Here is a 72,089-nt window from a genome sequence, read left to right on the forward strand (position 1 = left end):
GAGCCCAATGCAAAATCTGTAACAACTTCCCCACTGCACCCATGAGAATCAGGTAGCCTTCTCCTCTGCCAGTGGAGCTTCCTAAGGCACCTAGACTGCGTGTGACTGCTGCCTCTGCACCCCTTTAAGATGCGTTTATCATATATGATGACTATTTGTTTAATATGCCTCCACCTCTATGACAGTAATTACCTGTAGATGGCACTAGAGAGACCGTTTTCTTCCTTCTGGAGGAGAGCTAATTAGTACAGGCTGTGCTCCATGGCAAAAAAAAGTATGCAGATTGTCTGATGCCTTAGGCTATGTTCACACGTTATGTTTTTGCTGTGTTTTTTTCTGCTGGCAAAATTTGCTCTCTTGGCTAATAAAGAAGCTGCTTACAAAAAACAGGTTTTGCTGCATTTTTTTTTTTTTTTGCTGCATTTTTCAGGATCCCAAAGTTCAGCTTTGCTTCCACCACAGAAGCATGAACACAGGTCACCAATGCAAAGACATATGTGAAACCATAAAACCATTTTTGGAAAAAAAAGGGCAATTTGATCAAATTATTTAATGGATAAAGATTTTTATAGCTGAAAAGATAGTGACTATTCTAAACAAAAAAGTTAATGAGTTCCGGAAAAAATACGTTATTACAAATGTAACAGTGAATTGATCAGGAATAGTTTACCTAAGACATTGGCAGGGCATTGAATTTGCAAGACACTGTTTTCCCTTGAATTGCTCAGGGATTGTTTAATTTCACACGTTGGTCGGCCAATGGATATGTGTTTACTTTACACATATCACTAATTGAATTAAACTGTATTACTCCTAACTGCCATCTCAGGTGAGTAGACCAGGACATTATGGTTTAAACTTGAAAAAAATCACAAAAATATTGGTTTCACATACTGCTTGTACCTGCTTTTTTTCACTAAAAACGCAGCAAAACCTGATACCTGCGTTTTTTCCTGTGTTTTTGCACTTACCCCTTGCTTTTTATGGGTGAAAAAACAATGAAAAAATGCTTAAAGAAGTGGCATGCTTCAATTTGCAAAAAACGCAGTCAGGAAAAAGAAACAATGTGTGTGCATGAGATTTCTGAAATCTCATAGCTTTTGCTGGTACTGTAAAAAGCAGCTTAAAATTTGCATTAAAAAAATGCAGCAAAAAATGCAGCAAAAATGCAAATTGTGAACATAGCCTTAGGCTACACTTTGACCCCTTATTGACATCCGCCCGTGAATGTTAACCTGTTAAATGCTGCTGTCAATCTCTGACAGTGACATTAACAACGTGCCAGCAGGTGGCACAACATTCTATGCACCCATTGGCATGCCATGATGTGATCGCAGGTCACCAATAGGTTGCTATGACATCAGGGGGTCTCTTGAAGACCTCCATGCCTTTCATTACAGAGCTCCCTTGAAACCCTGCCTGTGGTCGGGCTTCAAAGGAGTCTGTGATTTCTGCCATATACAGCAATACTGTGGTATCACTGCATATAGATGACTGTAGGTTATAGTCCCCTAAGGGGACTAAATGGCTATAGGTTATAAATACAGTGAAAAGCTAAAAAAAATGTTTTTAAAATTATGAAAAAAGAAAACACATACGTTCAAATCACCCCCTTTTCCCCCATTAAAATTGAAAAAGAAAAAAAAAACACACAGATGTGTTATCGTCACATTCAGAAAAGTATGATTTATCGAAATATAAAAATACTTAACCCGATCGGTAAACCGAAAAAATTCAACGCCAAAATTAAAAACATTTTGGTTTCCGAATTAACACAAAAAATGCTGTAGCAGGCAATCAAAATGTCCCATCTATCCCAACATGGTATCAATAAAAACATTATTTCGCCCTGCAAAAAACAAGCCATCACACAACTTTATTGACCAAAAACTAAAAAACGTTACGGGTCTCGAAAAATGACAACACAACCCCTATATTTTTTTTTTTTTTGTAAAATGTCTGATTTATTTTCTTCACCAAAAAGATAATAATAAAACTGGACATGATTGGTATCGCCGTAATCGTACTGATCAGCAGAATCATATTGACAGGTCACCTTTACCACACAATGTACACGGTAAAAACAAATCCCAAAAATGTCAGAATTGTGGGGGTTTTTTTTACAATTTCACAGCACTTGGATTTTTTTTTTCAATGTGGACACAAAAATAAAAAAAAGTTATAGCTCTGAGAGGAAGGGAAGGGAAAAATGAAAATGCAAAAATGGAAATTGGCTGCTTGGGAAGGGGTGAGATTTGATCTCTCTGACATGTTAATTTTAGTGAATACTTTTCTAAGTAATGCCTCTTGTTTTTCCCTCTATTATTCCTCCTGGAAATGTATAACTAAAGTGACATCGGGAAGTTGCAGATAGTAATAGCAATGATTGGACAGTGCAGGGAAACGCCCGTTTATATATATGTTAACACTAGTGTTGAGCGAGCACTAAAATGCTCGGGTGTTCGAAGCTCGGGCCGAGCTCACTGTGATACTCGGGTGCTCGACCCGAGCAACGAGCCCAATGTTAATCTATGGGAGACCCGAACATTTTTGCGGCTGCTCACCCCTGCAGTCTGTAGAAAGCCTAAAAAGTGCCCAAAACGATAGTGACAGTGCTCAAATGACATGGGGACAGCATGGGCATCGCCCCAGGAAGCATTTCTGACCCCCAGGTCACTGCTGTCAACAACGTGGTCAATGGTATTAAGTAGTGTTGAGCATTCCGATGCTGAAATATCGGGTATCGGCCGATATTCGCGGTATCGGAATTCCGATACTTAATTCCAATACTTTAGCAATATCGTATACCGGAATCGGAAGTTCCCATAATGCAATGAGCCAGTTTCATTTTATTCAGCCAATGAGGATCCTAAGAAGTGTGGGCACATCCTGTTAGGCATGTAGGCATCTTAACTAATGGCATGGCTGTGATTGGCTGCTGAAATGATGTCATGATGCACTATAAAAGCCGCCGCCGCCATTTTGAGCTCACTCTGCTGTGAATTCAGTTAGGGATAGGACGCTGTTGTTCTGAGGGATAGTTTTAGCTACCTATTTGGTCTATTCTGCTTTACCCAAGCTACTTTATAAATCGCTGTGCCTTGCAGCGCTAGTGCACAGTTCTCTGTGCTGTTCACCGCTGTCTGCAAGGTCTGTGTGTGTGAGTGCAGCTCACCCTGTAGTGTGTGCTTCAGCCACGTCTGGTTGTAGTGCACTCAGTGTGTGTCACTGCCTCATACATTGTCCTTTTTTGCCAATTCATAATTTTTCCTGATTTCTTCTATTAGTGTGGTGGTTCCATCTGTATTCAGCTAAATTGGTTCCAAACACACTATATAGGAGTAGATAGAGGAGCCTTTCTGCAGCATTGGGCCCTGCAGCCCCAGCCAGATTCGTTTTAGCCTATTTTTTGTAGCCTCATCTATTGCATTGTAGGTTACCTTCCTACATTGTAATAGCTACAAAAAGTTTGTGATACTATCGGTATTACATCTTTGGGCACATCCATTGTCTTTTTGTGACAAAAAAAACTAAATAAAGTTCACCAAACACTCCACTTTACAGTTGTGTAGGCCACATTAGCTCATATTAAAGTCTAGTCCACACTTTATAAAATTAGTGTTTCTTATACCTGTTAGCAGCTGTTCAGGAATAAGCACACTAAGCCCTTAGTACTTTTCTGCCTATCTTTATCAGTTTACCAAGATGAAGAAGGCAGGGAGTAAGGCATGTGGTCGTGGTCGTGGGCATGGAGTTTCTGCAGGGAGAGGACGTGAGGATTCTGTGCCTGCAGGGAGAGGACGTGGGGATTCTGTGCCTGCTGCGGGCACCAGTGACTCAGCATCCCCCAGTTTTACCAGGGAACAGTCCTTTATGCGCAGCTTTGTAGGAGCTAGCCGTACCCCACTGCTGCGGGAGGACCAAATTGAAGCCGTTGTCGGATGGATGGCAGCTAACGCATCGACTTCAATTAGTTCCAGATCCTCTCAGGTCCTGAGCACTGAAGAGCACCCATCTGTCTCTTCACCACCTGCCAAATTGCCCAGGCAGTCAGAGAGCCCTGGACAGGAGCCATCTCTACTTCTGTTCTCTGAATCTCTTGGCTTGGAAAGAGGGGGCCAGCCAAGCAGAATTCGAGAATTTGAAGAAGAGGTAGTATGCAGTGATGCGCAACTGCTTTGTCTCTCTGAATCTGAAGAGGCGGGTGGGCCAGTGCCTATGGTCAGCAGCACACCTCAGTACGCATCTGATGATGAGACTCAGGTGCCACTTTCTGGTGCATGCTGTGCTGTCGAGACTACCCAGGAGAAGCAGTTGTTTGAAGAGGGTGGTGTAGATGATGAGGTCCTTGACCCATCATGGCGTGAGGGACAGGAAGGTGGTGGGAGCAGCTCTGAGGAAGAGATTCCCCGAACAGCCCAAAAAGGAGGGAGAGGGAGAGGGCAGACTTGGTTGCCTGTAGCCTCCACTTCGGCACCCATTAGGAGCATGGCTCTTCCAAAATCCAAAGCGGACGCTCCCAAGACTTGCAGTGCCTGGTCCTTTTTTGACACAGTTGCAGATGACATTTGCTTTGTCAAATGCAAGCTGTGTAATCAGAAGGTGAAAAGAGGGAAAAGTGTCAGCAACCTCAATACCACAAATATGTGGAAACATGTGCGGACCAAGCACGTGGTGGAGTTACAAAAACACACTGAAGACCTAGGCCAACCTACAGCGCCACCTACCACATCTTCAGCTCGTGTTGTAGCCTCTTCCTCCAGCTCACACACAGCTGGTTCGGCTTCCTCACAGGATCGCCATGGAAGAATCTCTGGCACTGTTGTACAGAGACACAGTGTAATTCCACCCACAGCACCACTTTCCCAGTCATCCTCACACTCCCAGGCCAGTCTACAGCCATCGTTAGCACAGGCATGGGAGAAAAGGCGCCCATACTCGGCAAACCATCCCCGAGCACAGGCTCTGAATGGTGGCATTGCTAAACTACTGGCCCTTGAAATGCTATCATTCAGGCTGGTGGAGACTGACACCTTCCGTAACTTTATGGTATTGACAGTCCCACAATACAACGTGCCCAGCCGCTTTTATTTCAGCAGGCAAGCAGTCCCTGCCCTGCAACATCATGTGGAGGGAAAAATTAAACATGCGCTACAAAACGCCGTCAGTAGCAAGGTCCATCTGACCACCGATGCGTTGACCAGTAAGCATGGACAGGGACTATACCTTTCCCTCACTGCCCATTGGGTAAATGTTGTGGAGCCGGGTACAGATCTTGAGAGTGGCGCTGTACGTGTTCTGCCAACTCCAAGGATTGCAGGAATCCAGTCTGTACACATTGACTCCTCCTCATACTCCAGTTCCTCTGAATCAGCACTGCAGGAGCCGTCACGGTCTACCTCCACATCGACCCGTGAACGGTTACCTGTTATGATGACCGATATGAGCACAGCTGTGGCCAAACGGCAACAGGCCGTATTAAAATTAATTTCTTTGGGGCATCGAAGCCACACAGTGCAGGAGCTATGGAATGCCATCAAGCAGCAGAGCGACGTGTGGTTTGTGCCAGCGAATCTCCAGCCAGGCATAGTAGTGTGTGACAATGGCCGAAATCTGGTGGCAGCTCTGGGCCTAGACAACCTCACTCACATCTCATGTCTGGCACATGTGCTCAACTTGGTCGTGCAGAGTTTTATGAGGGACTATCCGGATGTTGATGCACTGCTTCACAAGGTCCGCATAGAGTGCGCTCACTTGCGGCGTTCCAGCAACGCAAGATCACACATTGCAGCTCTGCAGCGCCAATTACGTCTTCCGGAACATCGCATCATATCTGACCTACCCACCAGGTGGAATTCAACGTTACATATGTTGGAGAAGTTGTGTGAGCAGCAGGCAGCAGTAATGGAGTACCAGCTGCAGCAGGCGCAAACAAGTCGCAGTGCGCACCGTTCACACTTCACCACCACTGAGTGGGCCTCTATGAAGGACATTTGCTACGTTTTGCGTGCCTTCGATTATTCCACGTGGATGGCGAGTGCAGATGATGCACTAGTCAGCATGACTATCCCCCTTATCTGCCTGCTTGAAAAAACACTGCAAGCACTAAGGGACGAGGTATTGGAAGAGGTGGAGGATGAGGAGTCACAAATGCCATCTGCTTCTCTACAGTCTGCGCAACGTGGTTCCTCACAAAGGCCTAGGCAGGAGACACTTTGTGAGGAGGAAGACATCTGTCCAGAGGAGGGAGGTACACAATGCTCTAGTAGTCAGTATCTAGAGCGAGGGTGGGGTGGATGCGGAGCAGGCAGAGATCACGGCTCAAGCAGGGGACAGCGTTTCTTGGCCAGTTGGCAGTCTGCAGCACATGGTTGATTTCATGCTGCAGTGCCTGAGAAATGACCTCCGCATTGCCCACATTCTCAACACGGCTGATTATTGGGTGTCCACCCTCCTAGATCCTCACTACCGGGACAACTTACAAAGCCTCATAACACCATTGAACCGGGAGCGTAAAATGCGGGGGTACCAAGACCCACTGGTGCGGACGGTAATTTCTCCTGCTCTGTCCTCATTCTCACTACTACAGATTTTAAAGTTGCTCCAATTACACCTCTGGCTCCTCTGTTTTCAGTATTATCCCTGAGCTCCAACACCGCCTGTTGATGCTCGGAAGTGCCGTCTGCACAGTCAACACTTGCTGCCGTGTTATTGGGGTTCAGTAACGTCAGCTGTTCCCCTGCTGTGCAGACGGCAATTTCTCCTGCTCTATCCACATTCTCACTACTACAGATTTTAAAATTGCTCCAATTACACCTCTGGCTCCTCTGTTTTCAGTATTATCCCTGAGGTCCAACACCGCCAGTTGGCGCTAGGAAGTGCCGTCTGCACAGTCAACGCTTGCTGCCATGTTATTGGGGTTCAGTAACGTCACCTGATCCCCAGCTGTGTGTCCGGCAAATTCTCCTGCTTTGTCCACATTCTCACTACTACAGATTTTAAAGTTGCTCCAATTACACCTCTGGCTCCTCTGTTTCAGTATTATCCCTGAGCTCCAACACCGCCAGTTGGCGCTCGGAAGTGCCGTCCGCACAGTCAACACTTTCTGCCGTGTTATTGGGGTTCAGTAACGTCAGCTGTTCCCCTGCTGTGCGGACGGCAATTTCTCCTGCTCTGTCCTCATTCTCACTACTACAGATTTTAAAGTTGCTCCAATTACACCTCTGGCACCTCTGTTTTCAGTATTATCCCTGAGCTCCAACACCGCCAGTTGGCACTCGGAAGTGCCGTCTGCACTGTCAACACTTGCTGCCTTGTTATTGGGGTTCAGTAACGTCAGCTGTTCCCCTGCTGTGCGGAAGGCAATTTCTCCTGCTCTGTCCTCATTCTCACTACTACAGATTTTAAAGTTGCTCCAATTACACCTCTGGCTCCTCTGTTTTCAGTATTATCCCTGAGCTCCAACACCGCCAGTTGGCGCTCAGAAGTGCCGTCTGCACAGTCAACACTTGCTGCCATGTTATTGAGGTTCAGTAACGTCAGCTGTTCCCCTGCTGTGCGGACGGCAATTTCTCCTGCTCTGTCCTCATTCTCACTACTACAGATTTTAAAGTTGCTCCAATTACACCTCTGGCTCCTCTGTTTTCAGTATTATCCCTGAGCTCCAACACCGCCAGTTGGCGCTCGGAAGTGCCGTCTGCACAGTCAACACTTGCTGCCGTGTTATTGGGGTTCAGTAACGTCAGCTGTTCCCCTGCTGTGCGGGCGGCAATTTCTCCTGCTCTGTCCACATTCTCACTACTACAGATTTTAAAGTTGCTCCAATTACACCTCTGGCTCCTCTGTTTTCAGTATTATCCCTGAGCTCCAACACCGCCAGTTGACGCTCAGAAGTGCCGTCTGCACAGTCAACGCTTGCTCCAGTGTTATTGGGGTTCAGTAACGTCAGCTGATCCCCAGCTGTTTGTCCGGCAAATTCTCCTGCTTTGTCCACATCCACTGTACTACTGATTTAAAACTTGCTCCAATTACACCTCTGGCTCCTCTGTTTTTAGTATTTACCCTGGGCTCCAATACCGCTAGCTGCTGCTCAGAAGTGCTGTCTGCACAGTCAACGCTTGCTCCAGTGTTATTGAGGTTCAGTAACGTCAGCTGATCCCCTGCTGTGTGTCCGGCAAATTCTCCTGCTTTGTCCACATCCACTCTACTACTGAGTTAAAACTTGCTCCAATTACACCTCTGGCTCCTCTGTTTTTAGTATTTACCCTGGGCTCCAATACCGCTAGTTGCTGCTCAGAAGTGCCATCTGCACAGTCAACGCTTGCCCCAGTGTTATTGGGGTTCAGTAACGTCAGCTGATCCCCAGTTGTGTGTTCGGCAAATTCTCCTGCTTTGTCCACATCCGCTGTACTACTGATTTAAAACTTGCTCCAATTACACCTCTGGCTCCTCTGTTTTTAGTATTTACCCTGGGCTCCAATACCGCTAGTTGCTGCTCAGAAGTGCCGTCTGCACAGTCAACGCTTGCTCCAGTGTTATTGGGGTTCAGTAACGTCAGCTGATCCCCAGCTGTGTGTCCGGCAAATTCTCCTGCTTTGTCCACATCCACTCTACTACTGATTTAAAACTTGCTCCAATTACACCTCTGGCTCCTCTGTTTTTAGTATTTACCCTGGGCTCCAATACCGCTAGTTGCTGCTCAGAAGTGCCATCTGCACAGTCAACGCTTGCTCCAGTGTTATTGGGGTTCAGTAACATCAGCTGATCCCCAGTTGTGTGTTCGGCAAATTCTCCTGCTTTGTCCACAACCGCTGTACTACTGATTTAAAACTTGCTCCAATTACACCGCTGGCTCCTCTGTTTTTAGTATTTACCCTGGGCTCCAATACCGCTAGCTGCTGCTCAGAAGTGCCGTCTGCACAGTCAACGCTTGCTCCAGTGTTATTGGGGTTCAGTAACGTCAGCTGATCCCCGGCTGTGTGTCCGGCAATTTCTCCTGCTTTGTCCACATCCGCTGTACTACTGATTTAAAACTTGCTCAAATTACACCTCTGGCTCCTCTGTTTTTAGTATTTACCCTGGGCTCCAATACCGCTAGTTGCTGCTCAGAAGTGCCATCTGCACAGTCAACGCTTGCTCCAGTGTTATTGGGGTTCAGTAACGTCAGCTGATCTCCAGTTGTGTGTTCGGCAAATTCTCCTGCTTTGTCCACAACCGCTGTACTACTGATTTAAAACTTGCTCCAATTACACCTCTGGCTCCTCTGTTTTTAGTATTTACCCTGGGCTCCAATACCGCTAGTTGCTGCTCAGAAGTGCCGTCTGCACAGTCAACGCTTGCTCCAGTGTTATTGGGGTTCAGTAACATTAGCTGATCCCCAGCTGTGTGTCCGGCAATTTCTCCTGCTTTGTCCACATCCGCTGTACTACTGATTTAAAACTTGCTCCAATTACACCTCTGGCTCCTCTGTTTTTAGTATTTACCCTGGGCTCCAATACCGCTAGTTGCTGCTCAGAAGTGCCGTCTGAACAGTCAACGCTTGCTCCAGTGTTATTGGGGTTCAGTAACGTCAGCTGATCCCCAGCTGTGTGTCCGGCAAATTCTCCTGCTTTGTCCACATCCACTGTACTACTGATTTAAAACTTGCTCCAATTACACCTCTGGCTCCTCTGTTTTTAGTATTTACCCTGGGCTCCAATACCGCTAGTTGCTGCTCAGAAGTGCCGTCTGCACAGTCAACGCTTGCTCCAGTGTTATTGGGGTTCAGTAACGTCAGCTGATCCCCAGCTGTGTGTCCGGCAATTTCTCCTGCTCTGTCCACATTCACACTACTACAGATTTTAAAGTTGCTCCAATTACACCTCTGGCTCCACTTTGTTTTTAGTATTTACCCTGGGTTCCAGCACCGCCAGCTGTTTCCCAGCAGTGTCTTTGGCACGGGTACTCCCTCCTGCTCAGCCTGGTTCCAGCACGCCAGCTGTTTTCGGGTAGTGTCAACGTCACTTTGCCTCCAATGCATTGTCCTGTCGTGTTGCGGTCGGGTTAGCCGACTCTATGGTGCCTGCAGTTTAGGTGACTCCTATGTGGGCTGCGGGATCTGGCCATGAAGGCTGGTTCCATAGTGCCAATAGAACAAGCACCCCCTGTAGGACTGTGGATTTTGGTAACTGCGGCCGGCTCGCGGCCTTGAAACTTTTTTTTACTTGGGTACCTTCTGCTACCCATCCGGGTTCCAGTACCGTCAGCTGGTTCTCGGCAGTGCCTTTGGCTTAGGTGCCTCCTTCTCGGTATCCAAGTTCCACCAACGTCTGCTGGTCCTTGTTAGTGCTTTCTGGCACAGGTACCTCTTGCTTAGTAACCGAGTTCCAGTACCGTCAGCTGGTCTTCGGTAGTTCCATTGGCTCTTGTACCTTCTGCTAGCCATCCGGGTTCCAGTACCGTCAGCTGGTCCTCTGTAGTTCCATTTGCTCTTGTACCTTCTACTACCCGTCCGGGTTCCAGTACCGTCAGCTGGTTCTCGGCAATGCCTTTGGCTTAGGTGCCTCCTTCTCGGTATCCAAGTTCCACCAACGTCTGCTGGTCCTTGGTAGTGCTTTCTGGCACAGGTACCTCCTGCTTAGTAACCGAGTTCCAGTACCGTCAGCTGGTCCTCGGTAGTTCCATTGGCTCTTGTACCTTCTGCTACCCATCCGGGTTCTAGTACCGTCAGCTGGTTCTCGGCAGTGTCTTTGGCACGGGTACTCCCTCCTGCCCAGCCTGGTTGCAGCACGTCAGCTGTTTCCTGGTAGTGTCAACGTCACTTTGCCCCCAATGCGTTGTCCTGTCATGTTGCGGTCGGGTTAGCCGACTCTATGGTGCCTGCAGTTTAGGTGACTCCTATGTGGGCTGCGGTATCTGGCAATGAAGCCTGGTTCTATAGTGCCAATAGGACAAGCACCCCCTGTAGGACTGTGGGTTTTGGTAACTGCGGCCGGCTCGCGGCCTTGAAACTTTTTTTTACTTGGGTACCTTCTGCTACCCATCCGGGTTCCAGTACCGTCAGCTGATTCTCGGCAGTGCCTTTGGCTTAGGTGCCTCCTTCTCGGTATCCAAGTTCCACCAACGTCTGCTGGTCCTTGGTAGTGCTTTCTGGCACAGGTACCTCCTGCTTAGTAACCGAGTTCCAGTACCGTCAGCTGGTCTTCGGTAGTTCCATTGGCTCTTGTACCTTCTGCTACCCATCCGGGTTACAGTACCGTCAGCTGGTCCTCGGTAGTTCCATTTGCTCTTGTACCTTCTACTACCCATTCGGGTTCCAGTACCGTCAGCTGGTTCTCGGCAGTGCCTTTGGCTTAGGTGCCTCCTTCTCGGTATCCAAGTTCCACCAACGTCTGCTGGTCCTTGGTAGTGCTTTCTGGCACAGGTACCTCCTGCTTAGTAATCGAGTTCCAGTACCGTCAGCTGGTGCTCGGTAGTTCCATTGGCTCTTGTACTTTCTGCTACCCATCCGGGTTCTAGTACCGTCAGCTGGTCCTCGGTAGTTCCTCAGCCTTCTTGTACCTTCTGCTACATTTCCAAGTTCAAGCTTTTTGAAATGTTTCTTGGTAATCACTCTGGATCTCCCTGACGAGGACCCTGAAGACGAGGACCCTAAAGACCAACTCAAAGAAGACGAGGACCCTGAAGACGAGGACCCTGAAGACGAGGACCCTGAAGACCAACCCGAAGAAGACGAGGACCCCGAAGACGAGGACCCTGAAGACGAGGACCCTTAAGACCAACCCGAAGAAGACGAGGACCAAGAAGACGAGGACCCTGGAGACGAGGACCCTGAAGACCAACCCGAAGAAGACGAGGACCCTGAAGACGACAACCCTGAAGACGAGGACCCTGAAGACGACCCCGAAGAAGACAAGGACCCCGAAGATGATGACCCTGAACACGAGGACCCTGAAGACCACCCCGAAGAAGACGAGGACCCCGAAGACGACGACCCTGAACACGAGGACCCCGAAGACGATGGCCCTGATGACGACGACCCTGAAGACCACCCCGAAGAAGACCAAGAAGATGACCCTGAACAAGTTGACCAAGAGGACAAAGAAGAAGAAGACAACCACCAAGATACAGAAGAACAAGAGACAGAAAACCAAGAAGCAGAAGTACAAGAAGCTGCAGAACAAAAAGCGGAAGAACATTAAGCATAAGACTAAAAATCAGAGCAAAAGATAATATCTAAATTATAAGCAGAAGATGACTAAGCAGTGTATGGGGGTGAGTCCGTTCCTCCTCGTGGTGCCCCTGGAAAAGACCTGCTGCTGCAAGCCAAACTGAACGCGGATAAATCCTGTTGTAAATCTTTTGTGACAAGCAGAACGAAAGTTGTAATGTTCAAACTTTTATAGATAACAACTACAGGAATGCCTGTCACAAATAAGAATATGATGAAGAAGAAGAATATGAAGAAGATGAAGAAGTAGAATATGAAGAAGAATAATAGTTGAATAAGAAGAATATGAAGAATGTAAAAAAAAAGAATAATACGAAGAAGGTGAAGAAGAAGAAGATGAAGAAGGTGAAGAAGAAGTTGATGAAAAAGATGCTGATGCTGAGGATGATGAAGGAGAAAGTGTGGGAGAAGTAAAAAAGAAGGTGAAGAGCATGGAAGTAGTGAAACATAAATATCTGACAAAATATAAAAATACTTAACATAGTCAATATTTCCGTAACTCAGAACGTCTTAAAAAAAATATTAATTCCTGCTATTCCATTTGATTGGGCTAAACCTCTATGCCTTTATTGTCACCCCCACCTCCCCCAATACATTCTACATTATTTTTAGTTGTTTTCCTTCATGTAGAATTAACCTACACGGAAAGAAAGGATTTATTTTCATTCCGATATTTCTGTCCCATTGACTTGCATTGGTTTCCGGTATCGGAATCGGCGATATCTGATACTTTTTGGGAATCGGTCCGATCCAATCCGATCCGATATTTCCCGATATCGGAAGGTATCGCTCAACACTAGTATTAAGCCACTTTTAAGGGCTCACAATAAAACGGTCACAAACGAAACTGAAACTGCTTTCCTGTGAAATATGTTAAGGAAGTTCCTTTCCTGGGAAAAGACTTGTGTATAAGGTAAAATAAATAACCCCCCAAAAAAATACTCCTCCACATCTTGGGCTATGTTCACAAGTAGCATTTTTTTATGCGTTTTTGCACTTATGTATTGCTTTCAACCATGACAAAATGCATTCACCGGGAAATGTCATTTTAACATTTTACAACCTTATCAGGCCATGTGCTGTGTGACACATGCATACAGTGCTGAAAAGACATGGGAACAGCATGGGGAAGACCCCTGGAAGCATCTCTGACACCCAGGTCACTGCCTAAAAGTGTGCCCATCTGAAGTCATCCTTGCCGCATCAGAAGATGCAGACTTGCAACTATCCCCGTGCAAGTCCTTCTCCCAGGGCAGTGTTCAATTGTACCTCCCCCATTCCTTGCAATGCAAGCGCAAGTATGCAGCCTGCCACCCACCCACCCCCAGGCTGCAATACCATACTGCTTGATTGCACTTGAAATTGGGCCTTTTAGGCATGTTGAGGCGGAATCTGGCCACCACGTCATGGCTGCGTTGGTGGCCTGGTATCCATACTCAGTCCCCAGCCCCCCGGCGGCCGGGTGTCCACACACGGTCCCCAGCCGCCTAGGGGCAGCCGGGTGTCCATAAACGGTCCCCAGAGGAACATCCCCCCACACACTTTTCTTAGCCCGGCCTGCTTTAGGGCAGCATTGGACGAGCCCACCAGAGAACCAGACTCCTCCAGTGGACCCTGGCTTCTCCATCAGGGGAGTTGAGAGTGCCAAGGTGAGGAGCATGATGATGATGATAGAAGTTAGCATCTGCTTTGTTTTCTTGGAATGCAAGCGTAAGTGTGCAGCCTGCCACCCACCCACCCCCAGGCTGCAATACCATACTGCTTGCTTGCACTTGAAATTGGGCCTTTTAGGCATGTGGAGGCGGAATCTGCCTCCACGTCATGGCTGCGTTGGTGGCCTGGTATCCATACTCAGTCCCCAGCCGCCCGGCGGCCGGGTGTCCACACTCGGTCCCCAGCCGCCAGGGGGCGGCGGGGTGTCCATACTCAGTCCCCAGCCGCCCCGCGGCCGGGTGTCCACACACGGTCCCCAGCCGCCTGGGGGCAGCCGGGTGTCCATAAACGGTCCCCAGCCGCCCCTATTTCTCCTGTCAACTTCCCCCCACACACTTTTCTTAGCCCGGCCTGCTTTAGGGCAGCATTGGATGAGCCCACCAGAGAACCAGACTCCTCCGGTGGGCCCTGGCTTCTCCATCAGGGGAGTTGAGAGTGCCAAGGTGAGGAGCATGATGATGATGATAGAAGTTAGCATCTGCTTTGTTTTCTTGGAATGCAAGCACATGTATGTAGTAGCGGCTAGGCCTGAGGTAGTCAGCGTTTTGGCGCATATCCTACCTCATCCGAGGATTGCTGCATGCTTTCCTGCTACTATCCCAGTTCTATGACTCCTGTTAAAACAAAGCTTCAGGTGATAAATGATGGATGAGGTGGTGGCAAAGGAGAAAGAGCAGGAGGAACAGGGACCATTCACATCAATATCAGGCCAGTCAACCACATATGTCTTGTAGGATATGTTTCTGTAACAAAAGGAGCGGTTTGGCTACACAGTTATAGGGCATACAGTGAGTGCAATGCCTACCAAAAATTTTGAGGCACTCCAATGCCCCTTGGAAATGACATGGAGGTCAGAGGGCCTTAACTAAACCGTTTTTTCCATTTATAGCAACTGGGTCTCCTGTACACTGTTGGCCTAAGCAGTGAATGGAAGGCTTTCCAAAAATTATGAGGAACTGCAATGCCCCTTGAAACAGACGTGGATCACAGCGTACTAAAACCCTTCTACCCATTATTGGGGAGTGGGTCTCCCTTAGTTTTCACCTTTGCATTGAAAAGCAAAAGCTGACTAAAATTAGGAGGAAATGCAATGCCTGTTGAAAGAGTCGTGGAGGTTAGAGGTAATTAAAAACAACATTTCAATGCCCCTTAGATGAGCTGTGGAGTTCAGAGTGACTTAATAAGATGCTTTTAATGCCCCTTTGAAGAGACGTGGAGGTCACAGTAGCTTAACAAGACTGTTTTAATGCCCCTCGGAAAAGAAGTGGAGGTCCCAGTAGCTTAACAAGAAGGTTTGAATGTCCCTTGGAAGAGACGTGGAGGCCACAGTAGCTTAACAAGACGGTTTCAATGCCCCTCGGAAAAGTGGTGGAGGTTGCTGTAGCTTAACAAGACGGTTTTAATGTCCCTTACAAGAGCCATACAGTACAGCATCTTAAAAACATTATTCCCATTATTGGGGAGTGTGTCTCCCATAGTCTTTGCTTATGCCTTCCAAGCAAAAGCTGCCAAAAATTAGGACAGAGGAACTTGCAATGCCCCTTACAAGAGCCATGCAGTACAGCATATTACAAACATTATTCCCATTATTGGGGAGTGTGTCTCCCATAGTCTTTGCTTATGCCTTCCAAGCAAAAGCTGCCAAAAATTAGGACGGAGGAACTTGCAGTGCCCCTTACAAGAGCCATGCAGTACAGCATATTACAAACATTATTCCCATTATTGGGGAGTGTGTCTCCCATAGTCTTTGCTTATACCTTCCAAGTAAAAGCTGCCAAAAATTAGGAGGAAATGCAATGCCCGTTCGAAGAGTCGTGTAGGTTAGAGTTAATTAAAAACAACATTTCAATGCCCCTTGTAAGAGCTATGGAGTTCAGAGTGGTTTAACAAGACGCTTTTAGTGCCCCTCAGAAGAGACGTGGAGGTCCCAGTAGCTTAACAAGACGGTTTTAATTGCCCCTTGGAAAAGTGGTGGAGGTCGCAGTAGCTTAACAAGACGGTTTGAATGCCCCTTTGAAGAGATGTGGAGGTTGCAGTAGCTTAACAAGACAGTTTGAATGCCCCTCGAAAGAGACTTGGAGGTCCCAGTAGCTTAACAAGACGGTTTTAATGCCCCTTGGATAAGTGGTGGAGGTCGCAGTAGCTTAACAAGACGCTTTTAATGCCCCTCAGAAAAGTGGTGGAGGTCGCAGTAGCTTAACAAGACGCTTTTAATGCCCCTTACAAGAGCCATACAGTACAGCATCTTAAAAATATTATTCCCATTATTGGGGAGTGGGTCTCCCACAGTCTTGGCATATGCCTTCCAAGCAAAAGCTGACAAAAATAAGGACGGAGGAATTTTCAATAATGGCAACACGGACCACGGTCACCCTGGTGGTATAGTGGTGGTGGAGGCTGAGGATAAGGAGAAGAACATAAAACAGCCGAAATGAGGAAGCATATACCCATGTGTGGGTGTGAAGCGGTGCATGTGAATACACCTCCTGAAATAACACAATGGATTTGCCTTTATGTTACTCTGCTGTCATTTGGTGGTGATGAGAAGTCTGGCCCAATCCAGCCCTTGTTCATTTTGATAAGGGTCAGCTTGTCAGCATTGTCAGTTGACAGGCGAGTGCGCTTATCAGTTATAATTCCCCCAGCGGCACTAAAAACATGCTCCGATAACACGCTAGCGGCAGGGCAGGCCAGGACCTCCAAGGCATGCAGAGCGAGTTCATTCCAAGTGTCCAGCTTGGATACTCAATAATTAAAAGGCACAGAGGAATCACGGAGGATGCTGATAATGTCGGCAAGGTACTCCCTCACCATCTTTTGAAACTTTCCACTCCTTGTGAGAGTACCCCGCGCCTCAGGGTCTGCCCGAAGGGAGGGTCTGAGAAAACTGTCCCAGAATGTTGACAGTGTTCCCCTGCCTCTGCTGGATTGGAGTTGCGTCTCTCTCGCATGTACGCCTTGGTTGGGCAACGAACTGTGACCTCTGCCGCTAGCGTGTTCAGATGGGAATTTTTTTAACAGTTCTGCAGCAAGGGCCTTCTGGTACTGCCCCATTTTTGTAGACCTCTCCACCTCAGGAATAAGAGCGTGAAAGTTCTCCTTGTAGCGGGGGTCTAAAAGTGTCACCAACCAGTAATGACTGTCACTCAACATTTTGACAATGCGAGGGTCACGGTTAAGGCAGCGTAACATAACGTCAGCCATGCGTGCCAGACTGGTAACGGGCAAGACTTCCGTGACCTCACCAAGATGATGACTGACCATGCTCTCCTCCGCCTCCTCCTTCTCCTCCCCCCTGTCCTCAGGCCACCCACGCTGAACCGACGGTATAACAGTTGTACAGGTACTACCGTCTACAGCGCATGATACAAGCTCCTGTTCTTCCTCCTCCTCCTCCTCTCCTCATTGTCCCCCAATGCACGTTGGGATGAGATGAGGCTGGACTGTGTGTAATCGACCGCTACGGCTTCTTGATCCATCTCATCATACTCTGGCTGCAATGCCTCCTCTTTAATTCTCTGCAGAGAGCGTTGAAAAATACAGACAAGTGGAATGCTGACGCTAATGATGGCGTCATCGCCACTCACCATCTGGATGTGTTCCGTCCCAAGGTCCGACTGGGTCCCGGCTTCCATTATGTTTACCCAGTGTGCCGTCAGGGAGATGTACCGTCTCTGGCCACAAGCACTTGTCCACGTGTCCGTTGTCAGGTGGACTCTCCCAGTAACCACGTTGTTGAGGGCACGGCAGATGTTTTGGGACACGTGCTTGTGTAGTGCGGGGATGGCACACCGGGCAAAATAGTGTCGGCTGGGGACCGAGTACCAAGGGACGGCCACCGCCATAAGATTGCGGAAGGATTCCGTCTCCACCCGCCTAAAAGGCAGCATTTCCAATGCAAGCAGTCGTGAAATGTGCGAATTTAGGACTGTGGCCTGTGGGGCAATAGCTGCGATTTTCCGCTTCCGTTCAAAGGTCTGGGATATGGACAATTGAACGCTGCGGTGGGATGTGGACGTGGACGTTGATGCTGTTTCTTGAGAAACTGCCATAACAAGTGAAGACTGAGAGGAGGGGGCATCTTTGCATGCAGTATGGACAGGAGATTGCCTGGCACACACAACAGGGGGTTCTATTGCATGCACAACAGCGGAAGAAGCAGTGGTGACAGCCGCTGACACTGGTCGTGGACCCTGGGGTTCACCCCACAAAGTCGGGTGCTTTGCTGCCATGTGCCTGATCATGCTGGTGGCGGTCAGGCCGGTAGTTTTGTCACCCCTACTGATGCTGGCATGGCAGGTGGTACAAATGGCCTTTTTGGGGTTATCAGCAGAATCTTTAAAAAAATTCCAGACTCTGGAAGACCTACAGGTTGTACTGGCAACGTCCCTCGTGTTGGTGTTACAGGGAACTGTTGCCCGCCTTCTGTGTGTGGCCACCACACTGCTTCTTCCTGCCTGTTGGGGTACTGTGCCTCCCTCACCCTGTGTGCTGCTGACCTCGCTCTGCATGTCCTCCTGCCACGTTGGGTCAGTTACTAGATCATCCACCACCTCCTCGTCTTCCTCTTGCACACCACGATCCTCCTCCTCACTTCCTGGCAATTGTGTCTCGTCATCGTCCACCTCTTGTGACAAATTGCCAGTGTCGACTTCCTGTGGCCGTGGCTGTTCAAATATTTGGGCATCGCTACATGGGATCTCCTCTTCCACCACTTCAAGCGGAGTAGGCGAGGGGCACAAATCTGGAAATGGACCAGTGAACAGCTCTTCAGAGTGTCCAAGTGTGGGATCAGTTGCTGTCTGACGATACTCGGCATTGTGGGAGGAAGGAGCATCAGGGTGAGGAGGAGTATGCAGTCGAGACTCACAGCTACTAAGAGTTGACCGTGTGGAAGACAGACCGGAGGTGGTGGTGTCCAGGTAACTGGTAGTATTATCTGCTATCCAATTAATAACCTGTTCACACTGATCAGTTCGCAATACTGGTGTTGTTCTGTGCTTCCCTAGTAATTCGGTCAAGAAGTGGGAGCGAGAAGATGTGGCTGTTGGCTGTGGCACATTTTCACCTTGGCCACGGCCCCGTCCTCTGCACGCACCATCACCAGAACGTCCACTTCCACGTCCCTTGTCACGCGCCTTGCCCATTGTAAAGGAAGTAAAATAGCTTACACTCGCACTATCAATGGAAAAAGGGTAATAAAAAGAAGATTAGAACCCTGGAAGAGGAAAACCACAGTTCTATTTCTCTGGCCTACACCCGACTCTTTTAAACAATCTGAACAATCAGGGAGAAACTATTACTGTTTTTCTTTACGGAAAAAATACCAAAAGCTGAATAATAGAGATATTTTACCGTGGAATGGCAAAACCACAGTTATTGTTTACTGGGGTATACCAGACAATTTTAAATAGATATATTTGCGGCTGAGCAGTGAACGACACACTCAAACTGTTTTTTTTTTTTGTAAAAATGGCCCAAAAGTGGATAATACGGAGATTTGACCAGTGGAACTGCAAAACCACACTGGTCTTTCTCGGGCCTACACCAAACTATTTTCAGCAGATATATTTGTGTCTGAACCATAAGGAGACACCACTGTTTTTCTTTATGGCAAAAAATGCAAAAAAGCATGATAATACAGAGATTTGACCCGTGGAACTGCAAAACCACAGTTCTAGTAATCTGGCCTACACCAGACTATTTTCAACAGATATATTTGTGTCTGAACCATAAGGAGACACCACTGTTTTTCTTTACAACAAAAAATGCAAAAAAGCAGGATAATACAGATATTTGACCCGTGGAACTGCTAAATAACACTTGTATTTCTCGGGCCTACACCAGACTATTTTCAACAGATATATTTGTGTCTGACCAATCAGGAGACACTACTGTTTTTCTTTACTGCAAAAAATGCAAAAAAGCAGGATAATACAGAGATTTGACCCGTGGAACTGCAAAACCACACTTGCATTTCTCGGGCCTACACCAGACTATTTTCAACAGATATATTCGTGTCCGAACAATCAGGAGACACTACTGTTTTTCTTTACTGCAAAAAATGCAAAAAAGCAGGATAATACAGAGATTTGACCCATGGAACTGCAAAACCACACTTGTATTTCTCGGGCCTACACCAGACTATTTTCAACAGATATATTTGTGTCTGAACAATCAGGAGACACTACTGTTTTTCTTTACAGCAAAAAATGCAAAAAAGCAGGATAATACAGAGATTTGACCCGTGGAACTGCAAAACCACACTTGTATTTCTCGGGCCTGCACCAGACTATTTTCAACAGATATATTTGTGTCTGAACAATCAGGAGACACTACTGTTTTTCTTTACGGCAAAAAATGCAAAAAAGCAGGATAATGCAGAGATTTGACCCGTGGAACTGCAAAACCACACTTGTATTTCTCGGGCCTGCACCAGACTATTTTCAACAGATATATTTGTGTCTGAACAATCAGGAGACACTACTGTTTTTCTTTACGGCAAAAAATGCAAAAAAGCAGGATAATACAGAGATTTGACCCGTGGAACTGCAAAACCACAGTTCTAGTAATCTGGCCTACACCAGACTATTTTCAACAGATATATTTGTGTCTGAACAATCAGGAGACACTATCATTTTTTTTTACGGCAAAAAATGCCAAAAGCAGGATAATAGAGATTTTTTACCATGGAACAGCAAAACCACAGTTATAATTTAATGGTGTATACCACACTTTTTTAAATATATATATTTGCAGCTGAACAGTGAGCGACACACTCAAACAGTTTTTTTTTAGATACAAACGGCCCAAAAGTGGATAATACAGAGGTTTGAACCGTGGAACTGCAAAATCACACTTCTGTTTCTCTGGCCTACACCAGACTATTTTCAACAGATATATTTGTGTCTGAAAAATCAGGGAGACACTTTTAGGTTTTTTTTTACGGCAAAAAATGCCAAAAGCAGGATAATAGAGATTTGTTTACCGTGGAACAGCAAAACCACAGTTATAATTTACTGGGGTATACCAGACTTTTTTAAATATATATATTTGCGGCTGAACAGTGAGCGACACACTCAAACTGTTTTTTTTAGATACAAATGGCCCAAAAGTGGATAATACAGAGGTTTGAACCGTGGAACTGCAAAACCACACTGGTATTTATCTGGCCTACACCAGACTATTTTAAACAGATATATTTGTGTCTGAACTGTCACAGACACACTTTTTTTTTTTTTGGGGGGGGGCACCAAAAGGTTAATATGATGGGTATTTGTACAGTGTGAATGAAGGAAAAAGAAAGAGGATTTAGATGAAAAAAAAGGATTTTTCCTGGCCCCCGAGACCTGGAGCTAAGTCCAGCAATTTCAGCAACAAGAGCACACAGGACTGTAATGCAGCGTTTGCTGGTATAACCACTGCGTCTCCTATACAGCCTGCCTGCCTGATATCTGGGATGGATATCAGTACTGAGAAGGACTGCTTGTTTGATCTGGCAGCCTTTGCAGACCCTACACTAACTATTTCGCAGGATATATCTCTCCCTAAATCAGCAGCGCTGTCCCTACACTGTCTGATCCGGAGCGACTGTGTCCAAGATGGCGGCGCCCCGTTTTAAATACTCGAGGTGACGCTGTGCGTCCAGCCAATCACTGTAATGCCCACAAACAACATGGCTGCGGCATTACAGTGACTGGCTGGCAATCCCTGCATGTTCATTGGCTCAAACGTGCAGGGCAGAGACCCGAGCTCCCGCCCGAGAAATGCTCGGTGCTCGCCGAACATCCCGAGTAGCGTGATGCTCGGGCGAGTACTGAGCAGTGTCGAGCATGTTCGCTCAACACTAGTTAACACCCATGAGGAATACTTAGGATGAAAAATAGAGGGATAATATAACAACAATGTATCAAAAGTTATTTTACCAGGGATTCTAATAATAACTGAACGTGTTGGAATCTTTATATATCAGTGGCCTATTGACAATTATTGCTTCAATGTAGAAACATTACTGTTACAGGCAACATTAACCTTATTGTGATAAAAAGCGAATTGTGAACTCTTGCTATATTTATTCTGGTTTACACCTATGCAGCCCATTTTAAAGAATGAAAATTGCCATTTTTTTGTCCTCCCCCTTAAAGATATGGGGGTAGATTTCCCCAAAGGAGAGGCTCATGAGTGCATAGGTTCACCATACCCATAGAATCTGGGCCAAATATGAGCAGAACAACCATCTCCCATGGAGTTCAAAATACCCTTGCACTATGAAGAGTTAAAAAAACTGGAAAAAATATTGTCGGAACTATTGGAATGATGAAATCCTCTTAGCTTGAAAGTTAAATATTAAACCAATATTCGTCTATGCGTAAAGTGGCAATTATTTCCAAATTGTATTCAGCAGGGTTCCTTTAAATGTTGAAACTGCCAAAGCAATCAGATTATGGAGAGTAAAATATAAAAGCTCGAAAAAAAATACACATTTAGCAGATTTAGAGATTTAACTCTTAGTCAGGGATCACTGGCAATGGTGAATGTGTTGTAAAGAAGTCGCATATATATTCTAACAGATTATTATTTTTAATATTAATTTTTAATCATCTCTAATAATGAAAAATTCTATTTTTTTTCTGTATCTTTTAGCTAGAAAAGAAATGCCATGGCCTCAATTTATCAAACATTTTTTTTGCCATTTTTGTGGGATAAAATTACTTGAAATGTTGCAAAATCCTAGTGCAACCAGGATGTGACTTTTGCCATTTTTATGCCAGTCGAGGCTAACTTCGTCAACTTTTCGAAAAGTTAGTAGAGTTCTGCCAGGATGAGTTGTGGCTGAGGACATCCGTTACCCTGCATGCAAAAAATAAAAAGTAGGAAAAATATTAAAATAGAAAAGGATTGTTAGCAGTGGCTTTTAGTAATTATATGCCACAACAATTTTTTCATTAGAAAAAAAAAATCAAGAAAATGACACAAAAACTCTGCATTTTCGTAAAAGCAATGTGTGAAACGGCTTTATTGACGTACTAGACTATTTTATTACATTTCTCCAAATGTCACACGCCTGAAAAAGTGTGAAAAATTCATCTAGTTAGCAGGATGTTACAATGTCACACAGTGATACATTTGTGTTGTTGTCTCTCTTAGAATATTATTAATATTGCGCTGCTAAGAACGGTGTCATATTTGGATGTTTCACTTCCCTCGATATATCACCAGCCTCTCCCGGATTATACAGATGTTCTTTTTCTGGACTTCTCGCTTTGAGAGAAATTTTAATTAGTTGCAATTATTGATGTGGAAACAAATGGCTGCCTCCCAGATGTTCAGATTCAGGAATACAGATGTTAATTATACAGGTTAGCGTGGCAGAACAGCCACTTAGGATACACGGCTCCGGTGCCAGAAAAACTAAAAGTCAAATTTGTCAACCAATCAGACTTCATTTAATGATTGTATCCAATACTAGATTAAAGAATGGAGCCATGCAGACAATGGGCAAGAATTTTATTGATTGGTGGAGTTGCTAATTGGATGTGATTGCTGTCATTACTGCATAGATTTTGGCTATCAATGCTGAAAAAAATATTAACTTTAAGGGGTCGTCTCTTCAGTCATGCATTCTTCATAAAATAACCATTCTGGAGCATATTCTCTTATAGTTTTAAGTTGTATTATTCTTTATTTTGCTCCTCATGGGCGTGTCATTGAACAGACAGGCATTTTCCAATCAGTGAAGACTGTGTAAAAACACCCCCCCATGACTAGTTCCACTACATATACATGGATTTAAAAGATATCATTGGTGAGATTAGTTATCATCTTATCTTTTAACACTGTGTCTAGTTTGGCGATTTATAGATCTATATAAGTAAAATAGGGCTCAGACTTCTATAATTTTGGACAGATTGGTTCAACCAAGGAGCTAATGTATCCCTTCTCCCCGCCCTATTTATAAACTTACTATACTTGTTATTAATTTCAAGAAAATGTTTTTACAGAATCAGAACTTTTCACCTTTTATTGTTCCACCTTAAGGTGACTCTTACACAAAACATCGTATTTTGTAGATATTTTATTCCTAGTTTCATGATTGTGCTTAAACATTAACTCAAGGTTAAGCGGAAAAAAAAATAGCTTGAGTAGAAATGTACAAAACAAAGTTTATGCCAAAAACACTTAATACTCAACTGGAGATCAGAGAGTGAATGTAATGAGGTGAAATGGGAAATTAAGGGGACTTATTATTATTTTGCTTAAAAAGCTCAGTTCGTGAAGAAAAATGCACACATGTCTTGTTATATTTTTAGTGCATTTATGAGATGTAGGAAAAACACATACAGTAACATAGAAGCAATACTCAGATCTCAATGTATTAAGAACAAAAAGATATATACAGTGGGTACGGAAAGTATTCAGACCCCTTTAAATGTTTCCCTCTTTATTTCATTGCAGCCATTTGGTAAATTCTAAAAAGTTCATTTTTTTTCTCATTAAAGTACACTCTGCAGCCCATCTTGGCTGAAAAAAAAGAAATGTAGAAATTTTTGCAAATTTATTAAAAAAGAAAAAATGAAATATCACATGGTCATAAGTATTCAGATCCTTTGTTCAGACACTGATATTTAAGTCACATGCTGTCCATTTCCTTGTGATCCTTCTTGATATGGTTCAACTCCTTCATTGGGGTCCAGCTGTGTTTAATTAAACTGATAGGACTTGATTTGGAAAGGCACACACCTGTCTATATAAGACCTCACAGCTCACAGTGCATGTCAGACCAAATGAGAATCATGAGCTCAAAGGAACTGCCCAAGGAGCTCAGAGAGAGAATTGTGGCAAGGCACAGATCTGGCCAAGGTTACAAAAGAATTTCTGCATTACTCAAGATTCCTAAGAGCACAGCGGCCTCCATAATCCTTCAATGGAAGAAGTTTGGGACCACCAGAAGTCTTCCTAGACCTGGCCGTCCAGCCAAACTGAGCAATCGTGGGAGAAGAGCCTTGGTGAGAGAGGTAAAGAAGAACCCCAAGATCACTGTGGTTGAGCTCCAGAGATGCAGTAGGGAGATGGGAGAAAGTTCCACAAAGTCAACTATCACTGCAGCCCTCCACCAGTCAGGCCTTTATGGCAGAGTGGCCAGACAGAAGCCTCTCCTCAGTGCAAGAGATATGAAAGCCAGCATAGAGTTTGCTCAAAAACATATGAAGGACTCCCAGACTATGAGAAATAAGATTCTCTGCTCTGATGAGACAAAGATATAACTTTTTGGTCATAATTCTAAGCGGTATTTGTGGAGAAATCCAGGCACTGCTCATCACCTGCCCAATACAATCCCAACAGTGAAACATGGTGGTGGCAGCATCATGCTATGGGAGTGTTTTTCAGCTGCAGGGACAGGATGACTGGTTTCAACTGAAGGAAACATGAATGCGGACAAGTACAGAGATATCCTGGATGAAAACCTCTTCCAGAGTGCTCTGGACCTCAGACTTGGCCGAAGGTTCACCTTCCAACAAGACAATGCCCCTAAACACACAGCTAAAATAACAAAGGAGTGGCTTCACAGCTACTCTGTGACCATTCTTGACTGGCCCAGCCAGAGCCCTGACCTTAACCCAATTGTGCATCTCTGGAGAGACCTGAAAATGGCTGTCCACCAACATTCACCATCCAACCTGACGGAACTGGGGAGGATCTGCAAGGAAGAATGGCAGAGGATCCCCAAATCCAGGTGTGAAAAACTTGTTGCATCATTCTCAAAAAGACTCATGGCTGTACTAGCTCAAAAGGGGGTTTCTACTCAATACTGAGCAAAGGGTCTGAATACTTATGACCATGTGATATTTCAGTTTTTATTTTTAAATAAATTTGCAAAAATTTCTACATTTCTGTTTTTCTCAGTCAAGATGGGGTGCAGAGTGTACTTTAATGAGAAAAAAATGAACTTTTTAGAATTTACCAAATGGCTGCAATGAAACATAGAGTGAAAAATTTCAAGGGGTCTGAATACTTTCCGTACCCACTGTATATGTTTGCTGTAATACTGCTACATGTAATATTGCCAGTAATATACCGTACCTTAATAATGCTTCCTATGTAAATTAACATAATTACAATAACACTGCCCCTATGTACAGGAATATAACTACTATAATATTGCCCCGATGTACAAGAATATAATTACTATAATACTGCCCCGATGTACAAGAATATAACTACTATAATACTGCTCCTATATACAAGAATATAACTACTATAATACTGCCCACTATGTACAAGAATATAACTACTATAATACTGCTCCTATGTACAAGAATATAACTGTTACGCACACGCCCGGGCAGACTGGCGTGAGCATGATTAGTGATCCCACTGTACCATGAACCGAGGAGTGCCTGGAGGGGTGTAACTAAGCATCAACCCGGTCCGAGCCGCACGGCGGATCAGTCGACTCCGTGAACCGGGGAGGAACCGAGCAGAGGGACCAGGTGCTACTCCAGGTCAGACCCCAGTCACAGCTGTTGACCCACACCGGGGAATGCAGAAACAGGCAGGTTAGACTGGCATATTGAAAGGTGGATACTGGCAGGCACGGCTGGTATGCAGACAGGTGGATATTGACAGGCACAGCTGGTATGCAGACAGGTGGGCACTGGCAGGCACGGCTGGCTTGCAGACAGATGGGTAATGGCAGGTAGGAAAGTAGGCAGGATAGGGACCAGTACAGACTGGGATACAGGAAGGGAGCCGCAGGTGCGGTAGACAAGCAGAGCGGAGCAAAACCAACAGATGCGGTAGACAAGCAGAGCGGAGCAAAACCCGCAGATGCGGTGAACAAGCAGAGCAGAGCAAAACGCGCAGATGCGGTGAACAAGCAGAGCAAAGTCAAACCCGCAGACGCGGTGAACAAGCAAAGCAGAGCAAAACCGCAGGGGCGGTGAATAAGCAGAGCAAAGCCAAACCCGCAGATGCGGTGAACAAGCAGAGCAAAGCAAAACCGCTGGTGCGGTGAACAAGCAGAGCAGAGCAAAACCGCAGGTGCGGTGAACAAGCAGAGAAGAGCAAAACTCGCAGGTGCGGTGAACAAGCAGAGCAGAGCAAAATCGCAGACGTGGTGAACAAGCAAAGCAGAGCAAAACCCGCAGATGCGGTGAACAAGCAGAGCAAAGCAAAACCGCAGGTGCGGTGAACAAGCAGAGCCAGGCAAAACCCGCAGATGCGGTGAACAAGCAGAGCAGAGCAAAACCGCAGGTGCGGTGAACAAGCAGAGCAAAGCAAAACCCGCAGATGCGGTGAACAAGCAGAGCAAAACCGTAGGTGCGGTAAATAAGCAGAGCAGAGTAAAACCTGCAGATGCGGTGAACAAGCAGAGCAGAGCAAAACCGCAGATGTGGTGAACAAGCAAAGCAGAGCAAAACTGCAGATGCGGTGAACAAGCAAAGCAGAGCAAAACCCGCAGATGCGATGAACAAGCGGAGCAAAGCAAAACCGCAGGTGCAGTGAACAAGCAGAGCAAAGCAAAACCCGCAGAAGCGGTGAACAAGCAGAGCAGAGCAAAACCGCAGAAGTGGTAGACAAGCAGAGCAGAGCAAAACCCGCAGATGCAGTAGACAGGACAGGGCTCTGTTCACATGGAACAGACTGGAAAACACATGAAGATAGCTGGAACACAGGAGTTAGATACAGAGGCAGGGAAACAGAACGAGCGGAAAGAAATACACACAAGTTACTTGCAATGAAGTAGCGAGTGAACATAAATCTCACAAACAGAAGTACAGAGACAACAAGTTGGAGTTAGGTGCAGGTTCAAATACTGCAGGAAAAGGGAAAGGTACAGACAGAGACAAACAGGTAACAGACTAGGACACTGTTCAGACAGAATCTGAACCAGGAACAAGATACAGGAACGAGGCAGGGAACTCAGCCCCCAGGGAGGCGGAAACTGACTAGAAGTCACAGGTACAGGTAACAGGCCTGGGTATACATCCCCCAGGGTGGCAGAAACAGACTAGATACAGGACAGGACCTGGCAACTCAGTTGCAAGAAACACACAGATGGAAAGTGTTGCTCAGGCACCTCCTACTGGGTGGAGGGGGTTTAAGTATCCAGTGGCTCACAGCAATAGGCTGGGGACGCATTATTACTGCGCACACTGTAGCTTTAAGAATAAATATGCAACAGCGCCGCCGCCCTAAGCCAGCAGACTAGAGAAATACAAACAGCAGGTACTGGAGCAAAGTGTGCAGCCTGGCCTGATAGGTAAGATTACGGTCTTGCATGGTGGGAGATGGTAAGCCATGCAAGCACGCCGCCAGGGATGTTACAATAACTTCTATAATACTGCCCCTATGTACAAGAATATAACTACTATAATACTGCTCCTATGTACAAGATAATAACCACTATAATATTGCTCCCTATGTACAAGAATATAACTACTATAATACTGCCCCCTATGTACAAGAATATAACTACTATAATACTGCTCCTATGTACAAGAATATAACTACTATAATACTGCTCCTATATACAAGAATATAACTACTATAATACTGCTCCTATGTACAAGATTATAACTACTATAATACTGCTCCTATGTACAAGAATATAACTACTATAATACTGCCCCCTATGTACAAGAATATAACTACTATAATACTGCTCCTATGTACAAGAATATAACTACTATAATACTGCTCCTAAAAACAAGAATATAACTACTCTAATACTGCTCCTATGTACAAGATTATAACTACTATAATATTGCTCCCTATGTAAAAGAATATAAGTACTGTAATACTGCCCCCTATGTACAAGAATATAACTACTAAAATACTGCCCCTATGTACAAGAATATAACTACTATAATACTGCCCCTATGTACAAGAATATAACTACTATAATACTGCTCCTATGTACAAGAATATAAGTACTATAATACTGCCCCCTATGTACAAGAATATAACTACTATAATACTGCCCCTATGTACAAGAATATAACTTCTATAATACTGCCCCTATGTACAAGAATATAACTGTTACGCACACACCCAGGCAGACTGACGTGAGCGTGATTAGTGATCCCACTGTACCATGAACCGAGGAGTGCCTGGAGGGGCGTAACTAAGTATCAACCCGATCCGACCAAGGTCGCACGGCTCAGTTGACTCCGTGAACCGAGGAGGAACCGAGCAGAAGGACCAGGTGCTACTCCATGTCAGACCCTGGTCACAGCTGTTGACCCACACCGGGGAATGCAGAAACAGGCAGGTTAGACTGGCATATTGACAGGCGGATACTGGCAGGCACGGCTGGTGTGCAGACAGGTGGATATTGACAGACACAGCTGGTATGCAGACAGGTGGGCACTGGAAGGCACGGCTGGCATGCAGACAGATGGGTAGTGGCAGGTAGGAACAAGCAGAGCAGAGCAAAATGCGCAGATGCGGTGAACAAGCAGAGCAGAGCAAAACCGCAGGTGCGGTGAACAAGCAGAGCAAAGTCAAACCCGCAGATGCGGTGAACAAGCAGAGCAGAGCAAAACCGCAGGTGCGGTGAACAAGCAGAGCAAGGCAAAACCCGCAGAAGCGGTAGACAAGCAGAGGAGAGCAAAACCCACACATGCAGTAGACAGGACAGGGCTCTGTTCACATGGAACAGACTGGAAAACACAAGAAGATAGCTGGAACACAGGAGTTAGATACAGAGGCAGGGAAACAGAACAAGCGGAACAAGATACACACAAGGTACTTGCAATGAAGTAGCGAGTGAACACAAAACTCACAAACAGAAATACAGAGACAACAAGTTGGAGTTAGGTGCAGGTTCAAATACAGCAGGAAAAGGGAAAGGTACAGACAGAGACAAACAGGTAACGGACTAGGACACTGTTCAGACAGAATCTGAACCAGGAACAATATACAGGAACGAGCCTGGGAACTCAGCCCCCAGGGAGGCGGAAACTGACTAGAAGTCACAGGTACAGGTAACAGGCCTGGGTATACAGCCCCCAGGGTGGCAGAAGCAGACTAGATACAGGACACCTCCTACTGGATGGAGGGGGTTTAAGTATCCAGTGACTCACAGCAATAGGCTGGGGACGCATTAGGACTGCGCACACTGTAGCTTTAAGAATCAAGAAGCAACAGTGCCGCCGCCCTAAGCCAGCAGACAAGAGAAATACAAACAGCAGGTACTGGAGCAAAGTGTGCAGCCTGGACTGATAGGTAAGATTGCGGTCTTGCAAGCACGCCGCCAGGGATGTTACAATAACTACTATAATACTGCCCCTATGTACAAGAATATAACTACTATAATACTGCCCCTATGTACAAGAATATAACTACTAAAATACTGGCTCCTATATGCAAGAATATAACTGCTATAATACTGCCCCCTATGTACAAGAATATAACTACTATAATACTGCTCCTATGTACAGGAATATAACTACTATAATATTGCCCCGATGTACAAGAATATAATTACTATAATACTGCCCCGATGTACAAGAATATAACTACTATAATACTGCTCCTATATACAAGAATATAACTACTATAATACTGCCCACTATGTACAAGAATATAACTACTATAATACTGCTCCTATGTACAAGAATATAACTGTTACGCACACGCCCGGGCAGACTGGCGTGAGCATGATTAGTGATCCCACTGTACCATGAACCGAGGAGTGCCTGGAGGGGTGTAACTAAGCATCAACCCGGTCCGAGCCGCACGGCGGATCAGTCGACTCCGTGAACCGGGGAGGAACCGAGCAGAGGGACCAGGTGCTACTCCAGGTCAGACCCCAGTCACAGCTGTTGACCCACACCGGGGAATGCAGAAACAGGCAGGTTAGACTGGCATATTGAAAGGTGGATACTGGCAGGCACGGCTGGTATGCAGACAGGTGGATATTGACAGGCACAGCTGGTATGCAGACAGGTGGGCACTGGCAGGCACGGCTGGCTTGCAGACAGATGGGTAATGGCAGGTAGGAAAGTAGGCAGGATAGGGACCAGTACAGACTGGGATACAGGAAGGGAGCCGCAGGTGCGGTAGACAAGCAGAGCGGAGCAAAACCAACAGATGCGGTAGACAAGCAGAGCGGAGCAAAACCCGCAGATGCGGTGAACAAGCAGAGCAGAGCAAAACGCGCAGATGCGGTGAACAAGCAGAGCAAAGTCAAACCCGCAGACGCGGTGAACAAGCAAAGCAGAGCAAAACCGCAGGTGCGGTGAACAAGCAGAGAAGAGCAAAACTCGCAGGTGCGGTGAACAAGCAGAGCAGAGCAAAATCGCAGACGTGGTGAACAAGCAAAGCAGAGCAAAACCGCAGGGGCGGTGAATAAGCAGAGCAAAGCCAAACCCGCAGATGCGGTGAACAAGCAGAGCAAAGCAAAACCGCTGGTGCGGTGAACAAGCAGAGCAGAGCAAAACCGCAGGTGCGGTGAACAAGCAGAGAAGAGCAAAACTCGCAGGTGCGGTGAACAAGCAGAGCAGAGCAAAATCGCAGACGTGGTGAACAAGCAAAGCAGAGCAAAACCCGCAGATGCGGTGAACAAGCAGAGCAAAGCAAAACCGCAGGTGCGGTGAACAAGCAGAGCCAGGCAAAACCCGCAGATGCGGTGAACAAGCAGAGCAGAGCAAAACCGCAGGTGCGGTGAACAAGCAGAGCAAAGCAAAACCCGCAGATGCGGTGAACAAGCAGAGCAAAACCGTAGGTGCGGTAAATAAGCAGAGCAGAGTAAAACCTGCAGATGCGGTGAACAAGCAGAGCAGAGCAAAACCGCAGATGTGGTGAACAAGCAAAGCAGAGCAAAACTGCAGATGCGGTGAACAAGCAAAGCAGAGCAAAACCCGCAGATGCGATGAACAAGCGGAGCAAAGCAAAACCGCAGGTGCAGTGAACAAGCAGAGCAAAGCAAAACCCGCAGAAGCGGTGAACAAGCAGAGCAGAGCAAAACCGCAGAAGTGGTAGACAAGCAGAGCAGAGCAAAACCCGCAGATGCAGTAGACAGGACAGGGCTCTGTTCACATGGAACAGACTGGAAAACACATGAAGATAGCTGGAACACAGGAGTTAGATACAGAGGCAGGGAAACAGAACGAGCGGAAAGAAATACACACAAGTTACTTGCAATGAAGTAGCGAGTGAACATAAATCTCACAAACAGAAGTACAGAGACAACAAGTTGGAGTTAGGTGCAGGTTCAAATACTGCAGGAAAAGGGAAAGGTACAGACAGAGACAAACAGGTAACAGACTAGGACACTGTTCAGACAGAATCTGAACCAGGAACAAGATACAGGAACGAGGCAGGGAACTCAGCCCCCAGGGAGGCGGAAACTGACTAGAAGTCACAGGTACAGGTAACAGGCCTGGGTATACATCCCCCAGGGTGGCAGAAACAGACTAGATACAGGACAGGACCTGGCAACTCAGTTGCAAGTAACACACAGATGGAAAGTGTTGCTCAGGCACCTCCTACTGGGTGGAGGGGGTTTAAGTATCCAGTGGCTCACAGCAATAGGCTGGGGACGCATTATTACTGCGCACACTGTAGCTTTAAGAATAAATATGCAACAGCGCCGCCGCCCTAAGCCAGCAGACTAGAGAAATACAAACAGCAGGTACTGGAGCAAAGTGTGCAGCCTGGCCTGATAGGTAAGATTACGGTCTTGCATGGTGGGAGATGGTAAGCCATGCAAGCACGCCGCCAGGGATGTTACAATAACTTCTATAATACTGCCCCTATGTACAAGAATATAACTACTATAATACTGCTCCTATGTACAAGATAATAACCACTATAATATTGCTCCCTATGTACAAGAATATAACTACTATAATACTGCCCCCTATGTACAAGAATATAACTACTATAATACTGCTCCTATGTACAAGAATATAACTACTATAATACTGCTCCTATATACAAGAATATAACTACTATAATACTGCTCCTATGTACAAGATTATAACTACTATAATACTGCTCCTATGTACAAGAATATAACTACTATAATACTGCCCCCTATGTACAAGAATATAACTACTATAATACTGCTCCTATGTACAAGAATATAACTACTATAATACTGCTCCTATAAACAAGAATATAACTACTCTAATACTGCTCCTATGTACAAGATTATAACTACTATAATATTGCTCCCTATGTAAAAGAATATAAGTACTGTAATACTGCCCCCTATGTACAAGAATATAACTACTAAAATACTGCCCCTATGTACAAGAATATAACTACTATAATACTGCCCCTATGTACAAGAATATAACTACTATAATACTGCTCCTATGTACAAGAATATAAGTACTATAATACTGCCCCCTATGTACAAGAATATAACTACTATAATACTGCCCCTATGTACAAGAATATAACTTCTATAATACTGCCCCTATGTACAAGAATATAACTGTTACGCACACACCCAGGCAGACTGACGTGAGCGTGATTAGTGATCCCACTGTACCATGAACCGAGGAGTGCCTGGAGGGGCGTAACTAAGTATCAACCCGATCCGACCAAGGTCGCACGGCTCAGTTGACTCCGTGAACCGAGGAGGAACCGAGCAGAAGGACCAGGTGCTACTCCATGTCAGACCCTGGTCACAGCTGTTGACCCACACCGGGGAATGCAGAAACAGGCAGGTTAGACTGGCATATTGACAGGCGGATACTGGCAGGCACGGCTGGTGTGCAGACAGGTGGATATTGACAGACACAGCTGGTATGCAGACAGGTGGGCACTGGAAGGCACGGCTGGCATGCAGACAGATGGGTAGTGGCAGGTAGGAACAAGCAGAGCAGAGCAAAATGCGCAGATGCGGTGAACAAGCAGAGCAGAGCAAAACCGCAGGTGCGGTGAACAAGCAGAGCAAAGTCAAACCCGCAGATGCGGTGAACAAGCAGAGCAGAGCAAAACCGCAGGTGCGGTGAACAAGCAGAGCAAGGCAAAACCCGCAGAAGCGGTAGACAAGCAGAGGAGAGCAAAACCCACACATGCAGTAGACAGGACAGGGCTCTGTTCACATGGAACAGACTGGAAAACACAAGAAGATAGCTGGAACACAGGAGTTAGATACAGAGGCAGGGAAACAGAACAAGCAGAACAAGATACACACAAGGTACTTGCAATGAAGTAGCGAGTGAACACAAAACTCACAAACAGAAATACAGAGACAACAAGTTGGAGTTAGGTGCAGGTTCAAATACAGCAGGAAAAGGGAAAGGTACAGACAGAGACAAACAGGTAACGGACTAGGACACTGTTCAGACAGAATCTGAACCAGGAACAATATACAGGAACGAGCCTGGGAACTCAGCCCCCAGGGAGGCGGAAACTGACTAGAAGTCACAGGTACAGGTAACAGGCCTGGGTATACAGCCCCCAGGGTGGCAGAAGCAGAGTAGATACAGGACACCTCCTACTGGATGGAGGGGGTTTAAGTATCCAGTGACTCACAGCAATAGGCTGGGGACGCATTAGGACTGCGCACACTGTAGCTTTAAGAATCAAGAAGCAACAGTGCCGCCGCCCTAAGCCAGCAGACAAGAGAAATACAAACAGCAGGTACTGGAGCAAAGTGTGCAGCCTGGACTGATAGGTAAGATTGCGGTCTTGCAAGCACGCCGCCAGGGATGTTACAATAACTACTATAATACTGCCCCTATGTACAAGAATATAACTACTATAATACTGCCCCTATGTACAAGAATATAACTACTAAAATACTGGCTCCTATATGCAAGAATATAACTGCTATAATACTGCCCCCTATGTACAAGAATATAACTACTATAATACTGCTCCTATGTACAGGAATATAACTACTATAATATTGCCCCGATGTACAAGAATATAATTACTATAATACTGCCCCGATGTACAAGAATATAACTACTATAATACTGCTCCTATATACAAGAATATAACTACTATAATACTGCCCACTATGTACAAGAATATAACTACTATAATACTGCTCCTATGTACAAGAATATAACTGTTACGCACACGACCGGGCAGACTGGCGTGAGCATGATTAGTGATCCCACTGTACCATGAACCGAGGAGTGCCTGGAGGGGTGTAACTAAGCATCAACCCGGTCCGAGCCGCACGGCGGATCAGTCGACTCCGTGAACCGGGGAGGAACCGAGCAGAGGGACCAGGTGCTACTCCAGGTCAGACCCCAGTCACAGCTGTTGACCCACACCGGGGAATGCAGAAACAGGCAGGTTAGACTGGCATATTGAAAGGTGGATACTGGCAGGCACGGCTGGTATGCAGACAGGTGGATATTGACAGGCACAGCTGGTATGCAGACAGGTGGGCACTGGCAGGCACGGCTGGCTTGCAGACAGATGGGTAATGGCAGGTAGGAAAGTAGGCAGGATAGGGACCAGTACAGACTGGGATACAGGAAGGGAGCCGCAGGTGCGGTAGACAAGCAGAGCGGAGCAAAACCAACAGATGCGGTAGACAAGCAGAGCGGAGCAAAACCCGCAGATGCGGTGAACAAGCAGAGCAGAGCAAAACGCGCAGATGCGGTGAACAAGCAGAGCAAAGTCAAACCCGCAGACGCGGTGAACAAGCAAAGCAGAGCAAAACCGCAGGGGCGGTGAATAAGCAGAGCAAAGCCAAACCCGCAGATGCGGTGAACAAGCAGAGCAAAGCAAAACCGCAGGTGCGGTGAACAAGCAGAGCAGAGCAAAACCGCAGGTGCGGTGAACAAGCAGAGAAGAGCAAAACTCGCAGGTGCGGTGAACAAGCAGAGCAGAGCAAAATCGCAGACGTGGTGAACAAGCAAAGCAGAGCAAAACCCGCAGATGCGGTGAACAAGCAGAGCAAAGCAAAACCGCAGGTGCGGTGAACAAGCAGAGACAGGCAAAACCCGCAGATGCGGTGAACAAGCAGAGCAGAGCAAAACCGCAGGTGCGGTGAACAAGCAGAGCAAAGCAAAACCCGCAGATGCGGTGAACAAGCAGAGCAAAACCGTAGGTGCGGTAAATAAGCAGAGCAGAGTAAAACCTGCAGATGCGGTGAACAAGCAGAGCAGAGCAAAACCGCAGATGTGGTGAACAAGCAAAGCAGAGCAAAACTGCAGATGCGGTGAACAAGCAAAGCAGAGCAAAACCCGCAGATGCGATGAACAAGCGGAGCAAAGCAAAACCGCAGGTGCAGTGAACAAGCAGAGCAAAGCAAAACCCGCAGAAGCGGTGAACAAGCAGAGCAGAGCAAAACCGCAGAAGTAGTAGACAAGCAGAGCAGAGCAAAACCCGCAGATGCAGTAGACAGGACAGGGCTCTGTTCACATGGAACAGACTGGAAAACACATGAAGATAGCTGGAACACAGGAGTTAGATACAGAGGCAGGGAAACAGAACGAGCGGAAAGAAATACACACAAGTTACTTGCAATGAAGTAGCGAGTGAACATAAATCTCACAAACAGAAGTACAGAGACAACAAGTTGGAGTTAGGTGCAGGTTCAAATACTGCAGGAAAAGGGAAAGGTACAGACAGAGACAAACAGGTAACAGACTAGGACACTGTTCAGACAGAATCTGAACCAGGAACAAGATACAGGAACGAGGCAGGGAACTCAGCCCCCAGGGAGGCGGAAACTGACTAGAAGTCACAGGTACAGGTAACAGGCCTGGGTATACATCCCCCAGGGTGGCAGAAACAGACTAGATACAGGACAGGACCTGGCAACTCAGTTGCAAGAAACACACAGATGGAAAGTGTTGCTCAGGCACCTCCTACTGGGTGGAGGGGGTTTAAGTATCCAGTGGCTCACAGCAATAGGCTGGGGAAGCATTATTACTGCGCACACTGTAGCTTTAAGAATAAATATGCAACAGCGCCGCCGCCCTAAGCCAGCAGACTAGAGAAATACAAACAGCAGGTACTGGAGCAAAGTGTGCAGCCTGGCCTGATAGGTAAGATTACGGTCTTGCATGGTGGGAGATGGTAAGCCATGCAAGCACGCCGCCAGGGATGTTACAATAACTTCTATAATACTGCCCCTATGTACAAGAATATAACTACTATAATACTGCTCCTATGTACAAGATAATAACCACTATAATATTGCTCCCTATGTACAAGAATATAACTACTATAATACTGCCCCCTATGTACAAGAATATAACTACTATAATACTGCTCCTATGTACAAGAATATAACTACTATAATACTGCTCCTATATACAAGAATATAACTACTATAATACTGCTCCTATGTACAAGATTATAACTACTATAATACTGCTCCTATGTACAAGAATATAACTACTATAATACTGCCCCCTATGTACAAGAATATAACTACTATAATACTGCTCCTATGTACAAGAATATAACTACTATAATACTGCTCCTATAAACAAGAATATAACTACTCTAATACTGCTCCTATGTACAAGATTATAACTACTATAATATTGCTCCCTATGTAAAAGAATATAAGTACTGTAATACTGCCCCCTATGTACAAGAATATAACTACTAAAATACTGCCCCTATGTACAAGAATATAACTACTATAATACTGCCCCTATGTACAAGAATATAACTACTATAATACTGCTCCTATGTACAAGAATATAAGTACTATAATACTGCCCCCTATGTACAAGAATATAACTACTATAATACTGCCCCTATGTACAAGAATATAACTTCTATAATACTGCCCCTATGTACAAGAATATAACTGTTACGCACACACCCAGGCAGACTGACGTGAGCGTGATTAGTGATCCCACTGTACCATGAACCGAGGAGTGCCTGGAGGGGCGTAACTAAGTATCAACCCGATCCGACCAAGGTCGCACGGCTCAGTTGACTCCGTGAACCGAGGAGGAACCGAGCAGAAGGACCAGGTGCTACTCCATGTCAGACCCTGGTCACAGCTGTTGACCCACACCGGGGAATGCAGAAACAGGCAGGTTAGACTGGCATATTGACAGGCGGATACTGGCAGGCACGGCTGGTGTGCAGACAGGTGGATATTGACAGACACAGCTGGTATGCAGACAGGTGGGCACTGGAAGGCACGGCTGGCATGCAGACAGATGGGTAGTGGCAGGTAGGAACAAGCAGAGCAGAGCAAAATGCGCAGATGCGGTGAACAAGCAGAGCAGAGCAAAACCGCAGGTGCGGTGAACAAGCAGAGCAAAGTCAAACCCGCAGATGCGGTGAACAAGCAGAGCAGAGCAAAACCGCAGGTGCGGTGAACAAGCAGAGCAAGGCAAAACCCGCAGAAGCGGTAGACAAGCAGAGGAGAGCAAAACCCACACATGCAGTAGACAGGACAGGGCTCTGTTCACATGGAACAGACTGGAAAACACAAGAAGATAGCTGGAACACAGGAGTTAGATACAGAGGCAGGGAAACAGAACAAGCGGAACAAGATACACACAAGGTACTTGCAATGAAGTAGCGAGTGAACACAAAACTCACAAACAGAAATACAGAGACAACAAGTTGGAGTTAGGTGCAGGTTCAAATACAGCAGGAAAAGGGAAAGGTACAGACAGAGACAAACAGGTAACGGACTAGGACACTGTTCATACAGAATCTGAACCAGGAACAATATACAGGAACGAGCCTGGGAACTCAGCCCCCAGGGAGGCGGAAACTGACTAGAAGTCACAGGTACAGGTAACAGGCCTGGGTATACAGCCCCCAGGGTGGCAGAAGCAGACTAGATACAGGACACCTCCTACTGGATGGAGGGGGTTTAAGTATCCAGTGACTCACAGCAATAGGCTGGGGACGCATTAGGACTGCGCACACTGTAGCTTTAAGAATCAAGAAGCAACAGTGCCGCCGCCCTAAGCCAGCAGACAAGAGAAATACAAACAGCAGGTACTGGAGCAAAGTGTGCAGCCTGGACTGATAGGTAAGATTGCGGTCTTGCAAGCACGCCGCCAGGGATGTTACAATAACTACTATAATACTGCCCCTATGTACAAGAATATAACTACTATAATACTGCTCCTATGTACAAGATTATAACTACTATAATATTGCTCCCTATGTACAAGATTATAAGTACTATAATACTGCCCCCTATGTACAAGAATATAACTACTATAATACTGCCCCCTATGTACAAGAGTATAACTACTATAATACTGCCCCTATATAAAAGAATAAAACTACTATAATACTGCCCCTATGTACAAGAATATATCTACTATAATACTGCCCCTATGTGCAAGAATATAACTACTATAATACTGCTCCAATGTACAAGAATATAACTACTATAATACTGCCCCTATGTACAAGAATATAACTACTATAATACTGCTCCTATGTACAAGATTATAACTACTATAATATTGCTCCCTATGTACAGGAATATAAGTACAATAATACTGCCCCCTATGTACAAGAATATAACTACTATAATACTGCTCCTATGTACAAGAATATAACTACTATAATACTGCCCCTATGTACAAGAATATGACTACTCTTCTACTGCTCCTATGTACAAGAATATAACTACTATAATACTGCCCCTATGTACAAGAATATAACTACTATAATACTGCTTCTATGTACAAAAATATAACTACTATAATACTGCTCCTATATACAAGAATATAACTACTATAATACTGCCCCTATGTACAAGAATATAACTACTATAATACTGCTCCTATGTACAAAAATATAACTACTTTAATACTGCTCCTATATACAGGAATATAACTACTATAATACTGCCTCTATGTACAAGAATATAACTACTATAATACTGCCCCTTTGTACAAGAATATAACTACTATAATACTGCCCCTATGTACAAGAATATAACTACTATAATACTGCTCCTATGTACAAGAATATAACTACTATAATACTGCTCCTATGTACAAGAATATAACTACTATAATACTGCTCCTATGTACAAGAATATAAGCACTATAATACTGCTCCTTTGTACAAAAATATAACTACTATAATACTGCTCCTATATACAAGAATATAACTACTATAATACTGCCTCTTTATACAAGAATATAACTACTATAATACTGCTCCTATGTACAAGATTATAACTACTATAATACTGCCCCTATGTACAAGAATATAACTACTATAATACTGCTCATATGTGCAAGATTATAACTACTATAATATTGCTCCCTATGTACAAGAATATAAGTACTATAATACTGCCCCCTATGTACAAGAATATAACTACTATAATACTGCTCCTATATACAAGAATATAACTACTATAATGCTGCTCCCTATGTACAAGAATATAAGTACTATAATACTGCCCCTATGTACAAGAATATAACCACTATAATATTGCTCCCTATGTACAAGAATATAAGTACTATAATACTGCCCCCTATGTACAAGAATATAACTACTATAATACTGCTCCTATGTACAAGAATATAACTACTATAATACTGCCCCTATGTACAAGAATATAACTACTATAATACTGCTCCTATGTACAAGAATATAACTACTATAATATTGCTCCCTATGTACAAGAATATAAGTACTATAATGCTGCCCCCTATGTACAAGAATATAACTACTATAATACTGCCCCTATGTACAAGAAAATAACTACTCTAATACTGCTCCTATGTACAAGAATAGAACTACTATAATACTGCCCCTATGTACAAAAATATAACTATTATAATACTGCCCCTATGTACACGAATATAACCAAGAATATAACTACTATAATATTGCTCCCTATGTACAAGATTATAAGTACTATAATACTGCCCCCTATGTACAAGAATATAACTACTATAATACTGCCCCCTATGTACAAGAGTATAACTACTATAATACTGCCCCTATATAAAAGAATAAAACTACTATAATACTGCCCCTATGTACAAGAATATAACTACTATAATACTGCCCCTATGTGCAAGAATATAACTACTATAATACTGCTCCAATGTACAAGAATATAACTACTATAATACTGCCCCTATGTACAAGAATATAACTACTATAATACTGCTCCTATGTACAAGATTATAACTACTATAATATTGCTCCATATGTACAGGAATATAAGTACAATAATACTGCCCCCTATGTACAAGAATATAACTACTATAATACTGCTCCTATGTACAAGAATATAACTACTATAATACTGCCCCTATGTACAAGAATATAACTACTCTTCTACTGCTCCTATGTACAAGAATATAACTACTATAATACTGCCCCTATGTACAAGAATATAACTACTATAATACTGCTTCTATGTACAAAAATATAACTACTATAATACTGCTCCTATATACAAGAATATAACTACTATAATACTGCCCCTATGTACAAGAATATAACTACTATAATACTGCTACTATGTACAAAAATATAACTACTTTAATACTGCTCCTATATACAGGAATATAACTACTATAATACTGCCTCTATGTACAAGAATATAACTACTATAATACTGCCCCTTTGTACAAGAATATAACTACTATAATACTGCCCCTATGTACAAGAATATAACTACTATAATACTGCTCCTATGTACAAGAATATAACTACTATAATACTGCTCCTATGTACAAGAATATAACTACTATAATACTGCTCCTATGTACAAGAATATAAGCACTATAATACTGCTCCTTTGTACAAAAATATAACTACTATAATACTGCTCCTATATACAAGAATATAACTACTATAATACTGCCTCTTTATACAAGAATATAACTACTATAATACTGCTCCTATGTACAAGATTATAACTACTATAATACTGCCCCTATGTACAAGAATATAACTACTATAATACTGCTCATATGTGCAAGATTATAACTACTATAATATTGCTCCCTATGTACAAGAATATAAGTACTATAATACTGCCCCCTATGTACAAGAATATAACTACTATAATACTGCTCCTATATACAAGAATATAACTACTATAATACTGCTCCCTATGTACAAGAATATAAGTACTATAATACTGCCCCTATGTACAAGAATATAACCACTATAATATTGCTCCCTATGTACAAGAATATAAGTACTATAATACTGCCCCCTATGTACAAGAATATAACTACTCTAATACTGCTCCTATGTACAAGAATAGAACTACTATAATACTGCCCCTATGTACAAAAATATAACTATTATAATACTGCCCCTATGTACACGAATATAACCAAGAATATAACTACTATAACACTGCCCCCTATGTACAAGTAACTAAGTACTATAATACTGCCCCTATGTACAAGAATATAACTACTATAATACTGCTCCTATGTACAAGAATATAAATACTATAATACTGCTCCTATGTACAAGAATATAACTACTATAATACTGCTCCTATGTACAAGAATATAACTACTATAATACTGCTCCTATGTACAAGAATATAACTACTATAATACTGCTCCTATGTACAAGAATATAACTACTATAATACTGCCCCTATGTACAAGAATATAACTACTATAATACTGCCCCCTATATACAAGTAACTAAGTACTATAATAGACCAAACTTCTAATGGCTATGACTAATCCATTCTCTACTCCATTGTGACCTCAGTCTATCACGTTTGTCAATGGGTCAATTGAAAATGTGTCAAGTTTGCTTTTAATTGAATAAATAGAACATTTTTTATACATTTACATACTTCCTGTTTTATGGCCGCACAGAAAATTTCATTGCAACAGCAGTCTATTGATTTTCCCCTTAGGGTAAGAGACCACATAAGATGAACCCTTAAAAGTTTGCAGTCATTTTTTTTTTAACATATGTGAAGTTAATTAACTTAAGTAGTTTCATAACAGTCCCTGTTAGACATGAGCTCCCGTTAATTGTGTGCATAAATCATAATCTGCCATAAGTGGCGATTTAATTCAGGAGACATTGAGATTCAGCCAGCCGCTCACCAATTACACCAAATGCCTTCCATAATAGCCTAACGTAGAAAATTTAATTCAAAGCTTGATTACAGAAACACTTGGCAATTTAAGAACATTGATTACTCATTTAAGATGATGAAAAGGAGATGGATGTTGAACATGTGATTTCAGACCTTAAAAGCAAAAATAACGTATATACAAGTCAAATTAACAAAGAGCACATCTTCTACAGAGACATCAATATGGGCAAAATGGGACCAAACCACCAGACTATCGGAATTCCCAGAAGATTAATTACTCCTCTGGAACGCAGCTCATCAATAAGAAAAGATTTTTTTTCTTTTTATTTCAGAGAAGATTTATTTGACTTATTTCATTTTTTAACACTAATGATACAGACAGAGGAGATGATTTATAAAGGACAGGAAGGTTTAGACAGGTTCTCTTCTGGTTCTTCATAGTTAACGTATAAGTAGCAATTATTTGGATATGTCCAGCCTAGCTTATTTAACATAGTTGTCATTGTAGCTATCAGAAAGCTCTAAAACAATGGGTTTATTCTCATTTTAAGATAAATGGCTTGAGCAGGGGCGTACGTTAGCATGTTCTTCGGGGGAGGGACTTAAAGGGATATTTTCATTTTTTTCTATAATAAAAAAACATGAAAATTGAAAGAAATCCATCATGTAATCCAGCACATCTTTAAAAATGTGCAAGTAGATTTTATTTTATTCCTAGAAAATGTTAACATTGGTAAAAACTAGGTTATAGAATACCTCATGCAGCAGCCAGTGGGACACACCTACACCAATCTACGGTTCAAAGAAGCCTGGCAAGAGAGGTCTTCACGGAAGAAAAACTACCAAAAAACTCGAAGCTTTCAACATGGAAACAAGGTCAAGCAATTCAACTATGCACTAAAGCACAGGAACTGTGCTGTGGTCTGATGCAAAATATTTTGGGGAAACAGAAGAAAGTTTGTTGCCAAAGGGCTACAGGGTGGTGCAATAATGAGAGTCTGAAGGAACAGTGAAGCATGGTGGAGGTTCCTGCAAGTTTAGGGCAGCATTTCAGCCAATGGAGTTGGGTTTTCAATCAAGATTAATGGTGTCCTCAATGCTGAAATATCCAGGAGATACTTATCCATCATGTAATACCTTCAGGGAGGTGACCATCTAGTTAACATAGTAGCCATTACGTCCATCCGAAACCTCCAAATCAATGGTTTATTCTAATTTTAAAATAAATGGCTTGAGCGTGGGTGTAGAGTAGCTTATTCCTCAGGGAGGACCTAGAAGGTTTTTCTTTTCTTTATCGTAAAAATAACATATATGAAAGTCAAATTAACAAATAGCACATCCCTTTCAGCTATCAATATGGGCAAAGTGAGATCAAACCACCAGATATTTTTAAATTTAATTACTCATTTGGAACACAGCCCATCGATAAGAGAAGTTGTTGGGGTTTTTTTTAAGAGAGAAGATATATTTTAATTGTTTAATTTTAACACTAATGTTACAGGTCCTTTATTGCTTTATATTTGATGCCTATGTCATAAGTATATGGATATATATAGCATTGTCTAGTTAATGTAGTTGTCATTACTTTCATCCAAAATTATGAGTTTAGTCTGATTTTAAGATAAACAGTTTGAGCATGGGCGTAGACTAGCACGTTCCTTGGGGGAGGAACTTAAATGTTTTTTCTAAAACAAATTTGTACAGTGAACTATAATTTTATAGTGAAAGGTTCTGCAACTTTTTGATATACTTTAAGTTTCAGTTTCTCATAACTTCAAAATTTCTACTTTCTCAAAACTGAACGTTTGCTACTAATGCATCCAGTCTAGACAATTCTAGTAGTTGAACATATCAGCAGCTGAAATCGATCTCGCAAGGACTTAGCTCTTAAAATGGGTTTTTCAGCTTTTCTTGTAAAATACTAGTCTTCAGTCTTCAGTGTTATAGATTTTTATAGGAACTGTCCTGTGGTATAGCACAGCATTTTCGCAGATATGCCGTGCCCAAGTCAGTGGTCTGATGTTTTGTACTGAAACTGCTTTTAGACAAAACAATTAATTTTCATTGGACCTTATTTTCCCTTATTTTAATTAAAATGAAGAAATGCATAAATAAATCTGTGTGTCTTCAGAGACCAGCCGTGCCTGTCTCTTCCTCAATGTCTTCTGTCTGGCTGTTTTGCAACTAGCTGCAGCAGGAGCCTCTCCCTACTTCCTGCCTGCTGTAAGATAATAAATATAGCTCAGCCACAATCTATGAGATATCTGTTGTATGTAATAGTTATAAAATACAGATGCCCTAATCAGAAAATTCCTTACTGGGCTCCTGTTTGGAGCTTTCCTTGCTGCCATTGTGTTTGTTCCCCTTCACCTTTAAGGGCAGCATAACCTTCACACTCCCCAACCTCATGACAGCTACCCTGTATTATAGTCCTGGATACATTTTGTATCTATTGTAATTTATATTCTAATTTATTACTCTGAAAATACTGAGCTCAGTAACATCATCCCTTAAAATCCAAAACTGGCTGATATTTTGCCAAGTATTTTATTACTTTTCTAGTCAACCACACAGAAATCTTCTCTGGTATTAGATCTGTCCAGATTTATATCTAAATATAATCCTATTTCACTGATTTTACTATTTCAACTTGTATGTTGAAGTTCCAGATAACCTTCTCCTAGAAAGAACTCCACTTTAAGAAATGAGCCGGCCGGCCGCACCTGAACACCGGCCCGACACACCTGAACACCGGCCCAGTACTTGGTTAAATATTGGACTGTAGATCCATCATTGAGGGTCACAGACGTTCCGAGGTGGTGGTGGTGGTAAATTTATGCAGCTGACCCAATCCTGAAACTGGTATTTGGAACGTATTGCTTTTTTATATAGAAAAATAGTCTGGACCCAACTGTTCACACAATGGTTTTCCTTGTTCTTTTTGGAAAGTCACAAAACCACGGAGGAACCAACATGGAGTAAAGAAACAAGTGTGAGACAAACCAGAATACATGTTACCCCATAGATTCTTCAAAGTCTCTCCCATTTTTACTCTGATTACAGCTTTCTACCCCCAATATATATAAAAATAAATAAAGGGAAATAAAAATTAAAATATTTTATGGAAATGTTAATAAAAATGATAAAAAAAAACATTAAATAATTCACAGATTCTTGAGACATTTAATATTTTCCATCTAATTAAATGTTAAAGAAAAGACCTGGATTATATAATTACCGATTGTGGTCCTCCAGAGTATCCGAGGGTCCTCTAGTGTCCTGAGAGTTAGATGTGGCTCAGACTCCGATAATAAAAAAAATGTTGGGGTCACTTTAACTTATATTGTTTCCGTGACTAAGTTTGACATGGCGTTTAAGTTATGTTACTTGGACTTGGTTTTTTACCTTGAGAAAGGTGCCGGTCCGGCTCCGAAACGCGTTGGTGCGAACTAAAGATCTTGCTTATACTCTCGGGATCTCATCCTTCTGTGAGTGCGGCCTGTATATCGTGATAATCTCCGTTATTCCAAACTGTTATCTGGACGATACTCTCCTCCAACCATGGTGCTGCTGCTATGGCTTACCAGGCTTCTACGGATGTTGGGTCCTTACACAACCCTTACAGGTGACCACTACCAACATCCTCACCCCTATCTTGTTCCTTACTAGACTACCCTATCTGTGCACATCTGACCCATCCAGATCTTACCTAAGTTATGTTAATATGGTGGTTATGGATTGCTAAATGCCCATTAGAAAATTACAGCTGAGCCATATTGCTGGGGGGTGTCACCAAAGGGTCCTCAACACTGAAGAGCTCTGTAGAGATGTATCAGGCATTGTGTAAGCCCCAAAGATAGAAATTGATGCCACAGAGGTAGTGCATATGATATTGATGTAGTTCACACACAGTGGGACTGTGACCCATCAGCTTGAGGACAAGTTGCATCCAAGGGGAAGGCACAGGATGACTGTAGGAGACAGTAACATTCTGGCAAATTGCAGTAGAGTCAGGATTTCACATATTAGTCTTTCTCAGTCTCCAATCAATCGCTCTAGAGCATACATGTCAAACTCTGGCCAGTAGGGACCTCCCCTTGAGAAAGCTGAACTCGAAACGCGCGTCAGGGCAGTGCTGGAGGGCTCAACTAAATCCTTGCTGACTATGGGTAAGTAGCACAATCTGAAGGCTAGTGTCTTATTTCACCTGATGCTGATGGTCATTTGGCATTTTCATTATGATATCCAGTAACCAGCTGTATAGATGGAATCACATGCTATGTATTACTTGCTATTTTGAGATTTACTTGTTAGCTCCCCAGATTTTTTACTCCTTATCAGACATCCCTGTTGTATTGTATGGTGACTAATTTTAATGGATCTTTCCAATAAATATTTTTTCAACTATATTGGTGGTTTATGGTTACTTCATTTTTTCCTTTTTTTTGTGTATGGAGGAATATGTGGGGCCCATAATACTGTATGGAGGACTATGTGGGGCCCATTATTCAGTATGGCCACTCGTCTTTCTTTACTTAGAATTTGTATTATGGCAAGAAAAAAGCAGCTAACAGTCTATTCAGTAGGACTATCAGCTGTCTATCCACCAGACTTCTGCACAACACAACTGATGGTCCCAACCCTATTTATAATGCAAGAAATCCCACTTATTAAACCTGACAGGGTACACCTGTGAAGTGAAAACCATTTCCGGTGACTACCTCTTGGAGCTCATCAAGAGAATGCCAAGAGTGTGCAAAGCAGTCATCAAAGCAAAAGGTGGCTACTTTGAAGAACCTAGAATATAAGACATATTTTCAGTTGTTTCACACTTTTTTGTTAAGTATATAATTCCACATGTGTTAATTCATAGTTTTGATGCCTTCAGTGTGAATGTACAATTTTCATAGTCATGAAAATACAGAAAAATCTTTAAATGAGAAGGTGTGTCCAAACTTTTGGTCTGTACTGTATGTGGGGCCCATTTTTTGTATGGAGGACTATGTTGTGTCGAAAATACTGTATGGAGGACTTTGTGGTGCCCATTATTCTGTATGGAGGACTATGTGGGGCCCATTATACAGTATGGAGGACTATGTGGGGCCATTATACTATATGGAGGACTATGTTGGGCCCATTATACTATATGGAGGACTATGTGGGGCCCATTATACTGTATGGAGGACTATGTGGGGCCATTATATTGTATGGAGGACTACGTGGAGCCCAATATACTGTACGGAGGACTATATGGGGCCTATTGTACTGTATTGAGGATTATGTGGGGCCCATTATACTACATGGAGGACTATATGGGGCCCATTATACTGTATGGAGGACTATGTGGGGCCCATTACACTGTATGGAGGACTATGTGGGGCCCATTATACTGTATGGAGGATTATGTGGAGCCCATTATACTGTATTGAGGACTATGTGGGGCCATTATACTGTATTGAGGACTATGTGGGGCCCATTATTCTGTATGGAGGACTATGTGGGGTCCATTATTTTGTACGGAGGACATTGTGGGGCCCATTATACTGTATGGAGGACTATGTGGGGCCCATTATACTGTATGGAGGACTATGTGGTATCTAAAATACTGTATGGAGGACTATGTGGGGCCCATTATACTATATGGAGGACTATGTGGGGCCCATTATACTATATGGAGGACTATGTGGGGCCCATTATACTATACGGAGGACTATGTGGGGCCCATTATACTATATGGAGGACTATGTGGGGCCCATTTTTCTGTATGAAGGACTATGTGGGGCCCATTTTTCTGTATGAAGGACTATGTGGGGCCATTATTCTGTATGGGGGACTATGTGGGGCCCATTATTCTGCATGGAGGACTATGTGGGGCCATTATACTGTATGGAGGATTATGTGGAGCCTATTAAACTGTATTGAGGACTATGTGGGGCCCAATATTCTGTATGGAGGACTATTTGGGGCCATTATACTGTATGGAGGACTATGTGGGGCCATTATACTGTATGGAGGACTATGTGGGGCCCATTATAGTGTATACTGGTTGGCCTGTGACTTTGTTCAAGTTTTTCATTTTGGCCCTCTGTTTGTTTGAGTTTGATATCTCCGTTCTAGAGTAATATAGTGTAACGGGTCTGGGAGGCGGAACCTCTGAGCTACTATACAAGGGGGCGGTCCTTGTAAGGGAGCGGGTGGAGACCAGGCAGGCAGTCACAGCAGGTGACCGGGACAGTCTCTGGGTGTACGGGCAGGAGGTCACGGCAAGTGACTGGGACAGTCTCTGGGTGAACGGGCTGGAGATCACGGCAAGTGACCGGGGCAGTCTCTGGGTGAACGGGCTGGAGGTCACGGCAAGTGACCGGGGCAGTCTCTGGGTAAACGGGCTGGAGGTCACGGCAAGTGACCGGGGCAGTCTCTAGGTAAAGGGTAGGTACGACCTGTGATGGCTGAACCTCCAGGTAGGCTAGCAAGGCAGATGGAGGATGTGTGCTCCCAGGTGAGCAAGCGAGAGTCTCTGGAATAGCAGGTGGTCACAGCACGTGACGGCGAAGCCTCCAGGTAGGCAAGCAGGCAGGTAGTGGAGAAGCGCTCCCAGGTGAGCGGGCAAGAGTCTCTGGAATAGCTGGTGGTCACAGCACGTGACGGCGGAGCCTCCGGGCAGGCAAGCAGGCAGGTAGCGGAGAAGTGCTCCCAGGTGAGCGGACAAGAGTCTCTGGAATAGCTGGTGGTCACAGCACGTGACGGCGGAGCCTCCGGGCAGGCAAGCAGGCAGGTAGCGGAGGAGCGCTCCCAGGTGAGCGGGCAAGCTGGTCCATAGACAGACTGACAGGAGTAGAAAGGCAGACTGTCGGACCTCAGGCTAGCAAGCAGGCAGGTATCTGATGTGCGCTCCCAGGTGAGCGGGCAAGCTGGTCCTTAGACAGACTGACAGGAGTTGTAAGGCAGACCGTCTGACCTCAGGCTAGCAAGCAGGTAGCAGAAATAACTGGCAGGAAACAGACAGGTAACTGGCAGGTAACAGGCAACGGGACCTGAGGGCTGAAGCAGAGTAGAACAGTGCAACAACATTGCTCGGGCACCTCCATTTTGGAGGAGGTGCCTTATATATGGTGAAGTCCTCCGGCCATTGGCCGGGGACTCCTTAGGACGGCGCGCGCGGCCCCTTTAAGAGGGAGGGAGAGCGCGCGCGCGCGCCCTAAGCACAGTGGCCGGGAAGGAGCGCGCGCTGCCAGCAGAGCGGGAGGAGGACGCCGGGCACGGAGCAGGGAGGTGAGGGGAACAGCGTCCCTGCCTAGCAGAGGGCAGGGACGCCGGCGCTACAGTACCCCCCCCTTTAGGCCCCCCCTTTTTTAGGCCAGACAGAAATTTAGCAAGGATGAGCGGGGCATGGATGTTCTCCCGGGGCTCCCACGTTCTCTCCTCAGGACCAAACCCCTTCCAATCTACTAGAAAAAAGGTCTTTCCTCTTACCCTTTTGGTGGCAAGAATGTTCTCTACCTCAAACTCGTCCTCAGCAGAAACCGGAGCAGGAGGCGTACCTGTAGACTTAGAAAAAGAGTTAAGTACCACAGGTTTGAGGAGAGATACATGGAAGGAGTTAGGGATCCGTAAGTTGGCCGGGAGTTTCAATTTATAGGCCACCGGGTTGATCTGACTGATGACCTCCAGGGGGCCGATGAACCGAGGCCCTAACTTGTAAGAAGGTATCTTGAGTCGGACATATTTAGATGAGAGCCAGACTTTATCTCCGGGACGAAATTATGGAGGATCCAGGCGTTTTTTGTCAGAGTGTCTTTTCATCCGTTCGGACGACTGAAGGAGTGCGGATCGGGTACTCTCCCAAATGGAGGAAAATTTGCTAACGAGAGATTCCGCAGCCGGGTTGTCCACAGAGGTGGAGACAGGAAAAGGAATCCGAGGATGCTGACCGAAGACTACAAAAAACGGGGATTTGGAGGAGGATTCGCTCTCGTGATTGTTATAAGAGAACTCGGCCCATGGTAGGAGATCCACCCAGTCAGAATGATGGGCATTAACGAAGTGCCGGAGGTAACTGGTCAGGTTCTGATTGATCCGCTCCACTTGACCATTGGACTGTGGGTGGTAAGCGGAAGAGAAGTCCAGGGTGACATCCAGCAGTTTACAAGTGGCTCTCCAGAAGCGTGAGGTGAACTGTACCCCACGATCCGACACGATGTGGAGGGGCAGGCCATGAAGACGAAAGATGTGATGAATAAAGTCTTTAGCTAGCTCGGGTGCAGACGGGAGGCCTGGCAGGGGAACGAAATGAGCCATCTTGGAGAAGCGGTCAGCGACCACCCAAATGACCGTACAACCGGCAGAGACTGGGAGGTCTGTTATAAAGTCCATTGCTATATGCTGCCAGGGGGCAGCAGGTACTGGGAGCGGAAGGAGGCGACCGGCTGGCAGATGTCTCGGAACCTTGTTGCGGGCGCAGGACACACAGGCAGAAACAAAGTCTATTACGTCCTTGTGCAGGGTAGGCCACCAGTAGTGCCTGGTAATAAGCTGGAGGGTCTTTTTCTGACCGGCATGGCCAGCTAGTTTAGACGAGTGACCCCAGTGAAGGATCTTCTCCCGATCAGGTACTGATACGAACGTCTTTCCGGGAGGGAGACGATTTAGACTCACGGGAGCCACCTGCAGTACTCTGGCGGGATCGATGATGTGTTTCGGATCTTCCTCGAGATCAGACACCAGAAAGGATCGAGACAAGGCGTCCGCCTTGACGTTTTTGTCAGCCGGGCGAAAATGAAGAACAAAATCAAAGCGAGCAAAAAACAAGGACCACCGGGCTTGGCGCGGGTTAAGTCTCTGGGCATGCTGGAGGTAAGCCAAGTTCTTGTGGTCAGTGTAAATTATTACCGGGTGAAGAGCCCCCTCGAGCAGGTAACGCCACTCCTCCAATGCCAGTTTGATGGCCAATAACTCTCGGTCTCCTATGGAATAATTGCGCTCTGAGGAGGAGAAGAGTTTAGAGAAGAAGCCGCAGGTTACCATCCTCCCGGAAGATGATTTTTGAGTAAGTACCGCTCCGGCTCCAGAGGAGGAGGCGTCAACTTCCAGGAAGAACTGCTTGTTGCCGTCCGGGCGATGCAGCACCGGGGCGGAAGAGAAGGCCTGTTTTAAGGAAAGAAAGGCCTCCTCTGCTTCGGGCGGCCACTCTTTGGGATTAGTACCCTTACGGGTGAGCGCGGAAATTGGGGCAGTCCGGGAAGAGAAGTGTGGTATGAAGAGGCGGTAGTAGTTGGCGAAGCCCAGGAACTGCTGAATGGCCTTCAACCCCTCCGGTCGAGGCCATTTCTCGATGGCAGACAGTTTCTCTGGATCCATTCGTAGGCCGGTCTGAGAAATAATGTAGCCCAAAAACGGAAGCGAGGTCTGCTCAAAGAGGCACTTCTCGTATTTAGCGAAGAGGTGATTCTGCCTGAGCCTGAGCAGGACCTGACGAACGTCCCTCCGGTGAGTCTGGAGATCCGGAGAGAAGACCAAGATGTCGTTCAGGTACACCACTACGCAGGAGTAGAGAAGGTCCCGGAAGATGTCATTGACCAACTCTTGAAAGACGGCAGGAGCGTTACAGAGACCAAAGGGCATTACCAGATATTCATAGTGGCCGTCCCGGGTGTTGAATGCCGTCTTCCATTCATCCCCCTGACGGATACGAACCAGGTTGTACGCCCCACGGAGGTCCAGTTTGGTGAAGATTCTAGCCCCTCTCAGACGATCAAATAACTCCGGAATGAGCGGAAGGGGGTACTTATTCTTCCCCGTGATCTGGTTAAGGCCTCTATAGTCTATACAGGGACGGAGAGAGCCGTCCTTCTTTTTTACAAAGAAGAAGCCTGCTCCCGCCGGGGAGGTAGATTTCCGGATGAATCCCCTGGCCAGATTCTCCTCAATATATTCGGACATCGACCGGGTCTCAGCAGCGGATAATGGATAAATACGCCCACGGGGAGGAGTAGTACCGGGTAACAAGTCGATAGGGCAGTCGTATGGTCTATGAGGGGGTAGTGTCTCTGCTTCCTTTTTATTAAAGACATCAGCATAAGACCAATAAGGAATCGGAAGTCCAGGTAGATTAGCTGGGGTAGGAGAAGGACGGACGGGATGGACGGGAACCAGACAGGTCTTATGGCAGTCCTGTCCCCAGCGAAGGACTTCTCCGGTCTGCCAGTCAAGCACGGGTGCATGTCTCTGGAGCCAAGGTAGACCTAGCAGGAGGGCGTGAGAGAGTCCAGGCAGAACATGAAAGGAGATACTCTCAGAATGCAGCATTCCCACCTGCAGAGTAATGGATTCGGTGATGAGTTGGATGGGGCGTGGTAAGAGACCCCCATCCACGGCAGCAACAGACAAGGGTACAGCCAGAGGTTTGGTGGGGATGCGGTATTTCTCTACCAGGGACTGTGAAATAAGATTCCCGGCTGCTCCAGAGTCCAGTTGGGCTAGTTCGAAATAACGGTTCTCCCCGCAGACGATTGAAACTGACAGCAGCAGAGATGGAGAGGATTTATTCTTGTCTAGGTCGATCTCTCTGAGCGAACCTAGACACAGGCGTTTCCCGACCTCTCTGGGCAGGCACGGATCCGGTGCTCCTTACTGCCACAGTAGAAGCAGCTCCCCTCGGCACGGCGTAAGTCCTGACGGGTTTTGACCATCTTGGTCTGGTCGACCTGCATAGGCTCAGGAGAGTGTACCTGGGGAGAGACGGAGGGAGTGACGGGTTTCTGAAAAGTAGGAGCTAGACGTGGAAACCTCCTCTCACGGGTGACCTCTTTGGCACGCTCCTGGAACCGTAGGTCAATCCGGGTGGCAAGAGTTATTAGGTCATCGAGAGTGGTAGGAACGTCCCGACCGGCAAGTTCATCTTTAATACGGCCGGACAGACCCTCCCAGAAGACGGATACCAGAGCGTCGTTATCCCAGGCCAGCTCCGAGGCAAGGGTACGGAACCGTATGGCATATTGGCCCACGGTGAGACTTCCCTGACGGAGGCGTAGCAGAGATGATGCGGATGAGGTCTTCCGTCCGGGTTCGTCGAAGACTTTCCGGAAAGCCGTGAGGAAGGCAGGCAAGTCGGACACCAGGGGGTCTCCTCTCTCCCATAGAGGATTTAGCCAGGCCAGGGCCTCCCCGGTGAGATGGGACATGATGAAGGCAATTTTGGCCCGGTCGGAGTTAAACTGGTGGGACAATAGTTCAAAGTGCAGGGTGCACTGATTAATGAAGCCCCGAGCCTGGGCGGAGTCGCCTCCGAAGCGAGGAGGTGCAGAAAGCCGGGGTCCGGGGTAGGATACCATGGTATTGGTGGGCAGCGGAGCTGCCGGGTTGCGAGTCATGGCACTGGCGGTGGTTGCTGGTGGAGCAGTCAGAGTGTCCAGGCGAGAATTGACATTCCGCAGGTGACCCAGGATGGACTCCTGTTGGGACCTCTGACGGGACAGTTCATGACAGAGGTCCGAGAGCGAGGGAGCTTGGGTGCCACCGGGTTCCATGGCCCGAGCAAACTGTAACGGGTCTGGGAGGCGGAACCTCTGAGCTACTATACAAGGGGGCGGTCCTTGTAAGGGAGTGGGTGGCGACCAGGCAGGCAGTCACAGCAGGTGACCGGGACAGTCTCTGGGTGTACGGGCAGGAGGTCACGGCAAGTGACCGGGACAGTCTCTGGGTGAACGGGCTGGAGATCACGGCAAGTGACCGGGGCAGTCTCTGGGTGAACGGGCTGGAGGTCACGGCAAGTGACCGGGGCAGTCTCTGGGTGAACGGGCTGGAGGTCACGGCAAGTGACCGGGGCAGTCTCTAGGTAAAGGGTAGGTACGACCTGTGATGGCTGAACCTCCAGGTAGGCTAGCAAGGCAGATGGAGGATGTGTGCTCCCAGGTGAGCAAGCGAGAGTCTCTGGAATAGCAGGTGGTCACAGCACGTGACGGCGAAGCCTCCAGGTAGGCAAGCAGGCAGGTAGTGGAGAAGCGCTCCCAGGTGAGCGGGCAAGAGTCTCTGGAATAGCTGGTGGTCACAGCAAGTGACGGCGGAGCCTCCGGGCAGGCAAGCAGGCAGGTAGCGGAGAAGTGCTCCCAGGTGAGCGGACAAGAGTCTCTGGAATAGCTGGTGGTCACAGCACGTGACGGCGGAGCCTCCGGGCAGGCAAGCAGGCAGGTAGCGGAGGAGCGCTCCCAGGTGAGCGGGCAAGCTGGTCCATAGACAGACTGACAGGAGTAGAAAGGCAGACCGTCGGACCTCAGGCTAGCAAGCAGGCAGGTAGCTGATGTGCGCTCCCAGGTGAGCGGGCAAGCTGGTCCTTAGACAGACTGACAGGAGTTGTAAGGCAGACCGTCAGACCTCAGGCTAGCAAGCAGGTAGCAGGAATAACTGGCAGGAAACAGACAGGTAACTGGCAGGTAACTGGCAACGGGACCTGAGGGCTGAAGCAGAGTAGAACAGTGCAACAACATTGCTCGGGCACCTCCATTTTGGAGGAGGTGCCTTATATATGGTGAAGTCCTCCGGCCATTGGCCGGGGACTCCTTAGGACGGCGCGCGCGGCCCCTTTAAGAGGGAGGGAGAGCGCGCGCGCCCTAAGCACAGTGGCCGGGAAGGAGCACGCGCTGCCAGCAGAGCGGGAGGAGGACGCCGGGCACGGAGCAGGGAGGTGAGGGGAACAGCGTCCCTGCCTAGCAGAGGGCAGGGACGCCGGCGCTACATATAGTAAGTAGTATGCAGGGAGGAGGGGGATGCTGCTGCAGTTTCTTTCATGGGGACAGGAAATATATATTTTTTTAACTCATTGCACATAACTCAGTTCTTACCTAGAATCAGAAAGATCCAACCTACTCAGTTGGTAGCAAGAGAGAAATTTTGCAAATCCTGACGGGAAATGCATGGAAATGGAAGACCTCGAAACACAGGTCAGATGTACAATTCCTAATTTGGTTACATTTAAAATATTTTACTAAGCAAAGAACCCTTAATCTGAATGGAGCTTACCTTTGACATTGAACAGACCAATCACATGATGTCAGAATTTGATAAATCTACAAAGAGTATCAAAGGTGTGTAACCTCAATATAGAACCATAGAACCTTTCCTTCTGGAAATCAGTGGTACTCCAAAGTCATTTCACAATGTACTTCATTTGATCGGATTTCCCCTTTAAATGAAGTTTCCACTTTTTATCAGAACTTATTCTCTTTTATCTAATGCTGCATTGGAAGCTTAATGCAATTACCCAGCGTTACGTTGCTTCCTGCCCTTTTAACTTTCCGTTATGTGGAGCAAATGCTTCTGTATGGAATTAGAGCCTCTGTTATCCTTCTTCCATTCCCGCCTTAAGTGAATCTCCACGGGGAACAGGGGATGCGCTAAGACGACTGCCTGAAATCAGCAGGCAAACTTTTCCTCTACAAAAACACAGCAAAGTGAACTGGAGAAGCGGAGGAGCTCACGTCCTTGTCTCGCCGCCGCTCGTTTTTTCATTTGCATGTAGGTGAAGGAAATGAATTTGCTACATTGTTCGTTAATGCAGTTACAGATAAATGAGCAGCGTTCCTTTACCCTTTGATTGTACTCAGTTCAAGCATGAAATGTCAACCGTATCCTACAAGGCGCAGCTTTTCCCGCATCTCCCGGATTTGTTTTGGACTTTTAAATTAATGTTTTAAAAAAAAATAAATAAATAAAACAAAAAGAAATAATGTATCAAGTCGAAATTTTACATCTCCGAAGCATCAAAGTGAACCTGGAGGCAAATTCTGTTCTCATTGTATGCCATAACTTACAGCTCGACAAGTTCATTTGCTTACGGCTTGGGAAGCTTTTCAATGAGTACAATGACAACTTAAAGGGGTCTACACTTTGGACAGTGCCTTTTTTTGCTATGGCTCCTTGACCATAAAGTGTTTCCCCCTGTTGGTACTTTCAGTGATCAGCTGTCATCTGGTGGGAAATTGGATATTAAGTATTCAATTTCCCTGCAGCACTCCAACAGGAAAAATGAAGTATTACACAATGTCTATTCATATCAATGGGCTGGTTCTGTAATGTAGAACAGGGCAAGACCTCCTGAGAGAGGAATTCTGTTTGTACTTACTGTACAATTTCATTCCTCATGAGGGGGAGATGCCGATAAGTTGTTAAGCATCTGACAGCGCAGCGCTAGAAGTTTTTTACTTTGGTGCTAAAGTGTATCTCTATACATGTGTCTTTCATACCCCTATAGAGTATGTGTGCAGTAAATGCATGAAAAACAATGACACTTGCAGTCTGTTCTGGGTCTAGTCAGCCATTTAGGAACATGTTGTCCGGCTTACAGAGAGGCTAGGGACAGACTAAAGTCTGCGACAGAGTAAAGAGAGCCACAGAGGCTGGTGAGTCAGTAGATAACTCCTAGGGCATCACAGAAGCCTACTTAAGTTCAGCAAAGTATTATAGACTAGTTCCCCTTGTAACAAGCATGGCCTTGCTGTTGTTATCCTTTACAAGTTAAGACTACTTTTGGGGCACAGATCAGTCAAATATGATTGGGAACTATTCCAATTCTTATGCTCTTTACCTTGCTATACACTCTTTTTAAGTTGGTAGTTATTCTAAATCAACTTTCTACCAGCACTGTAAAAGTTGAAACATCCATTCTCTGAAAATCTCATAGAATCATAGAATGGTAGAGTTGGAAGGGACCTCCTGGGTCATCTGGTCCAACCCCCTGCTCAAAGCAGGATTCACTAGATCATCTCAGACAGATGTCTGTCCAGCCTCTGTTTGAAGACGTCCATTGAAGGGGAACTCACCACCTCTCGTGGCAGCCTGTTCCACTCATTAATCACCCTAACTGTCAAAAAGTTTTTTCTAATATCTAATCTGTGTCTCCTCCCATTTAGTTTCATCCCATTGCTTCTAGTCTTTCCTTGTGCAAATGAGAATAAAGATGATCCTTCTACAATGTGACAGCCCTTGACATATTTGTAGACAGCTATTAAGTCTCCTCTCAGTCTTCTTTTTTGCAAGCTAAACATTCCCAAATCCTGCAACCGTTCCTCATAGGACATGGTTTGCAGACCAGTCACCATTCTGGTTGCTCTTCTCTGAAGTTGCTCCAGTTTGTCTATGTCTTTTTTTAAATGTGGTGCCCAAAACTGTACACAGTATTCCAGATGAGGTCTGACCAAAGAGGAGTAAAGACCGATAATGACTTCACGTGATCTAGACTGTATGCTTCTGTTAATACATCCCAGAATTGTATTTGCCTTTTTTGCTGCTGCATCACACTGTTGACTCATGTTCAGTCTATGATCTATTAGTATACCTAAGTCTTTTTCACATGTACTGTTGCTTAGCTCTATTCCTCCCATTCTGTATATGCTTTTTTCATTTTTATTGCCCAGATGTAGTACTTTACATTTTTCCCTGTTAAAAACCATTCTGTTGGTTGCTGCCCACTGCTCCAGTTTATTTAGGTCTTTTTGAATCCTCTCTCTCTCTTCTCTAGTATTAGCTATCCCTCCTAGCTTTGTGTCATCAGCAAATTTAATCAGTTTACCCTCAATTCCTTCATCTAAATCATTGATAAAGATGTTGAACAATACAGGTCCCAGGACGGAGCCCTGTGGTACCCCACTTGAGACGATCATCCAGCTGGATGTGAAGCCATTTACAACCACCCTTTGAGTCCGATCACTAAGCCAGTTATGAATCCACCTAACAGTTGCCTGGTCCATTGTATACTTGGTCATTTTTTCAATAAGGATGGTGTGAGATACTTTGTCAAATGCTTTGCTGAAGTCAAGATATACTATATCTACAGCATTTCCCTGATCCACCCAGTCAGTGATTCTGTCATAGAAGGAAATTAAGTTAGTCTGACATGACTTGTTAGTTACAAACCCATGCTGACTCTGGTTAATCACTTCATTCTTATCCATGTACTTACATACATCTTGTTTAATAATTTGTTCAAAGATCTTTCCTGGTATAGAAGTCAGACTCACTGGCCTATAGTTCCCTGGGTCCACCTTCTTCCCCTTTTTGAAGATAGGAACAACATTTGCTCTTCTCCAGTCTTCTGGGACTTCTCCTGTTCTCCAAGAATTTTCAAAGATTATGGAGAGTGGTTCTAAAATTTCTTCTACGACCTCCTTCAGTACTCTGGGGTGTAATTCATCTGGACCTGGAGACTTGAACTCATTTATGTTAGCTAAATATTCCCTCACAATCTTTCTGTTTACAGATAACTTGGATTCCTCTATTCCTTTAAAAGGACAGTGAAGATCAGTTGATGTTACATTTTCTTTCTGAGAGAAAACAGATGCAAAATAGGAATTAAAAAGTTCGGCCTTCTCAACATCCTCTCTTACCATTTCTCCATTTTCATCCTGTAAAAATCCTATAGCATCTTTGACTTTTCTTTTACTTTTGACATACCCCCAAAATCCTTTTTTATTGCTTTTGACATCTCTTGCAAGCCTTAATTCATTGTCAGCTTTAGCTAACCTGATACGTGCCCTGCAGGATCTGCAGACTGCATTATAATCTTCTTTAGATATGCATCCCTCTTTCCATTTAATAAACATTTCTTTCTTTCTTTTTAGCATGTGTTTAAGTTCTGTGTTCATCCATCCTGGTTTCCTTAAATGCTTCCCATTCTTCCTACTTTTCGGGATTGTTAACGATTGTGCTTTGAGAATCTCATTTTTAAAAATTTCCCATCCTTCCTGGACATTTTTGTCCTTAAGGACATCCAGCCATTGGATCCCTCCTATTCTCTTTCTGAGTCTCTTAAAATCTGCCTTTCTAAAATCTAACCTTGAAGTTTGAGTCTTCACATGTCTTCCTCCTCTAGTTATCCAAAATTCTATAATAGCATGATCGCTGCCTCCTAGGGTCCCAGCCACCTTTACCTCCTCAACCATTTCCTCCCTGTTTATAAGGATTAGATCCAAAGTAGCAGATCCCCTTGTTTTCTCCCCTACCTTTTGGAAGATAAAGTTGTCAGCAAGAGAGGATAAGAATTTGCTTGACCTGTTAGTTTTATTTGAGAGAGATTCCCAACAAATGTCTGGATAGTTGAAATCTCCCATGACCACTACGTCATATTTTTTGGAGAACTTGGTCATTTGATACATAAAGAGTTCATCCATATCTTCAGCTTGCCCAGGTGGCCTGTAGTAAATGCCTACAATGGTGTCCTTTCCGTTGTTCTCTACTTGTATTCTTACCCAAACAGTTTCCACAGAACTCCCAGTCTCTGAAGCTTCAATCTCTGTGCAGATATACGCTTTTCTAACATACAATGCAACACCTCCTCCTCGTTTTTCAAGTCTGTTTCTTGCAAATAAGTTGTATCCTTTTAGCCTTTTATTCCAATCATGTGTATCGTCCCACCAAGTTTCAGTGATTCCAATGACATCATATTCCTTTTCCTGCATTAGTAGTTCCAATTCTCCTTGTTTGTTGCCCATGCTTTGTGCATTTGTATAAAAACATTTTAGTTTGTGATTGGTTTCTCTTCCTCCCATATTTTTATTATTTAAATTGTTTTGTCTTTGTTCTTCCTTTCCACTTCCAGTAGCAGAGATCTCAATAGTATTTGTCAGCTGTATGGCTTTTTCTGGCCTTTTGCTTCCCTTCCCACATTGTTCTAGTTTAAAGCTCTCCTGATGAGTGTAGCAAGGCGACTTCCAAATACATGTTTTCCAGTCTTCGTAAGGTGCACCCCATCTCTAGCAAGTAGTCCATCGTATAGGTAATTCATTCCGTGATCCAGAAATCCAAATCCTTGTTGACGGCACCATCGACGTAGCCAGTTGTTCACCTGTAGAATCTTATTCCACCTCATTGTTCCATGGCCATCCACTGGGAGGATGGATGAGAAGACCACCTGCGCTCCCAATTCTTTCACTTTCTTGCCTAAGTCTTCAAAGTCACTGCAGATGGTTTCCAGGTCCTTTCTTGCGGTGTCATTTGTCCCCACATGTATTAGCAGGAATGGGTAGTGATCTGTAGGTCTGAAGAGTCTTGATATCCTGTCAGACACATCTTTAATTTTTGCTCCTGGAAGACAGCACATTTCTCTTGAGGTTATGTCTGGTCTGCAGATAGCGGCCTCTGTTCCTCTTAACAGGGAATCCCCCATGACCACCACTCTCCGTTTTTTCTTCACAACATTCTTCTTTCTCCATCCAGGAGGATTCTGAGGGCTTACAAGGTTATTCATTGCTGGCAAAGTCTTATTTTGCTGTATTTCTTCATGGTTCTCCTGCGTGAGAGCCTGGTACTGGTTCCTGAGCAGTATGGGTGCTGACTGCCTCTCGATCCTCCTGCTTCTGTGGGTCACATGCTTCCATTCCTCTGTTTCGTCAGGTGCAGTTCGAATTTCTTCTCTTTCTGAATCATGAAGAGATAATTCTGCTCTGTCTAAGAACTCTTCACCTTCCTTAATGATTTTCAAGGTAGTTAACCTCTCTTCTAGATTTCGCAACTTTTCCTCCAACAGGGACACAAGCTTGCATTTCTGGCATGTGAAGTTTGGCTTTTCCACTGGCAAGTCTGTGAACATGTAGCAGGTTATGCAGCTCACCAAATGGCTCCTGGACTCTTCCATGTTCTTATTGTTAATGTTCTGAAAACAGTGAAAAAAGCTTAAAAAAAAAGCTTCAAAATGCGCGCGCCGGGAGGCGCGCGGTTTACCGATGTCCTCTTTTCAGCTCCAACAGCCAAAATCCAGTGTTCTTTGAGCTCGCGGAGACTCTTCACTTACCCCAAAATGCAGTGGGAATATGCAAATTATCTCCTCAGGACTCCTCCCCTGGTTTACCGATGTCCTCTTTTCAGCTCCAACAGCCAAAATCCAGTGTTGTTTGAGCTCGCGGAGACTCTTCACTTACCCCAAAATGCAGTGGGAATATGCAAATTATCTCCTCAGGACTCCTCCCCTGGTTTACCGATGTCCTCTTTTCAGCTCCAACAGCCAAAATCCAGTGTTCTTTGAGCTCGCGGAGACTCTTCACTTACCCCAAAATGCAGTGGGAATATGCAAATTATCTTCTCAGGACTCCTCCCCTGGTTTACCGATGTCCTCTTTTCAGCTCCAACAGCCAAAATCCAGTGTTCTTTGAGCTGGCGGAGACTCTTCACTTACCCCAAAATGCAGTGGGAATATGCAAATTATCTCCTCAGGACTCCTCCCCTGGATCTCCCTCTCTGTAAAGTCACTAAAGAGTTTGAGAAGCGGGAGAACAAGAAGAAAAAAAAGGCCTACCCCTACTTCCCACAGCGAGACAAAGATTTGCCCCCACTTTTTGTATTGAGACTAAAACCTGCCCCCAATTCCTGTAGAAAGACTAAAACCTGCCGCAACTTCCTGTAGAGAGTCTAATACCTGCTGCAACTTCCTGTAGAGAGTCTAAAACTTACCCCAACTTCCTGTAGAGTCTAAAACCTGCTGCAACTTCCCACAGCGAGACAAAGATTTGCCCCCACTTTTTGTATTGAGACTAAAACCTGCCCCCAATTCCTGTAGAAAAACTAAAACCTGCCGCAACTTCCTGTAGAGAGTCTAATACCTGCTGCAACTTCCTGTAGAGAGTCTAAAACTTACCCCAACTTCCTGTAGAGTCTAAAACCTGCTGCAACTTCCAGTAGAGAGACTAAAACTTACCCCAACTTCCTGTAGAGAGTCTAAAACCTGCTGCAACTTCCTGTAGAGAGGCTAAAACTTACCCCAACTTCCTGTAGAGAGTCTAAAACCTGCTGCAACTTCCTGTAGAGAGTCTAAAACCTGTTGCAACTTTCTGTAGAGAGACTAAAATCTGCTGCAACTTCCTGTAGAGAGACTAAAACCTGCTGCAACTTCCTGTAGAGAGTCTAAAACTTACCCCAACTTCCTGTAGAGTCTAAAACCTGCTGCAACTTCCAGTAGAGAGACTAAAACTTACCCCAACTTCCTGTAGAGAGTCTAAAACCTGCTGCAACTTCCTGTAGAGAGGCTAAAACTTACCCCAACTTCCTGTAGAGAGTCTAAAACCTGCTGCAACTTCCTGTAGAGAGTATAAAACCTGTTGCAACTTCCTGTAGAGAGACTAAAATCTTCTGCAACTTCCTGCAGAGAGACTAAAACTTATGCCCACTTCCTCCGGTTCTTGCTAAAAAACATTTAAAAAAATTAGGCTTGAGAAAGGCCAATTATGGCCAAAACTTTGCCTGCTTTGTAATCCTGTTTTAATTAATATGGAATAAAGTTCAAGTTGTTTTATCAAGAACCTGCGTTTTTTGTGCCTCAGCTTCTTTGAATTTTCTACGTTATTATTGAACCTGGTCAAAGACCCTGCCAAGCTAAGCCCAAGTTTGATCAATGATGCGCATGAATCGACTATTGGACTGCCCCCACTTCCAGTAGAGAGACAAAAACCCATCCCCCATTTTCTGTAAAAATACAAACTCGCCCTTACTTCCTGTAGTGAGACTAAAACCCGCCCCCACTTCCTGTAGGTTCATCTCTACTTTTTGTAATCTTTCTCGGTGTCATCACATCTGACTGTTCTAAGTAGATGCCTCCATATATTTTATTAATTCTTATCTTTGTCCTTTACCTTGTCATGATATAATTTAAACTCAGGATCTGTGGTATGGAAGGCAGAAACATTAAAAGTGAGCCATAGGCAGTAATGTTGTGTACAAGAGAATTTTCTCTGCCAAAAAAATCTCAATGTTTTAGGCATAATGTACTGGTGTATAATGATATTTCTCCATATGCCAGTACAATGCAGGTTAAATAAAAAGAAGCTGAAAAAATAAAGGTAAAGCTTTTTTCCATATAGTTTTTTTTTTTTTTTTTTTTAAAAAGGTGCAAAAATAAAAAACATTGTTAGAACTTGGAAATTTTTTGATATTTTCCTAACTGTAAGAACCGTAACATTAGTGAACTCATAATTGGCAAATGGCATCAATAACAATTGCACATTTTTTTCTGCATTTTACTCATAATAAAAGTTGATATAAAGGTAGGATTTTGCCATCAAGTATGTAAATAGAATCTAAAGAAAATACTACTTGTATCGAAAAAATTTTACTGTTAGAAAGTTTGAAGACTTTTTTTTTTCACCTTCCCATGGTGACAGCCACAAAAGTCACAACTTTACGGAAACTCTGCTACGAGGTCTTTTTACAAAAATTTTTTTTTCGATACAAGTGCAAACTGACTCAAATAATATTTTGTGGAACATTTTTCCAACCATCTAAATCCTGTGTATTAATAATGAACACTTTCTGGGTTTTCCGTCAGTGCGATTACATAATGAATGAATCCTTTTCTTTTGGCTAAACTTGCTTTCATTTTGAAGGGCTCTGTTATTTTTAGACACGGGGAATCAATGGCAAAGTGCCGTCATGTTCATTCTCCTTTATCTCCTCGTGACTTTTTACAGATAAAATGCTGGAATTTCTGCACTTAATTAAAAGCGATTTGTTTTTTTTTTTACTCTTTAAATGAAACTTAGTTGCAAAACATTTCTCAAAAATCGGTTGGATTATACGCTTGTGCTTTGCAAAGCAGCATTATTTTCAAAGTTCAGTTTCAATACAGATGCCTAAAAGATGCAAATCCTATTAATTTTAAATATTAAAATTTAAATATAAAAAAAATAAATAAAAATGAAAACTAAGAATATACCATGTGGTTTTAACATTGACCTCAACACTATTATAATATTAGTGTAGTGTAAAGTATAATTTGTAGCAAATTTCGAATTTGAATTCTGCATTTTGCTCAAATTTGGCCAGAAAATTAGATTCACATCAATGTTATGTGATGAAATTGTAATGTTCCTTCTTATGCTGTGGGATCGCTCCAGACCAGAGCTGAATAAGAACAGGGTAAAAAAAAAATAATACTCCTCTTGTTGCTCACCAGTTCTACAGCCATGTCCTCCCAAAGTTCTGTCCGGTCTCTCCTTCAGTTCACAACATCCAATGTCCTCAAGCTGTGACGGCTTATGATGCTGAGTAAGCCTCTGAGTTCCCGACACGTCAAGATGTCACGACTTACATTCACCGACTCCTAGTCAGCACTACGGTCAACATATGTCATGACATATTGATCTACGTCATGACGTTTGATGTTTACTCAGCGCCAGAATCAGCTAGCACAATGTGAAGATGCCAGAGTGTCACAGGTGTGTCAGAAGTGACAGACAGTCGCCCTGCAGTTGGTTGCAGAAGATCTCTACAATTGGCATTACAGACATCTTCTTAGAGGTTGTCTCTCTAGGACCCAGCGGCTACCTTCCTCTGGCTAATTAACACCCTGACCTGGGTGTATAAATACCTGCTGTCTGCTGGAGGGAGGTGCCGGCGACACTCACGTTACCATTTGTGAAGGCTCGGAGCAAGTGCATTACTTTATCCTCTCTGGAGCTATGAGGACAGGTGTTCATCTCTCAGAAGTCGACTAAAAGCTAAGCTATCTTTCTTTGTTTGTTCCCCCTTATTGTCTTTAGTGGTCAGTGGGGATCGACTAGCACTCATCCCCCTCCCTTCCCTAGCCAGGGCCAAACGCCAGGGAAAGCAGGGCAAGGTTCGTGTGCGGCGATTAGTGAAGAGCCAATATTGGGACGTTAGTGGAGACAGGGTGACACTAGATCAGCCTAGGAGGTCTCCACTTCCCCCTTGTCCTTAGAGTCTGGGCTCCCTTTCTCTCTTCCCTTTGTGTTACACTAAGTCTTTCCAATACCTGGCGTGACACAGACATCAAGAAAGAGGCTTAACAGAAGAGCAGATGGGGGAATGAGGTGGCAGGACAGTTGATCGGTAAGATGAATATTTTTTTTATTTTAACTAGTGATGAGAGAGCATGCTCGCTACTGCTCGGTGCTCGCCCGAGCATCTCACTGCGCAAGATGCTCGGCGCTCGACGATTATTTCAGGGGTTGCTCGGCGGGAGCTCGGGTCCCCTCCCTGCATGTTTGGCGCTCTTTAGAGAGCCAATCAACATGCAGGGATTGCCTGCCACTCACTGTAACGCCGTAGCCATGTTGGTTGTGGCATTACAGTGATTGGCTGGCCACACAGCGTCATGTGGTGTACATCAGACCTGGCGCTGCCATGCTCGCCACAGTCACTCCGGAATCAGGCAGAATAGGGAGAGCTGCTGTTGCATCAGGGAGAGATTCGCTTGTGTATTAGTTAGTGTAGGGAGAAAAACCGTACATTACACATATCCATCTTAACAAACAGTTCTTTTGGGGACTATCTAATCCATCTGCAGAGATATCAGGCAGGTAGGGTATATAGGCAGGCAGGCAGGGTATATAGCAGACTGCAGTGAATATAGCACAAGAGGCTCCATTCCAGTTCTGCCTTCTGCTGCTGTTATATTTCTAGAAATAGGCCCAGCTCTCAGGGGCCAGGAATACTTTTTTTTGGATCTTAATCCTCATTATTTGCTTAAAAAGCAATCCAGAGTACACCATTTTTCTGCGCCATTTGCTTGTTGGCACTGCAGAATACAGCCAGGTCCTTTGTGTGTCACCCCAGGCCTGGATGCCACAAACTTGTAAGGCTGTGTCTGAGAGCAGGAGGGAGGTTCTCTGGTCATGGACCATTTGCATGCAGCACCTCCTGTCCCTGGCCAGTAGGGGGAGCAGGCTGCCCCTATAAAAACTGGTACTGAGGGCAGGGTTAGAGAGACCAGGACACGCTTCTGAAGTATCCAGAAGGGTTCCCAGAAGAGAGGGACAGGTCAGCCGCAGCTGAGGAGTCCAGGAGGCAAAGGAGGCGCAGAAAGCCAGGGACAGAGGTGACGAGAGCCGGTCCTGGCAGAGAGAGAGATTACATAACCGGACATTGGGTTCCGAGGCTGTCAGGGTTGCAGGTCCTGCAGCAGAAAACCAACCCGCAAGGGATTTCAGGTCCCTTGGCCAAGAAGCCTGGAGGCTCCGCCACACAGAAGGACCGGTACAGCACGGAGAAGCTACAGGTACCTAAGGCCCGAGTCGCAAGCCATGCAGGCGTAGTACACGGCAAGCTCAGGGACGTGGGCTATCATACCACTAAAGGGAGAGATAGTCAGCAAGGGCAGAGAGAGAGAACGGTAGGCCTACCCACTCACCCTGACCAGCGGAGCTCGCCCGAATGCCCTCAGACACCCAGGTCCATTCCTACCCTGTACTCCTGGTGGGTCTGTGATAAGATCAGTAAAAGACCCCGGACTGCATTCTTGGACTCTGTGTGGTTACTGCTGCGCCTGCACCATCACCCCCAGCATCCTATTACCTGCCCTGAGGCTACACTCCTCCCGTGAGGAGTCGTACTATTCCCTGCTGCATCTCCAACACCAGCCTCAGCGGTCTGCCTTGCAGCGGCGGTCCTCCCTGACCGCAATCCACGGGTGGCGTAGTCGGACATTACCTACAGCACATCATAGACTACCACTGGTCTGACCACCCTGAGCCACGGGACCGGGTCGCCACTATTACTCCCAGCATTGCAGTGAAGTCCGGTCTCGAGTGCTCAACGGCCCAGGGGGCGAATCAGCTTTGGCGTAGTCGGCAGGATTGAAACCAACCCGCCACAAACGGGTATTGCGTGCCTGAAAAAGACTGTACACGTACCTGAAGAAGAGATTTCCCGCCATCCGGAGCCGTTTCCCGCCATTTTCAGCCGTCTCCCGCCATCTTCCGTCGGTTCCGGCCATCTTCTGTCGTTTTCCCGCCATTGGACGCCATCTTCAGGACGCCGCGCGGGAAGAAGAGGGGCGTGGACGTCCAAACCGCGCGAGACCCGAAGCTCCGCCCCATGCACCGACGCTGCGCAAGGTCCTGGAAGGGAGAGAGAGCTACTCTGACGTCACCAGGACGCGACGCAAGGTCCTCGTCCGGAGCAGCACCAGCGGAGCCGCGGCCTACAAAAGAGGATCGTCGGAAGGTAGGCCACGCTTAACTAGGGGGGAGGAAGATGACGGACACGGAGGGGCCTTCTACAACCAGTGGGGCTGCAGCAGCGGTGATGCCGTTCTCTATGCCCTACATCCCCGGAGCAGCCTGGCTGTCCCAATACTCAGGGGAATACCATACCTTAACTGACTTTAGGGAAAGACTGCACAGTTTGTTCAAAGTTTATCCCCTGACGGAAGAACAGAAAGTGAGCATTCTAACGGGGCAGCTCACCGGTGCAGCCCAGCGGGAAGTGAAATCATGGTCAGATGAAGAGAAAAAGACAGTAAAGGACATTCTGACCCGGCTGCGGAGTACCTTTGATACCCGTACCTCAGAAGAAAAAAAATGCGCTTCTATGGCTGTAAGCAGCGGGCCCGGGATAGTATCAGACACTATGCCTTGAACCCGCAAAAAGCCCTGAGAGCTATCAAACAAGCTGACCCTGGTAGCGTGCAGGACTCTGATAAACTGTTGACTGACCAGTTCATAGAAGGTCTGCTGTCCAGCGCCCACAGAACCCAGCTGCGCCTCATGGCCCTACAGAACCCTGATTTGACTTTTGCGCAGTTCAAGGATCGGGCCATCCGAGTGCTCAGAGAACCGGCAGCAGGTGGCGCTGTAGCTTCCCGGTGTCCTGCCATCACTTACCACCAGGGGGCAGCGCCCTACCCTGCAGACCTTGTGGGGGCTGATGCACAGGCCCTAAATCCATCCCAGCCTGCAGACCTGCACCATCAGGTCCAGGAGCTAACAAAGAGTGTGGCTGCATTAACCAGGACCATACAGTCGTTGCAGGTGGAACCGTCAAGACTAGTGTTGAGCGATACCTTCCGATATCGGGAAATATCGGATCGGATTGGATTGGACCGATACCGAAAAAGTATCGGATATCGCCAATTTCGATACCGGAAACCAATGCAAATCAATGGGACAGAAATATCGTAATGAAAATAAACCCTTTCTTTCCTTGTAGGTTAATTCTACATGAAGGAAAACAACTAAGAATAATGTAGAATGTATTGGATGAGGTGGGGGAGACAATAAAGGCATAGAGGTTTAGCCCAATCAAATGGGTAGAACAGATGGTTGAGTCTGCAGAGCTGTTTACTCATACTACAGCCTGGGAATCAGGGGTCGACTCCAGCGCTTCTGTGAATCCAGACGAGGAAATGATCTGCACTGATGCCCAGAATCTTTATGAGTCGGATCCAGGACCAGACGCAGAAGGTTCTGACCATAATGTGGACCCTCATTTCCAAACTGTAACTCCTGTTGGTGGAGACAATGAGGAAGACGATGATGAGACTCAAATACCTGATTGGAGCGACAACTTTAGTTTTCTGTCAGGGCAGGAACAGGTTGGCTCTGAGGACGACGGGTGTGATAACGCACAGGGTGATGATGATGAGGTTGGAGATCCCACTTACTGTCAACCCACAGTCAGCCAAGAGATGAGGTCAGCAGAGGAGGTGGAGGAAGATGCTAGTGACGACGAGGTCAGGTTGCGCCTTCCTGGACAGAGACGTAGTACTGGAAGCACGTCAACAACTGCATCCTCAAACACAACTCTGCCTCTCACCACAAGTCGTGGTGGCTCTTCACGTCGCATGGGTGCTAAGCCTTGCATAGCCTGGGCATTTTTTCAGATCGATAAAGATGACCCAACTCGTGTTATCTGTAACATTTGTCAGCAAAAGCTAAGTAGAGGCCAAAAAATACATAGTTTGAGTACTTCATGCATGAACCGGCACATGGACATGAAGCATAAGTTGCAGTGGGAAGCTCAGTGTGCTACAATGCGGCCTAGCCGGCCGGGCCAACCACCGTCTGCCATATCTTGTGCATCCGCGGCCTCTTCATCCTCTGTGACTGGGGGGACAGCAGTCACACCTGTTTTGGGGCGCAGACCTGCCACCTCTTTACCCGCAACAGCCAGCGTGATTGGCAGGTCATCATTTTCTTTGGAGGTGGTAACACCAGCTGGTGTTGAGCGCTGTCCGACATCGATAGCACCACCTTTGGATCAAGGCAACCTAACATGTCCGCCTGCATCTTCCTCACAGACCGGCAGTTTGCCGGGGACACCCTTATCAACCCCGTCTAAGCACAATAGCCAGCCCTCGGTCCCTCAGATGTGGACAAGTAAAAGACCATTTCCTCCTAGCCATGAGAAAGCTAAGAGGTTGAATTTCATCATCTGCAAGCTCTTGGCTACAGAAATGCTGCCTTTCCGCCTGGTGGACACAGAGGATTTTCGAGACCTTATGTCCGTCGCAGTGCCCCAGTACCAGATGCCCAGTCGGCACTACTTCTCAAAGAAAGGTGTGCCTGCGCTCCACCAGCATGTCGCACACAACATCACCGCTTCTTTGAGAAACTCTGTGTGTGACAGGGTGCATTTCACCACAGACACTTGGACGAGTAGGCATGGACAGGGGCGTTACATGTCGCTGACTGGGCACTGGGTAACTATGGTGACAGCAGGACAAGGGGCTGCTGTCCAAGTCTTGCCGTCCCCACGAGTTGTGCGTCAATCCTCTTTATGTCAAAGTTCCTCCACTGCTTCTGCCTCCTCAACCTCCTCTCGGTCTTCCACCGGCACCCAATGCATGTCTGGTCATGCCACAAGCTTTCTAACTGCGCAGAAGGGATCCTGCACACCTCCTTACTATGCTGGCAGTAGGGCTTAACGTCATCAGGCGGTTTTTACTTTGAAATGTCTGGGAAATGTGAGTCACACAGCTGAGGAGTTGTGGTCAGCTCTGGAGAACCAATTTCATGAATGGTTGTCTCCACTGGACCTGAAACCAGGGAAGGCCGTGTGCGACAATGCTGCAAACCTGGGTGCGGCCCTTCGCCGGGGCAATGTCACACACGTGCCTTGTATGGCTCACGTGTTGAACCTGGTTGTCCAGCAATTTTTAGCCCACTATCCCAGACTAGATGGCCTTCTGCAGAGGGCACGGTCGCTGTGTGCTCACTTCCGCCGTTCGCATCCCGCAGCTCAGCGACTTACATCTCTACAGAAGTCGTTGGGCCTGCCACTTCACCGGCTAAAATGCGATGTGCCTACCCGGTGGAATTCAACTCTGCACATGTTGCAGCAACTGTGGCAGCACCGACAAGCCCTGGTGCAATACGTTCTGACGTATAGCCTGGGCCAACAAGATCCAGACGTGGGGCAAATCACGCTGGAGGAGTGGTCTCAGATCAGGGACCTATGCACCCTTCTGCACAGTTTTGAAATGGCGACGAAGATGTTTAGTGCTGACGATGCCATTATCAGCATGACTATTCCGGTGATTTACATGCTGGAGCACATGTTAAACAGAATTCGGAGTCAGGTGGTGGCACAAGAGGAGGTGGAGGAAGTAGAGGAGGAGGAGTTGTATGCGGAAGGGCTAACATCTGCAAGGTCCAGACGGTCGGCAGCACCAAGGCGGCAGGCATGTGAGGGTGGGGGAGATGGTTTTACCAGGGCGCATGGTAGCAGCCAAACTAGTGAGGAAGGTGCAGGAGCCCAGGAAGCAGTGGAGGACGAACTGATGGAAGACTCATCAGATAAGGGAGACCTTGATCACATTTCTGTTGTGCGAGGTTGGGGGGAGAGGACAGAGGAAGGAAGCATGATTGTTACCTCGCCACCAACACAACAGGGACTTGGTGCTCCTGGATGCGCAACACACATGAGTGCCTTCTTGCTGCACTACCTGCAACATGACCCTTGAATTGGGAGAATTAGAAATAATCCTGACTACTGGGTTGCCACACTGTTAGATCCCCGGTACAAAAGTAAATTTGCAGAAATTATTCCTGCCATAGAAAGGGATGCACGCATGCAGGAGTATCAGCAGAGACTGTTGCAGAATCTTACATGTGCTTTTCCACAAAACACCAGTGGTGCACGTAGTGAATCTCACAGTTCCAACTTGCCAACCGTGGGACCGTCAAGTGTTCAGCACTCAAACCATAACAGAACCACAGTATCTGCTGGTAACATCAATTTTGCGCAATCATTTCACCACTTTTTTAGCCCATCCTTTGCAAGGCCACAGGAGACAAGAAGTCTGACACATAGTCAACGCCTAGAGACGATGGTACAGGAGTATCTCCAAGTAAACATTGAAGCCATGACTGTGTCACTGGACCCTTGCTCTTTTTGGGCTTCCAATCTGGATAAATGGCCGGAGCTATCCACTTACGCCTTGGAGATCTTGTCATGCCCCGCAGCCAGCGT

This window comes from Phyllobates terribilis, unplaced genomic scaffold (genome assembly GCF_046119375.1).
Source record: "Phyllobates terribilis strain yellow unplaced genomic scaffold, ASM4611937v1 Scaffold_7__3_contigs__length_470593459, whole genome shotgun sequence".
Classification (NCBI taxonomy): Eukaryota; Metazoa; Chordata; class Amphibia; order Anura; family Dendrobatidae; genus Phyllobates; species Phyllobates terribilis.